The sequence below is a fragment of the Gobio gobio genome (assembly GCF_949357685.1).
Source record: "Gobio gobio genome assembly, chromosome: 8".
NCBI classification, from domain to species: Eukaryota; Metazoa; Chordata; class Actinopteri; order Cypriniformes; family Gobionidae; genus Gobio; species Gobio gobio.
This window is the reverse complement of record NC_137114.1, coordinates 31,312,155-31,373,102: the sequence shown is the minus strand read 5'-3', so window position 1 is coordinate 31,373,102 and position 60,948 is coordinate 31,312,155. Positions and strand designations below refer to the sequence as shown.

At 38.7% G+C, this 60,948-nt stretch overlaps 3 protein-coding genes across 4 annotated transcripts; all 3 read left to right on the top strand.

The window, feature by feature from the left end:
• Positions 1 to 385: 385 nt before the first annotated feature.
• aifm4 (apoptosis inducing factor mitochondria associated 4) lies at positions 386 to 8,066 on the top strand. Of its 2 annotated transcripts, none has more exons than XM_079824258.1 (20): positions 386 to 642; positions 850 to 940; positions 1,025 to 1,106; positions 2,557 to 2,666; positions 2,911 to 3,020; positions 3,162 to 3,206; positions 3,301 to 3,376; positions 3,732 to 3,844; positions 3,981 to 4,067; positions 4,150 to 4,241; positions 4,360 to 4,490; positions 5,160 to 5,275; positions 5,360 to 5,431; positions 5,513 to 5,576; positions 5,656 to 5,732; positions 5,812 to 5,929; positions 6,413 to 6,511; positions 6,611 to 6,686; positions 6,788 to 6,892; positions 7,027 to 8,066. In XM_079824258.1, exons 3-20 carry the CDS (start codon positions 1,039 to 1,041, stop codon positions 7,058 to 7,060), a joined length of 1,593 nt encoding a protein of 530 aa, XP_079680384.1. In that variant the 5' UTR covers positions 386 to 642; positions 850 to 940; positions 1,025 to 1,038; the 3' UTR covers positions 7,061 to 8,066. The 2 variants fall into 2 exon arrangements, with proteins under 2 accessions (XP_079680384.1, XP_079680383.1); XM_079824257.1 differs by having other exon boundaries at positions 399 to 567.
• Positions 8,067 to 14,225: 6,159 nt separating this feature from the next.
• On the top strand, positions 14,226 to 41,527 carry pak4 (p21 protein (Cdc42/Rac)-activated kinase 4). The gene is made up of 10 exons (XM_079824251.1): positions 14,226 to 14,405; positions 29,257 to 29,478; positions 30,868 to 31,082; positions 31,193 to 31,619; positions 35,551 to 36,006; positions 36,234 to 36,367; positions 38,231 to 38,357; positions 40,370 to 40,495; positions 40,580 to 40,714; positions 40,837 to 41,527. The coding sequence occupies exons 2-10, from the start codon at positions 29,278 to 29,280 to the stop codon at positions 40,990 to 40,992; spliced, it is 1,977 nt and encodes a 658-aa protein (XP_079680377.1). The 5' UTR covers positions 14,226 to 14,405; positions 29,257 to 29,277; the 3' UTR covers positions 40,993 to 41,527.
• Positions 41,528 to 44,870: 3,343 nt separating this feature from the next.
• On the top strand, positions 44,871 to 53,198 carry LOC307130937 (sushi domain-containing protein 6). Its single transcript, XM_079824268.1, has 5 exons — positions 44,871 to 45,069; positions 46,503 to 46,609; positions 47,394 to 47,591; positions 48,139 to 48,277; positions 52,105 to 53,198. The coding sequence occupies exons 2-5, from the start codon at positions 46,516 to 46,518 to the stop codon at positions 52,421 to 52,423; spliced, it is 750 nt and encodes a 249-aa protein (XP_079680394.1). The 5' UTR covers positions 44,871 to 45,069; positions 46,503 to 46,515; the 3' UTR covers positions 52,424 to 53,198.
• The last annotated feature ends 7,750 nt before the right edge of the window (positions 53,199 to 60,948 follow it).

The following is a 60,948-nucleotide window of genomic DNA, read 5'->3' as shown; positions in this document are numbered from 1 at the left end:
AACACAGTAGGCTATAGCCTAGACTTAAAAAAAATAAAAAATAAAAATTATAATGTAACTTAGCTATGTATCAAAAAATTATTTTACGAATCTTCAAAATTATGGTGTACTATAACTCCTTTTTATTTGAGGCAATGTTAATCATACGTTGTTTTTGAAAGATCTTATATGCAGAATGATGAAGTAGCCTAAGTTGTGAACGTCTCTGCATGGCAAATAGCCTAGGCTATTCACAATACAATGTGTTTACTAAAAACAATGTACTGCTATTCCTCCCTTAATATTATGGAACTCATAACAACACATAATGGCCAAAATGCACACCTGAAAGTTCTGAAACAGAAAACAGAAGCTATAGGCAGAAGTGGCTCATCCTCGCACGCTCAGTGCAACAATTTGATGTCGCCGCCACGTTCACCGATTGGCGGAGAGTCTTTTGAGTTTAGCCGTCGCTTATGCTGTGTCATGATGAGCTGTCAGCGATTAAACTAGGCTACTTTATTCTGAATGGACTGCAAATAAATCATAAGGTTGCCGTTTGAGAACCGGACAATTTCGTCCTGACAGGTAAGAAATTAGGAAAGTGATAAAGTAGTACGCGAGGAGCGAGGACGACACCAGAGATAGCAACATTAGCCTATAGTAAGAATTTTTTTATCGTGTTTTCCTGTGTTTCAAGACATCTCAGCTCAGGGTGTGTTGTTTCAGTATTTCGTCGAGCCAATGACAGCTTGCAACGCGCTTTCCTTATAAAAAATTAATAACTTTATTGTTTCTGCTCTTGTGCAGTCTCTTGTGTAATTTAGTTACCATCACTACTTATCCCTAGTGATGTATCTTGTGTTACAGATAAGTGGTGAATATTGTGCAAGTTCAAGTCTCTTCTTCGTTTGAAACAGCAGTGGAAGCTGACTGACCAGACGTGCTTCTCTGTATAAAGGTAGTAGTGATGTTTTAAATGGACCGATTGGAAATGAAGAGTTGCAACTTTTGTTACATTACTAATTAGTTGTTATTTCTTCAGCTGATAAACCAACAATGGAGACAAAACAGTGTGAAGAGATCACGGAGATGGTGTGTTTAGAGTCTGATCTGCAGGATGGACAGTAAGAAGCAACTTTTAGAATCATCCAAACATTTGTAGACAATAAATAGGCTAATGAAAGTGTTTATTTAATTTAGTTATTTATTAGCTAAGCTATAAAAACACAGAGGGTCAAAAGTTTGGAATAATTAGCCTACATTTCATTTTATGAAAGTACAGTAAAGCGGTAATATTGTGAAATATTATTCGAATTTCAAATAACTGTTTTCTATTTTAATATATTTTAAAATGTTCATTTTTGGGGGGCTGAATTTATTTGATCAAAATACAGTAAAAAATTAAGAAATATTATTTTAACTATTATTATAACGGTTTTCTTTTTTAATATATTTTAAAATGTAATTTATTCCTGCGATGGCAAAACTGAATTTTAGGCAGTCATTACTCCAGTCTACAGTGTCACAAGATTCTCCTGAAATCTTCCCAAGGCTGCATCCAAAGTCACATACTTCCCTACTAGTATTTGGGCTATAGTAGGCGAAAAACAGTATGTGATTAAAGCATGTCTGAATTCACAGTACTCATAAAAGAGTCTGCAAAAAGTAGCCAGATGACCAACTTCCAGTGAATACAATGGACACTTTACTATCCCATGTGGCCATGGGACAGGATTTATGAATGGCATGAAGCAATGTAACTGACACTGGTAGGTCACATGATAACATGACGAATTTAGTATGTCCATACTACACACATTCATACTATATAGAACATACTTTTTAGCGGTTGTGAATTACTTATTCAAAATAAGTAGGCTACCTATTCAAGAGTGTATGGCTGCGTCCGAAATCGCGTACTATGTGAGTTTGTACTACATTTGAATTAGAACGTACTTTACGACCGTTAAAAAAGTACGTTCTATATAGTATGGAAGTACGCGATTTCGGACGGAGCCTATGTGATTTCAGATGCAGCCCAATATGCTGATTTGCTGCTTAAGAAACATTTCCTATCATCGATGTTGAAAAATGTTTGTGGTAGTAAGATCTTTTTTTTTTTTTTAAATAGAAATTAATACTTTTATTTAATGACAGACAAGGCATTTATAATGTTACAAAAAATTTCTAGATGAGTTCTATTCTAGTTCTATTCTTTTCTGTTCATCAAAGATTCCTGAATTTTTTTTTAGCACAGTTTCCATAAATATATTAAGCAACAAAACTTGTTTTCAACATTGATAATATCCATTAATCATAATTGAGGACCAGTGATATTTATAATAATTGAATACTAAATAAAAATATACAATAAAGACAACAAAGACTGGAGCTGAAAATTCTGCTTTGGGATCACAGGAATGAATTACATTTTAAATATATATTAAAATTGAAAACAGTTATTTTCAAATGTAATTATAATTATTCCAAACTTTTGACCGCCAGTGTAAAAATAATTGTATTTTTTTTATTTATTCATTCTGGCATCATTCATGTCAACCACGTTTGTCCTAGAATGAAGGAGGTTGAGCTGGACCAGCATAAAATCCTGTTGGTACGCAATAAGGGAGAATTTACTGCTGTGGGTGGTCTGTGCACTCATTATGGCGCCCCGCTTATCAAAGGTAGGGTATGGTCTGAAAATCACACAGGCTGACACAAACTGAGCTATAAATAACCATGTCCTGTGTTTACTTTGTACTGTAAGTACAATGAAAACAGGTTTTGTTTTTTTCATTTATCATTCTGTGCCCTTATCCTTTGTCATTCTCTATTCTGAGCAATATCTGGTTACTCTGCCTTAATTTATTTCAAGTCTACCGTGGCATTGTGTTTCCAACCATCGTAAAAGCAGTTTTATGCTTGTAGGTGCATTGCTTGGAGATCGAGTTCGGTGCCCGTTTCATGGAGCATGTTTCAATACTAAAACTGGAGATATCGAAGAATTTCCTGGACTGGACTCTCTGCCTACATACAAAGTATGATTAAATACTGCAGGATGGTACTCAAGCATTCTTTTGTGTCATATGCCTGATACAAATTATTTTTACATGCAATTTCCCATATAGTATATAATGAATGAAACCATTATCTATTTTTTTAACTTCTGTCCTGTTAAGGTCAAAGTTGAGGCTGGTAAAGTGTATGTGACCGCTGATAAAAAGGTTAGTCATGTACCGTTATGATTGTAGGTTCAGCTCGAGAGTAGTTGCTTTTGAGGAGCATTTCATTAAATTTTATGTATTTTGCACTTCTTAGAAACTGAAGAAGCGTGTTAAGAAAATGTGCAGTAGAGTGCCTGCAGTCAGCCACACGTTTGTTATGATTGGAGCAGGTGAGTAATAGATACATCATCTAGACAAATCTTTCTATAAAGTATATTTAATGCTTATTCCCTGTAAGTGTATCTTTCATCTCATCCTGAGGTGTTCATCACCCCCTAGAGGTTTCTGTGTCACACTGCAAGGGGTCAGCCAAATAATAAAATATGTTTAACAAAAAACATTTTCAAGTTAACCTAAACAAAGTAAAGTTGAGAAGCTGAAGTTCAACTATATGTTTCATTGTCCCTCCAATACATTTTAAATGTGATGCACAAGTCTATCCACCATGGCCACCAAGTTTGTAGCCACTCTGCTAGTCTGTCATGGTGGGAAATGCAACATTTGTATGGCTTTGTGTTTTCACAGGTCCAGCTTCATTGCAATGTGCAGAAACCTTTCGTCAGAATGATTATGGAGGGAGAATTATAATGGTTACTAAAGATGAGGAACTGCCTCTGGATAAGACCAAGCTTAGCAAGGTTGGAATCCATGGTCCTTAGATGAAACAAACCCAGATTATATGATTTTAATGGCTCCCCATTACCTTATTGAATGTATAAACCTGTGTAGTTCCTTGTTATGAAGATGTTGTGTGTACAACATGGACTCTTGTAGGCAATGAATATTGAAATTGAAAAGTTGTTGCTGCGACAGAGTGATTTCCTTCAACACCATGGAATTGAAGTGTGGACTAAAAAAGAGGTGGGTTGTTTTATATCATCCATTTCTTTTCCTGGGATCACATGCATTATTCATGGACATTAATAATAACTGTACCTCAAAGGTAAAGTCTGTTGACACAGAGGCTAAAACATTGACTTTCAAGGATGGCACTATCCAACACTATGACCAGCTCTTGATTGCTACAGGTGGCAGGTTAGATCATAACTTGTTATAAAAGTTTAAAAGTGCTCAAGATTAGATAAATGTCTAAAAATACCATATATAATGATAGACATACGTCTGATGGTGAATTTTGTACTTTTGTATTTAGAGCCAGACCTCTAGAGTGTCCCGGTGCTGAACTAGAAAATGTGAAATTGCTGCAGAGCTATAAGGATGCCACAGAAATTCATCGCTTAAGTGCAGGCAAAAAGGCTGTCATCGTTGGAACTTCATTCATAGGTATACAGAAATCAACTGGAAAGTAGTATTCTTTCACAAGCACTAGCTAAGGCTGTGTCTGAAAGTTTAGGCAAGCTGACCTGTTGTCTCATTGCTCTATCAGGCAGTGAATCTGTAGGCAGCGTTTGTGCACCTCATGAAATGTATTCAATCAAATATTGAATTACTATAATAATAATTTCCCACTATAAATTATATCAAAACTTGAAAAAGTTGGTCAAAAACGTACATTTACAAACCACAAATTTCAAGTAGCTGCTCACTGCAGGGGAAATGGGTGGAGTTTACGTCTAGCTCCTCCTCACTTGATCTCCAGCGAGAAGGAGCGAATGTAATTTGAGCCTAATGGGTGGAGCTAGAATATCTAACCACACCCTAACCCTACCCACAACTCTATACCTCCACCCCATTAGACGCCTAGAGAGGTGGAGCTGGAGGTGGACTCTGCAGCGAGTACCACTTGCGAATTTCAGGCTCCATTTTTATTTTTTGGCTCAACTGTCACTTCTATGCTGCTTTCAAAAAATGATCAGAGGAAGGCATATCACTAGACAGGATGTGACACAATCATTGCATTTGGACGTGTCTTGTTGCTCTCCTATCACTGTATGCTGCCGCAGCCTAAGTTAATGGCAATATTGCAAATTATGACTTTCAATTATCAATCAGGAATGGAGGTAGCAGCTTATCTGTCTGACAAGGCAGCCAGCGTCACTGTTATTGGCAGCAGTAAGTTTCCTTTCCAGTCATCACTAGGTCCAGATATTGGAAAAATGACAATGGAGGTCAGTGAACATTGTGATATTTTCTTTCATTTTTGGTTTACTGTTATACACCATCTATCACAAGTAATTATTCTTCTGCTAAAGATGCTGGAGGAGAAAAACGTGAAGTTCTACACAAGCAATAGTGTGGCTGAAATTCGGGGTGAAAATGGAAAGGTACTGTAAGAGTAAGCGCGTTACTAAACAATCATGGAGCTGATGTCAGTGCATCATAAATAAAAGATATTATTTGTTTAGGTCAAGGAAGTTGTTCTGAAAAATGGTGAAGTCCTTCCAGCGGATATCGTAATTGTGGGCATTGGTATGTACAAAAACTGTTTTTGTCATAGCAGTTTTGTTGTTGTCACAAAACAGTTACATGATCTATATTCCTTTCAAAGGTGTCATTCCCAACTCTGATTTCCTTAAGAGTACATCAGTGGAAATTGATTCACGCAATGCTGTTGTTGTTGACAAGGTAACCGCCTTCATATCACATACAGCAAACACTTTAATTAACAAATAGAGCCATTTTTATGACATCTGTGTTTTTTCAGTTCATGAAAACCAACATTCCTGATGTCTTTGCTGCTGGAGATGTGGTGTCTTTTCCACTTCCTATGGTCGGACATAAGAGAGTCAATATTGGACATTGGCAGTTGGCACAAGCTCAAGGTACCACCTGATATAACAATAAGAGTTTTAATGTTCAAAAATGAAAAAAAAAAAAAAAGAAATAATACAGCAAGGACACATTTATTTCAACAAGGACACATTAAATTGATCAACTTTTACATTGTTACCAAACATTTTTCTAGTTCAAATGTATGCTGTTCTTTTTACATTTCTATTCATCAAAGAATCCTAAAACATTTATCATGATTTCCACAAAAATATTAAGCATAGATTAAATATTAATCTGTTTACATCATTGATTATAATAAGAAATGTTTCTTGAGCACCAAATCAGCATATTATAATGTTTTCTGAAGAATCATGTGACACTGAAGACCGAAGTAATGATGCTGAAAATTCATCTTTGCCATCACAGGAATAAATTACATTTAAAAATATATTAAAATAGAAAACAGTTAAATTTTTTTTGAAGGGTTGTGTTTTGTGGTCATGTGTAAAATATGTGGTGGTGGTCTTCCACAGGAAGAATTGCTGGCTTAAACATGCTAAGTCAACAGGTTGCGATTGATACTGTGCCATATTTCTGGACCATGCTGTTGGGAAAAAGTATCCGATATACAGGTGACCATTCCAAGATAAATCTCCCTTCTCTGAGCAAATATGATATTTTAATACATGAATAAAGTCATTTTAACTCTTCGTCTATTTTAATTCTACTAGGCTATGGAGAAGGATACACTGACATTGTTTTCAAAGGAAGTACTGAAGAAAGAAAATTCTTGGCATTTTATATCAAGTAAGCTGGTAGTTTATGAAGAGGCCTTAAAAGTCCATGAAATCTTTATATCTTGAAATTATGATCTCTCTTCATTCATCACTGTTTATATCATAATCCAGAGATGAAGAAGTTGTTGCAGCTGCCAGCTTGAACTTTGACCCTGCTGTCGCAAGGTTGGCGGAAATGTTATTGATGGGGAAGAGGGTCACTAAGGCTCAGGCACAGTGAGTATCAATAAGTCAGAAACCCTCAACTCATTGCATCCAAAATGCCAGAACTATGAATCAAAATGCAATTATTGAATTTATTTGCATGCGTGTTTAGGGGATATAATACAGGGTTTTCTCTCCTTTCACAGATCTGATGACCTCAGCTGGTTGCAGCTCCCATGAAAGTGCTTTGGCAACACTTTCCTCCATGACTGTGTTGATTACAGTTTTTCCATCTATCATTTTATTCTTACCTATCTTCAGTAACAAAGACAGTAATGTGTTTTGTCTTCTATATATTTTTTTTTTCTTACATTAATGTTTTTGTTCCTGGAAAGAATATACAGTTTTGGTACAGTATTCTCAGAGACAGATGATTACCAGCTGCACTAGGATGCACTAAATAATGTGTGACAAGCATTTGGAAATTTTATGAGACAATAAAATATATTACTTTTTCTTTACTTAAATATTACATACCCAAGAAAAGTTATCATGTCATTGTGATTAGAAACACATACAAGTCTAAAAATCACTCCAGAGGTCTTAGGGTCAGTTAGTTTTAGAGCACCTTGTTTAATCTTCAATGCAAATTTTAATTGCAGCTATACAAGAAACGTTGTGGGGACAACATTTTGGATCGCATGACGAAAACATTCTTATAAATCATACTAAATAATGTTTTTGAAAAAAACAATGCAGTTTTCTGTGATGGGTAGGTATAGGAGATAGAATATACACTTTGTACAGTATAAAAATCATTATGTCTTTGGAAAGTCTCCATAAAATGTGGAAACCCAATGTGTGTGTGTGTGTGTTCATGTTTTTCTATCTGATAGACTTCAAGCTGAATGCTCACTGACTCATGCAGACTCATGTCACCGTGGAGACCTAAATCGAGGTCCCCATGAGGGAACAAGCTTATAAATCATATAGAATTAGTTTTTTTGAAAATGTAAAAGGGGTAGGGGTAGGGTTAGTGTAAGGGGATAGAATAAACAGTTTGTATAGTATAAAAACCATTATGTCTATGGAGAGTCACCACAGGATAGTGAACCAGACGTGTGTGTGTGTGTGTGTGTGTGTGTGTGTGTGTGTGTTTGCGCGCACATTTGTGTTAGTGTGTAGGGGAGACCGGGGGCAATTGTAACAAATTTTGATCATGTTGTCATTACTCAAAAACCTCTTGTTTCTAAGAATGGTGATACATTGCAACATCAAAAAGGACAGATAATGAATATCTTCAGAGAAGCTGTGTAGACAACACCATAAGGATTTACATCTACTGAGGTGTCACAATTGGTGTTATGTGCTTTTAACACACTTAAGAAGTAATATTGCTCAGAAAATACGATAATCTTCTTCATATGTCATTTTGTATTACTCTTTTTGTACACTTTTTGACGGTAAATAGGCTATTTCGATTTCTTATTCCGTAATTATTACACTTACAATCATAGCAGACTTTTTATTAACAAATTAAAGTAATTATAATTACATAAATACACATATAAAACAACGTTCTACTGAAATAATTTGGCACATAGTCTTAGAGCTAAACCTTGACTCACTAGGGCCCAGGTCAGGAAGCAGACAAACTGGCTAAACCGACCGTCTGCTAGCTGTCTCATGTCACCGGAGTCAGATAAATCCCAGCACATAGAGACTCTTTCACCTAGATATTATCATATAGAGACTGTGTCTGTTCCCCGAATTAGTAAATACAAAAAAAAAAACATCAAAACCATTCAACAGTAAAAATGTAATTGATGTCCAACAAATAAACAACAGATATAATACAGATGAACAATTGATAAAGCTTGGGTTGCTGAATATTCGATCCCTTTCCCCAAAAGCGCTTATTGTTAATGATATCATTACAGATAATGATCTAGATGTGCTGTGTTTGACAGAAACCTGGCTAAAACCTGACGACTACATTACTTTAAATGAGTCAACCCCCCAAAATTATTGTTATAAACACGAGCCGCGTCTGAAAGGCAAAGGGGGAGGGGTTGCTGTAATTTATAATAATATCTTCAGTATTACTCAGAAGTCTAGTTTCAAATATAATTCATTCGAAGTTTTGGTGCTTTATGTAACGTTATGTAGTGTAAATGATAAATCCCGTTTAACATTTGTGTTAGCTACTGTATACAGGCCACCAGAGCACAATACAGACTTTATCAAAGAATTCGCTGATTTTCTATCAGAGTTAGTACTGGCCGTAGATAAAGTACTAATTGTTGGTAATTTTAATATCCATGTAGACAGCGAAAAAGACGCATTGGGATTAGCATTTAAAGACATTGTAAACTCTATTGGAGTTAGGCAACACGTGTCAGGACCCACTCATCGCCATAATCATACTTTAGACCTAATATTGTCACTTGGAATAAATGTTGATATCGTTGAAATTCTGCAGCAGAGCGATGACATCTCAGATCATTACCTAGTATCATGTATACTTAATTTAGCTAAGGCTGCAAAGCCGCCCCATCATTTCAAAAATGGCAGGACAATCACTGCTGCCACTAAAGATTTTTAAATAATCTTCCTCATCAGTATCATCTCCTCAGCATCCCAGATAGCTTAGAAGAACTCGATGTTGCAACAGAAACTATTGACTCTCTCTTTTCCAGTACTTTAGACCCAGTTGCTCCCCTGCGCTTAAAGAAGATTAAAGAATATAGTCCAACGCCGTGTTACAACGAGCACACTCGGGCCCTTAAAACAGCAGCCAGAAAAATGGAGCGCAGCTGGAAGAAAACAAAACTAGAGGTCTTTCGTAATTTGTGGAAAGAGCGCATGATCGCATACAGAAAGGCCGTAAAAACTTCTTGATCTGCTTATTTCTCGAATCTCTTAGAAGAAAACAAACACAACCCTAGGTATTTATTCAATACAGTGGCTAAATTAACCAAAAATAAAGCTTCAACTTCTGATGTTTGTAAACAGCACAGCAGTAATGACTTTATGAACTTCTTTACATGTAAGATTGATAATATTAGGAAGAAAATGTTAACCATGCAGCCGTCTACTACAGTATGACAACAGACAGAGCATTGTAATGCCACTAAGGAAAAATTACACTCATTCACTGCTATAGGAGAAGAAGAATTGGCTAAACTCTTTAAATCATCAAAATCAACAACATGATTATCAGTATTTTCACAGCTCTGCACAAACGTTGTCATTAATGAAGATAAGATAATGGATTAATAATTTAGTTAGAGTGTTCAAGGTATCAGTGTTCAAGGAACATTTCGATTTCATTGCAAGTAATTACAATTTTGATTTTAAAAAATGCACTGCTCTTGAGGATATGCTCAACTCTGTACCGACTAGGCTATTAAAAGAGATGCTACCAGAGGTCATAGATCCTCTTCTTAATATCATTAATTCATCTTTGTCTTTAGGATATGTACCGAAAACTTTTAAGTTGGCTATTATTAAACCACTTATTAAAAAAAAGCAACTTGATCCTACAGAATTAGTCAATTACAGGCCAATCTCAAATCTACCCTTTCTGTCAAAAATACTTGAAAAGGCAGTGTCTTCACAACTATGTTCCTTTTTAGAAAGAAATGGTATCTGTGCAGATTTCCAGTCAGGATTTAGACCGTATCATAGTACTGAGCTCTCATCAGAGTTACAAATGATTTACTCTTATCATCCAATCGTGGCTGTATCTCTCTACATTTACATTTATGCATTTGGCAGACGCTTTTATCCAAAGCGACTTACATTGCATTCAAGGTACAAATTTTATATTTTGTTAGTTCTTGCTTTTCCTGGGAATCGAACCCATGACCTTGGCGTTGCTAGCGCCATGCTTTACTGTTTGAGCTACAGGAAAGCTAAAGCTTATTCGATACTATTGACCACAACATTCTTTTGAATAGACTCGAAAATGATGTAGGCATTAGTAGAATTGCATTGGCATGGTTTAAATCATACCTATCTGACCGTTATCAGTTTGTAGCAGTAAATGAAGAAATGTCACACCGATCACAAGTTCAGTATGAAGTACCGCAGGGCTCAGTGCTAGGACCATTGCTTTTCACCCTGTACATGCTACCACTGGGAGATATAATTAGGAAGCAAGGCGTTAGTTTTCATTGTTATGCTGACGATACTCAGCTCTATATTTCTTCACGCCCTGAAGAAACTTACCAACTCACAAGATTAACGGAATGCATAGCTGATATAAAAAATTGGATGACCAGTAATTTCCTGCAACTCAATTCAGAAAAAATATATATTTAATTACTGGACAAAAAAGCCCCACAAGTAGTTATCTAAAATACTGTCTAACACTTGATGGCTGCTCTGTCAAGTCCTTGTCGTCAGTGAGGAACCTGGGTGTGCTCTTTGATACCAATCTTTCGTTTGAAAGCCACGTTTCTAACATCTGTAAAATTGCATTCAACCATCTTAAAAATATATCTAAATTACGGCACATGCTCTCAATGCAACATGCTGAACAGTTAATTCATGCGTTCATGACCTCAAGGCTATATTATTGTAATGCTCTACTGGGTGGTTGCCCTGCTTGCTTAATAAACAAACTCCAGCTGGTCCAAAATGCACCAGCTCGAGTTCTGACTAGAACCAGGAAGTATGACCATATTAGCCCAGTTCTGTCAACACTGCACTGGCTCCCTATTAAACATTGCATACATTTTAAAATCTTGCTTGTTACTTACAAAGCACTAAATGGTTTAGCTCCCCAATACTTGAGCGAGCTCTTAACACATTATACTCCATCACGTCTACTGTGGTCTCAAAATTCTGGCCAGTTAATAATACCTAGAATATCAAAATCAACGGCAGGCGGTCAATCCTTTTCCTATTTAACACCTAAACTCTGGAACGTTCTTCCTAGCATTGTTTGGGAAGCAGACACACTCTGTCAGTTTAAATCTAGACTAAAAACACATCTCTTTACTATGGCATACACATAAAACACTTTTTCAATTAAATGATTGTTAGGCTGCATTAACTAGGTCAGCCGGAACCGGGAACACTTCCCATAACACCTGATGTACTCGTTACATCATCAGAAGAATGGCATCTACGCTAATGTTAGTCTCTCTGTTTTATCCCGAGGTCTACTGCAGTCAGCCGGATCGGGGCCGTATCCAGTTCAGATGGTGGACCTGCGCCCAGACAAGACCAAAGCATGACTCTGAAGTGTCTGCAGAGACCGTGTCAATTAGACTCCCCCTGAAATTGCCTCATCGACACGGCATCCTCAATAAACCCGTCTCCAGCGTGATGACTCCAATTGTTCGAATATTCCTATTTAATAATTGTTAAATCGATATGTCATCCTCAATAAACCCGTCTCCGGCGTGATGACTCCGATTGTTCGAATATTCCTAATTGTTAAATCGATATGTCATCCTCAGTAAAACCCATCTCCGGCGTGTTGCCTCCGATCTTTCGAATATTGCACTTTAATAATTGTTTCATCAATACGGCATCCTCAATAAATCCGTCTCCGGCATGATAACTCAGATATTTCGATTATTCCTATTTAATAATTGTTTTATCGACACATCATCCTCAATAAACCCGTCTCCGGCGTGTTGCCTCCGATCTTTCGAATATTCTGATTAGGGATCGACCAATATGGATTTTTTAGTTTTTCATCAGCCTTAGCCAATGACCGATACGGGCTGCTGATTTTCTTGAGCCGATATTTGGAGCCGATACTGCTTTTGCTCCCTCAATTTACATCATAAAAATGACACAATGATCATGATGATAACAATTTAAAAATTAAAAAAGGAACATTTATTGAACTAAAAAAAACTATATTTAACAAATAGTAAAAACAGGTGAGGTAGAACAAGAAAAAAAGAGTTCAGTGGTGAAACTAAATTCTGAAAATAAATATTTAAGCATAAATAAAATAATTACACTATTGCACACAGTATCAACAAGCAAGCATCCTAATAAAGTGCACACTGACTGTACTTTACTTAAAACTTTTATACTTTTAAAACTATTCACAACATAGTCATTTAAAGGTATAGTTCACCAAAAAACGAAAATGTGATGTTTTTCTGCTTAACCCTAAGGCATCCAAGATGTAGGTGTCTTCGTTTCTTCAGTTTGAACACAAATTAAGATTTTTAACTCCAACTGTTGCTGTGTGTCACTCATATAATGCTTGTCAAGGGGGTCGAATTCTATTAGAGTAAAAAAAACATGGACAGACAACTTCAAATTAAACCCGCGGCTCGTGACGACACATTGATGTCTTAAGACACGAAACGATCGGTTTCTGAGATAAACCGAACGGTATTTATGCAAATATATCACCTCATATCAGACGAACGCTTCAGCTCTGCAGACTGCCATCACTTCCTGTGAGTGAGGTCAAAATTCCAGCCAGGTCATAGATATATACATAGATTAGTGCCTGCGTGAATCATGGCGTGGATCGCTCGAATGAGGAATCTATGTATACATATCTATGACCCGGCCGGAGTTTTGACCTCACTCACGGGAAGTGAAGGCAGTCTGGAGAGCTGAAGACATTCGTCTGATATGAGGTGATATAATTGCATAAATACCATTCGGTTTCTCTCAGAAACCGATCGTTTCGTGTCTTAAGACATCAATGTGTCGTCACGAGCCGCGGGGTTTAATTTGAAGTTGTCTGTCCATGTTTTTTTACTCTAATAGAATTAGACTCCATTGACAAGCATTATATGAGTGACACAGCAACGGTTGGAGTTAAAAATATTAATTTGTGTTCTACTGAAGAAACGAAGACACCTACATCTTGGATGCCTTGAGGGTTAGCAGAAAAACATAAAATATCGGCCGATATATTGGCCGGCCAATATGTCGGTCTAACACTAATTCCGATCTATTATGACCTCTGACCTGTAAAGTTGTCAGAATAATAATCATATGCTGTTTGTTAATTGGCCAGAGGAGAACTGGCACCCCGACTGAGCCTGGTTTCTCCCAAGGTTTATTTTTCTACATTAGGTCACCTGATGGGGTTTTGGTATCGTTGCCACTGTCGCCTCTGGTTTGGCTTGCTCAGTTGGGGACACTACATTTTTCAACTGAATATCCAAATAAATCTAATTATTAAACTAAATTAACCATAAAAACGAAGTTACTGATCTAAAGCCCACATTGTCACTGTATGATAATTGAAATGAACTGATGACTGTTTAACACTGTGAAGCTGCTTTGAAACAATCTGCATTGTTTTAAATATAAATAAAGTTGATTTGACTTTAAATCATTAATGTGACATGATTGCAGTCTCGCAGGCAGCCTGTGACTGAACACTGCATGCTGGGGCCATCGCGCAGTTGTCAGATCCCCGGATGAAGGTTCAGCGTGAATATGGCGCAGAGAGCACGAGCAGCGCGCTCGTGAGGGCTTCTGTGAGAGACTGATACGCGCACTTAGCCCGCTTAAGCTAACTTTACACTCAAGAAACTTAACCGACCATATGAAGTTTATTCCTCAGCGAACACTCTTCTCACCACAGGTAGGACTTTTAAAACACGATTTGTATTACAAACGACTGTCGTTTGTGTGCCATCGCAGTTTGTTTTTTTGTGTCAGCCTGTAGTTTCGGTGAGTTTGTTCGTCGTGCTAATTTAGCTAATTCTTCACAGCTAGCTAAGTAGCTTGGTCTACCGAGTGTCAAAACATTAATTTAAGTGATAAAAGATATTAACTAGACGGTTACTCTGTTTATAGCGCCACTGAAGTGTGTTTCTGTGTTATCAGTTTTAGATTGTGAATTATTTACAGTAGTTTGCAAATATTGCCATCATTCCAACCATTGTTTTTACTCTAGACTCGGATCAAGAGAGATTTGTGAGCTGCTCATGAATTGCTATCTGGAAAGGAATACATTCTTCGTTATATTGGTGTCAGAAGGCGCATGAAACTACTTGAAAGTTTGACTAAAGTGTTTACGCGTTACTGGTGCAGTTAGGAGAACAACTAACTTAGTGATATAAGACAGTAAATAAATAACACAAATGATTCAAATGAATTAGACTTGCTGTTCTGCTGGTTATTCACTAAATGTGGGAGCGATTTTTACGTGTCTGATGAGAAGCTGTGATGCTGACACTGTCCATATAGTAACTAAGCTATTTGACATAAAATGTCATATAATTACTGTCAGAGTTCACTGTACCATTAACAGACAATGTTTCTTCCTTATGCGAATTATAGCAAGTTGTAAATGTTTAGTCATGTATTGTTTGGTATCGATGGTTTTGAGTGGGCAGTGTAAGGTTGCAGCTGTAGTATCGATTCTCAAAAGCATCGTGGTGAGCTAAGTTGATACTAGAGGTTCTGGTTTATTTAGTGTATGAATCGCATCATGAGAGTCTTTGTTTACAATATTTAAAAGAGAGCAAGGGTTGTAAAGCAATTGCTCAGTCATTCATCAACATATTCAGAGTACATCAGCTTGTTTGACCTTCATTTCTTTTAAGTGGAACATTTTATTGAAACTAGACTAAATAAAACCTGATATTTTTGCATATGTGTATCATATCAGGCTTTTATGGCCCATATAATATGATATAATGGTGATATGGAGCTCTCACACTGTAAACCTGAATAAGTTAGCAAAACTTAAAAAAATCATTTGCCTCAAATTTGTTTTAATGTTTAAAGTTTAAGCAAGCAGAACTTGCAGATTTTTATTTTGCAGTCATACATTTTAATTGCTCTGAGCTTGAAATATTTGAGTAAGTTAATTCATACGTTTAAAAAAATAAGGACAGCAATATAATACATTTAACATATATCTGTTCTCAAACTAAGCTCATGCTCCACTCGTCATCACCATGATGGTCATCCTGCAAAAAACAACAACATAACAGAAACTCTTCTAAACTAGCATAACAAAATATTAAACACTACCAAATCTCCCACTTAACTTTAATCTTGTGCAAACACATAATACAAATACAACACTTAATTTGGGCATTTAATTTTGTGCATTAGCATGCTGGAAAAAAGAAACCCCAGCCCAGTTTCGGTTAAATTTAAGTTGGTCTAAAAAGAAACAAGGTCCTAAAACTCAAAACAATTACTTAAAATGTGCCAGTTTTGAGAACAAAAAAAAGAAGAAAGTTCTTAATACTCATAAAAGTTCAGTATTTTGAACTAGGGCTGCAACGACGCATCGACGTCGTCGATGACGTCGACTACGAAAATACGTCGACGTGCGTGAAATGCGTCGACGCGTCGGCGGCACATTATTTACGTTCTAGAATGGAACAGCAGATCTAGAATAATGGCGGCTTCTGCTCCCGGGCATAGTGAAAATGATCATTTATCATATAAAGCCAGACCGCGACATTCAAAAGTGTGGGAGTACTTTAAACAGAAGCCGAATAAAACTGTGCTTTGTTCGCTCTGTAACGCCGGTTTCACACTGCGCGCGGTGGCAGAGCAGAAGCTGTGCGCGTGGAGAGCGGGAGCTTTCACACTGCCAATCAGTGTTGCCAAGTCCGCGTTTTTTCCGTGGAATTGGGCTACTTCTACACTGTTGCCGCGGGCTGTGTCTCATGTCCGCGGGTTGAAGCAAAAAAACACAGATATTTAACCCCCCGAACTAGGGATGCACCGATATGAACATTTTGGCCGATACCGATAACCGATAATTCTTAATATTTGAAAGCCGATAACCGATATATTGGCCGATAAATCTAAATACAAATTTTAATAAACTCTGAGAGCCTGATTACAAAAACAAAAGGCTCACCATTAAAAGCCATGTCCCAAACACTTCAACATAAATCAAACCTATACACTACAGTAGCCTATTTGAACCAGTGTGAGATTCCTTACCTTTTCAAATTAATTTTACACTCCTATGGCCAAATTTTTTTTTTAACACTTTACAATAAGGTTTAATTTTTGTTAGTATTAGTTAACCAACAATGAATGAACAATACTTCAACAGGATTTATTAATTTTAGTTCATGTTAATCTCAACATATTCAGACCCAAAGTTGTGTCTTTTAACATTAGGTATGAACTATGAATGGACTGTTACAAAACACAAACATTTTATTACTAAAAGAAACAAAGGTTATTGCTCTCTGTTTGTTCATGATAGTTAATGCATTAATAAAATGAGACCTTATTTGTAAAATGTTACCAAAAATTATATTGTCTAAAAAATAAAAATAATATACCTAAGTGATGCAAACAAGTAATTGAACAGCATTATTTAGGCTGCATAATAAAGAATCAGAATGCAAGTGCATGAAATAACCTCCGCACAGACGATAAAGAAATGGTTTTAATCAAACCATATTGTTGATGGAAATGATACGAGAACAATAAAAGTGCTAATTATAAAAGATAATGCTTCTGTGTTTTTGAAAAAAAAAATATGTTTAATATTACAGTAATAGTAAACATCTGTAATATTAGTCTAGTCTATAGGAATAATGTTGCTGTTTGAGAGCGCGCTGAAGCTGGAGAGAATGAACGAACAACCATAAACTGAAGCGCTTAGAAGTTTAATTAACAACTAAACGCATCATATATGAGAACAATCAGATATTTATACAAAATAAATATAATATTATAACTTATATTAGCACAAAATCACGCATAGGTGAAGTGTTATAACTCCTGTGGATGCTCTTCCCCTGTTTGAGAGCGTGCTGAAGCTGAAGATGATCACCGGTACAGTGAAGCACTGCGGGTTATTGACTTAACCAAACACATCCTATATGACTTTAATCAGATGTTTATACTACAAAAAAGTAATATTACGACTTACATATGCTTAAAATGACGCGAATGCACAAGCGAACTTGACTGTGCTGGTCAGAATGCGTTGTTGACGCTTCCCACAACAGCGTGCTGAAAAACAACTAAACCCAGAGAATTCACTACGTTTTATAACAGAAATATTCTCATTGCAGTGTTATGTATAGGACAGTCCCAGTAGTTATTAATGCTGTGCATTTCTGTTTGAAATGCGCGCGCCGGTACAATGAAGTGCTTTACTGCATCGTTAATTAACTCAACCAAACGCATCCTATATGGGATTATATGCACAAAATAATAAATATAATATTACAACTTACAATGGCACAAAAGGCTGTGAATGCACAAGCAAACTTGACTGTGCTCGTCATGAAGGTGTAACTCCGTGGGCGCGCGCTGAAGCTAAAGACCGGTACAATGACGTGCTTTACTGCATCGTTTATTAACTCAACCAAACGCATCCTATATGATATTACATACACAGAATAATAATAAATATAATATTACAACGTACAATGGCACAAAAGGCTGTGAATGCACAAGCGAACTTGACTGTGCTTGTCATGAAGGTGTAACTCCGTGGGCGCGCTCTTCCCTCAACAAACGCGCTGAAACACAACGCTCTTTTACAGCCTATTCTATCATTTGATGTAGATTATAGAAGACTTGCGCTGCACATGTTGCACATAACTGTATTTTCCTTTTCGAAGTGATTCCAAACATATTTAGAGCAATTCAAACCCATCATGGTGGAAAGCGCGTCCGTCTCAGCTGAAGGAAATAATACATTATCTATCGGCTTGACTATATCGGTCAAATTTTCTTATTGGACCGATAACGATAACATCAAAAATAATCATTTATCGGCCGATAACGATATGTTGCCGATATATCGTGCATCCCTACCCCGAACGCGATGTTTGCCAGAGAACCTCCCCGAAACGCGATTGGGTTTGTTTTGGGCTAGTTTTGAGTAACGAATGGGTGGGTTTTGTTGTGAAAACCTGGCAACCCTGCTGCCAGTGTTCTCTCGCGCAGCTGAACCGTGGCGCGTGTATTGCAACAGACTGTCACATTTTCCGGTGTTCACTCCGACCCCAGTACGTCTCGTGCTTTTATTTATTATGGGCTGCATATATCTCCTGTTAATGCGACCCGGTTCCCCTCTGTCCCAAACACATATGCATAATAACATGCTGTATATAGGTAGTTTGCACGATTAAAGTAACATTAAAATTAAGACATGCCTCTAGCTTTAATCATTTAAATGTGTCTTTGAAGTTTGGGCAAAAACTTCTGGCAGCTTTAGTCGTTGTTTATGCACATGTATCTTCAAAATAGACGACTAGTTATACTATATTAAAACTATGCTGAAAGCTCCTGTATGTGAACCTTTTGCAGATAAATACAAGTGCATTTTCGTTTACTATTGACACAAATCAATAAGTAAATCATACTCAACTACTATAGTAAACAACTTTTCCTAATTAGGCCTTCTCTGTATACATTTTATGATGAATAGTATCATTATATATTATGTTTAAAAAGCTTCTTGTGTTCATATATTTCATTATAAAATGGCATACTATGTACACTACCCTTCCTGAAATACAATTAATATTGTCATCATTCATTGATTTCATGTTAAAATAATATACAAATTCACTACCCTCTTTGAAATACAATAATCAGTAAAAAAGAATAATAAGATTAATCCGGAAAAATAATCGTTATATTAGTCGACTAATCGAAAAAAATAATCGTTAGATTAGTCGACAGAAAAAATAATCGTTAGTTGCAGCTCTAGTTTGAACTAATTTGTTTAATTTGAGTTGGCTCTACTCAAACAAATAAATTATTTTAAGCGTTAGGGTTTACAGTGCACCTTCAGGTGTGAACTGAGAAAATAAAATGCAATTTGACACAAGTGTTATTTATATGTAGCCTAGAAATCTAGACGCACCCTAGCGGCACCCACATGGCATGTGCAGGGGGCGGGGCATGCCCGTCATTGAGATAATGAAAATACTGTTATGAAAATGGTTGTTGACAAATACAAACATGACATGAAAACAGGTATATGAAAACATGAACATATAAAACAAAAAATAACTGCTAGATTATGATGCATAAATGTCTTTGAAAAAGAAACATCTTTATAAAATGACCGTCTCAAATAACCAAGTCAGTAATATCGAGCATTGCCTTTGAGCTGAAACTGTGAAATAACACCACCCTGCAGAGCTTGCTAGCTGGTTAATAAACTCAACCAAACGCACCCTATATCAATATTAATATGAAGATTATTATGAACCTATTACGACATAAATCAACACAAAAGGACGTGAATGTGCACGTGAACTTCAGCGTGCTAGATTTTACAGGCGAAGGGTTTGAAACGGAACATTTTGAATGCGCTCTTCCCTAAACAACGCTGATACACGGACAACGAAAGCACACAGAAACAACATTTTATTAAAATCGTGTTCTCATTATAATGCTTTGACAGATTGACTCTGCACATCATGCACTTAATTTTATTATTCATGATCGAAGCGTTTACAGACATCACTGCGCGTGTTCGAACTCATAACGAAAAACAACTTTAAATAAACTAGGTCTACTGTTAAAATATACGAGAACAGTAGCAGTGCTGAATTACTAATATCAATGATTCTGAGAAAGAAATAGCCTATCTAAAAAGAATATGACTGTCTCTAACCCATCATGTCGAGCATGAAATATGCGTTTGAGCTGAAACTGAAGAGAATGAACAGCCGGTATAACGGCAGCGCTTTGCTAGCTTATTAAGCTCAACCAAACGCTTCTTATATTAGATTAATCAGATAGACAACATAAAAGTAATCTTAAAACGTGCATCTACAGAAAAGGACGCGAATGCGCACATGAACTTCACAGGCTAGTCTGAGTGTTCTCGCTAGTTTCTCTGTGGATCAGCTGATACACGGGGAACTAAGCACAGATCATTTACAGCATTCTTTTTCCATCGTTTTCTCATTATAATGCTATGAAGGCTATGACAGATTGGCGCTGCACATCTTGCACTAACCACTAACCAAAGCGCTGCCGTTATACCGGCTGTTGTTCATTCTCTTCAGTTTCAGCTCAAACGCATATTTCATGCTCGACATGATCACAGTAATTCCAGACATCACTGCAGTGCATGCCTCAGTTTCACTTTACTTCGCCGCGGTCTGGAGGAGGCGTGCTGTATAACGCTAACCAATCAGACCTCCGGTACCGCGCAAAACGACGCAATAAACAATAAAAAAGAGACAAATATAATTTTTTTTTTTTCAGGGCGATCATCGTTCTCATGATCGATGATCGCTGACACGTTCGAGTACTCGATTACTCGACCACTGTTGCCCATCCCTAGTCGGTGGGCGGGCTTAACATAATGACGGAATGAGTTGCGGAGGTTCTTGGTGCTACAGGTAAACAAAGAAGCTGACGATCAGCATCTTTCAAATCGGTTTTGGCCATGACTCTGGAAGACTTGGAGTTAAGCTTTTCTTTGAGGAAAGAACAAAGAACGGCACTGAAGTCATTTGTAAGAAAGGAAGATGTATTCGGAGTTTAATCTATCAACTAACGTTAGCTCCGCTTCGGTTGGTTGTGGCGCTATCCAATTGCGTGCAGAGGGAATTGGACAGACAACCGTTTATCCCGCCCCTCGGATTGAGCCCTGTCAATGGTGAGTTTCCAGACCAAACATCTTGATGTGGGTCTGGCTTGTCAGGCTAATTTAGATGTCCAAAAAGATGAAATTCTGATAGTTTGCCTAGTAACGTAATAGTCAATGAAATCTTTATTACAGTACAGCAGACTACCTGCATAAAATGCATATAAAAACAGTTGTCTTGTCACCCTATATCTCCTAATCATACTGCATGTCAGATGATATTTAAATGCTTAGTTTTATGATCAAAGCTTTGTATTTTGATTGTGGGGGGCAGAACATATAATGCATAACTGTATATCTAACAATTTTTATGTTTACTTTATAAAAATAATTAAATATTTCACAATAAAAAGACACATCGACCACAACCTGAAGGTAGACATTTTTACCATTAGACTAAAAGGACTAAAAAGTATTAACTATCAATCACACCAGGTTTTTCAGCAACATGTTGATCTTGTTAACTTGGAGGCCTTAGAAATTCACATATCAAGTATGATAAAGTTGGCTTTATAGGGTAAATTAAATTGTGCTCTTCCCTGACTTCTAGCAGATGTCACTTTGTTTATATAAAATATGTGCGCAACATGAAATCTAATTGGAATGCTGCCTTTATCTTTGTGATGGCGAACTACTATAAAGAGCAATAACACACTTGCACAAGTTACTCAATAGGTAATGAGGTTGTCATTCAGTATCTCTTGTATCTTCTTGGCTGTCTATGTTCTTTGTTGGCTGTAGTTTCACTTTCTTTGCTCCTATACTTGTTTCCAGCAGCTGTGAGTTTGTCGGGATATGTCTGCTTCGAGGAGGTGTGATGGGAGATTCAGTCAGGGGTGCAGTCTGTACCGGGCACTCCAAACATTCCTTAAATACTTCAGTGCCGGACAGGGTCACTCATAATGTGCAATCTCCCGAGCTACCGCTTACATTAGCCCAGCGTTTGACTTTCTTTCAAATGCAGTGTTTAGGATTTCACTTTTATTATTTAATTTAGAACTGAATGAGCAAAAGAGTGGTGTTAAATGTTGTATTCTGCTTATTCAGTACAGTTTAGATTTGTATTGCTTCTCAATGACATTGACTCAAATTTCAAATCAGTCTGATAAGACACTGACATGAGACTGACCCTTCTTCTGACTTGAGAAGCAATTTTTCAGTTTCCTGTATTTTTTTGTCCTGTTGTCTAGAGCTCTGATATGGAGGTCTGCCCCATGAAAATAGCTGTCTGGACAACATTTACCTGACACACCAAGTGATTTGAAGTTTTTCTTTTTCTTTTTATCTTCGTTTTGCAACCAGTACTGATTTTTTTCAATAGCCGTTATGTGGATGATTTTATGTTTTGACTTGGAAGTAAGTTTTCAAATAATTTTTTGGGTACATCATAAAAAGGATTATATTCCACCACTGTATTTGAAAATGTAATTTATTCATGTTCATTACTTTAGTCTTCAGGGTCAAATGATCCTTCAGAAATCATTCTACTATGCTGATTTGGTGCTCAGGAAACAGAGTTGTGCTGCTTTGAAATATAATCTTTTATAACATTATAAAAGTCTTTTGCTGTCACTTTTGATCAATGTAATTCATCCTTGCTGAATAAAATTGTCAATTACTAAAAAAAAAAATCTGACTGACCCCAAACATTTGAATAATATATGTATGTGTATATATATATAACCTATCACTAAAAGCTTTTTTAATAAAGTATCAGGTAGCAGCCAATGAAGTTTCATCAGTTCCTTAGGCTCATCTCACTTTATTTGAGCTTTTTGGGTATGTAGAATGTAGGGCTGCAACTAACGTTTATTTTGATAATCGATTAGTTGGCTGATTATTTCTTTTCAATTAATTGGATCAAAAAAGCCCAAATTTCTTTTACCTTTTTTATTGACAAAACAGCCTATTCCACATCCAGCTCAAACAAACAAATGTGCCAAATGAATGCTATGAAAACATATGTAGTGAATATATCTATATGCTATATGCAAAAGAGCTATAATGCAACAGGACAGTTTAAATCCCTACATTAAAAACAAAGTGTTAACAGATAAGAGGAATGTTCTGCAGGAGCACACACATTCACTCCGGACAAAAAGTTATTTCTTTAAGTAAGAAATGTCTTACAATTACACGCTATTATCCCATTACAGTTACCCCTCTAATAAAATGCTTGAATTACATGTTGACTTTTAAACCTAAATTTAATGTCCAACAACAAATATTTCAGCAAAATTTATATTTTTGTGCTGAATATTAATTGTCTCTCTCTCTAATGCGTCCCGTCTGTCTGACGTGCATGTGCGCACCAGTGTTCATTCAGTAAAGTCTGAAGTTTAGCGCAGACCGCCAGGACGAGCTTTCATGCAAAATGGAAATGCTCGCGTGAATTTGTATCAACATGGCATGCCGTGTTAACCATTACGGTGTGCGCTAAACTTGGCTTTATTTCTCTCTCTGTTTATGCTCATCTCGTGAAGTCGATAACGACATTAGTTGTCAATGATTTTCATTATCGATTATTATCTAATTCATCGATTAGTTGTTGCCGCCCTAGTAGAATGCTTAACTGCTTTGTTTTATTGAACAGTGTGTTATTGTGATAAGAGAGTTCAGTTTTACGCTATAGGAAAACAACAGGTTTTCAACATGTTTAGTATTTATTTTTGTTTGTATTCCATGGATAAAATGATCAAGAATACTTTGTAACCGAGTTGAATCAATTGCTGTGTAAGTTGTACAGTAGTGCATTACCTAATTACCCATCAGCTGCAAAGTGATGCCACTTTCCAACTTGCATGTGTGTTTAGTGAGTCCCTGTACTGAACACTGTTGTCTTTGGTGAGATGATGTGTAATCCGTTCCATCAGAAAGCCCTCTATCAAGCTCTGACCTGCAGTCAAGTGCACATAAAGACTTTGTGTATGTAGCCCATGCAAAGCATTGTGGGACGTTATCACATTGGAGTTAGGCTACTGCTTTTAGTGCTGCACAATGACTGAATAACAAATAACTGTTGTTGGCCAACAAGAAAAGCGCTGTTGTTTTTGTTGCATTATACATGCATTACCTGGAATATTCAAAAGGAGACTCAGTGTTTTGTTTCTGTTTCTGGCCTGAAACAAAAAGATCCATGTTTATTTAAAGTGAGAACTGTTACCTTCTTTGAGAGCAGTAGTTATGAAAAAAAAGCTAACTTTGAATGGGTAAAAAGGGAAACTTGGTCTAAAATAAGCTGCATTGCATTTCTCTTTTTGTTTTAATCACAGCATTTTAGTGGACAGAAGCAGCAGGTTCTGTAAACACTGGGTTGGTCTGATAAGAACAACTCTAATGACAGAGTTACTAGTTCCAAGGTCAAGCTGTATTTGCAGTGATCTGTACTGGGCTTGTAAAAACAAACACTGCAGGCCTGTTTTTGATAAGCTAGCTTTATCCTACAAGTACAAACTTTTACAAAAATATCATCTACTCGAATTGTTTCCCCAATTCTTTGGGCCAATTTGAGGGGTCAGTGTCTGCTTATTAAAAGCCAATCCGCAGAGACAGTCTTCCTGGCCTGGGCCCATCTCGGCAGCGTTGACCACAGAGACGTCTTTCTCACTGTTCACCAGTGCATAATGGTATGTGGTTGGAATGCCAGACTCAACCAGGAAGTGTTTGACTGTTCGAGTTTAACTGCTTTACACGTTCTAATGTCAGACACAAAGCCTGATTGATTAGTTTTTTTAGTGCTCCTTTGTAAACATTTCAAAACCTTTTGTGGGCTGATGCCACTGATGGTCATGGAACAGGAAGTGTTTATGGAAAAATGATTAGCATAATTTACACTTACTGTGTTAGTACTAGACACTGCATTTGTATATGTATGTGTGTGAAGCAGCTGTAGATCTCTGCTAGAGAACATGCTCCTGTCACTCATGTTTGAACCTCACCTGTTCCAAATAAATAATCTCACAGGTGCAAGTTAACAGTCTCAGCTTTTCTGTGTACTATAATGGTAAGCTAGGTTTGAAATTGGTTCCTCTTTACTTATGACACTATATTGAGTGTTGCACTTTTGCCTGGTCAGCTTAATGCAAATGTTTTTTTATTTTTATTTCTTGACTCATTTACTTATGTAACGTTTTTGTTAACTCATTTTCCTTCATGATTTGTATATTGTATATTATATGTAGTTAACATACTCTGTTAAGTCATATTATTAATAATATACACAGTAGGGATGCTCCGATTAGGATTTTTGCAGCCGATACCGAGTACCGATTTCTTGTCATGGTGATCGGCCGATACCGATTCCAATGCTTCACTGATTTGTAAGCTCTCTGATCACTGTTAACCTTTTTTCAGAAAAAAATAAAATAAAATACTATAGATGTTGCCTTTATTATATTTTTTAAAAATGTGTATGGTAATGTAATGTAACTATTGTTTTAACAGGGTACTAAATAAATCACAAAAAATCATTCATTATACAGTGAACATTTTAATATGCCTTTAAAATGGGGTTTCTGCATAACACTATGCATATCAGGACACTTAATAGGGCTGGGGCGATATGGCCAAAAAGTAATATCTCTGTATTTTTTTTGGTTGAACGGCGATACATTGGTATATATCCCGGTATTTTCTACATTTTTCTATTTGGATAAAAAAAAAAAAAAATCTGTATTTTAATAATAATTTTATTTCCCATCCTGCCCAATGATGTCCTTAAAACAATGTTGATTATTGAAGGCTATAAACAAGTACAGTGAATGTAATGTAGGCATGCATTAATAATATTGTTTTTTAATTCACTGAACTAAAAATTAAAATAAAAACAAAAGCATATTAGCCTATATTTGATTACCCAATTATAATGGTCACTTTCATAAAAAATATACTTACTTGTAGGTTTAAAATTCCACATATGGCACATTTATTGTCCAACAACAAAAGTTTTAGAAATATGTATATTTTAGTCTCCGTCTGTTTGCCGCGCGTGTGCATGCGGCGGCGGTCATTCACGGAAGTCTGAGTTTTAGCAGGGATTCACATGCAGAAGGCTTGTCCTCTCTGACAGCAAAATGAACATGTTTGTATGACTTCTAACATTTACAGATGGAGAATATACCTGTGAAATGTAAGTTATGCACCGAGGAAAGCACCACATCTCAAATGCATTAAACAGTCTGTCAGCACAAGTATCTCTCAGAGCATCTGACAGGGCGAGCTGCTTTAAACAATACGTGTTAACTATATCTTACCAGTTACTTTAAAAAGCCCTTAATATAAAGCATGTCATGTTTAGGACAAATTGTATCATGCACTTTCCCTACATCAGCTCATTCTGCGGAGTCCGCTATTTTTCAGATGCGTTCGTATCAATCTACTGTATATCGATACTTTGGCCTTCAAAGCTCTCGTTTGAATATTTGCTACTACCCCACGCGTCATGTATGTCCTCACTCGCTGATGTCATCAAATTGCGATCGGTTCGTGAGATCGGAAGTTTAGTGAGTACCGATCGAGTCATAAAATATGATTATCGGCTGATCGATCAGAGCATCCCTAATATACAGCATTAAGTACAGAAATGCTGCAAGTTTTTGAATGGGAGAGTTTCAAGATAAAAAAAACAACAACAACTACTGCTTGTTCATATACCGTACTACTGTTCAAAAGTTTGGGGTCGGTAAGATATTTAACCCTTTTAACAAAGATGCATTAAATGGATCAGCAGTGACACTAAAGACATTCATAATACAAAAGATTTATATTTCAAATAAATGCAGTTTTTATTAATCAACTATAATAATTCTGATTGAGGATTCCGAACAGAGACTATTGGTGGCAATCATTCTGATTGATCTGTGTTTACATGAATGCCTGAGTACCTAGAGTAGTATTGCATCCTTCATATCTCAGAAGAGTCTTTAGTTTTATTATCAGATTTATAAAAGACAGAAACGCTGTACCGCTGCTTTCTGAAAAAACAGTCGAGCTCCTGGAGGCGTGATGTGACCCGTGGCATAACCTGAACGAAGCTTGTTGATTGGTGTGGTCACTCGATTGTATACGTGCGCTCTTTCGGGAAAAGTGCCCATACAAGGAATTCCACCCTTTATGATGTCATACAGGGCCATATTCGAAAAACTTTCCGAGATTTATATGAAGGAGTGTATTTGGCACAGAAATATGTCCAACTCGTGTTTTTAAACTTTAACCATGTTTAGCATGAGAATCCAAATCTTTAACAGTGTAAATAAGCCAGAATGCATGAAACGGCATTAGACATCCCCTTTAATCTTTTCACCACCTCACAGAAACGATGTATGGAAAGAGAATTTTAGAATGCCACAATAGTCATTTATTATAGTCAAACAACATCAGCTCGTTCCGTGCATCATACGTCATCGCACATGTCCAGTCGAACAGATTTAAAAAGGTTTATCCCACTCCTCAGAATACAATGCTCCATGTAAATGCACCTATTATCAAGGCTTTGAAAGGCACTTCAGCGCCAGCTTGCTCCAGGGTACATTTAAGTTCCTATAAGCATGAGATAAATAATGAGTTCCTATAGCAGGAATAACACATAGCTCCTTTTAGCACCGTCCTTAGTGGAAGTAGTTGCTCATCAAAATGTGAAATGAGTTCTGACTGCTCATCAGCATGTTGTAAAAGGATGTTTCCTCTGCAATGCTTGTGCAGTCTTTCTTCCCCTAGTGAAATGTATATCTGATATCTGAAACTAGTTTGAATATTTTCCAGTTCTGCAACTTTTGAGTACTTCACTCGCTCTGAATGTTTTCGTTACCCTCAATGTTGGAAACCAGCACTTCATAAAACGTTCACGGATTCCAAGACTCCTGAAGCTGTGACCTCATGCCCCAGCTGACATTGTCTCAAAAGATCAGGTTACACTTCAAATGCTTCACTCTTTTGAAAAATGCCTCTTGCTGCTGCATCGTCGCAGGAAGCAGCTGAGTTTTCCCAGGCTCAGCCTGTCAGGTGTGGGAGGGGGTTTCGGCCCAATCATATCAGAGTCCAGTATTTGGATTATGGGAGTGTCCCTGATACCCATGGAGAGAATGGGCAGGGCAAAAGTGGGAAAGCATGGAAAGCTGGACCGCTTTGTTTTGTACTGCATAAAGAGCCTGTTGTTGAAATGCTCAGAAAGGTGAAGTGAGAGAGCTGACATTTAAATTGAACAGCTGACTGTGTCTCTCCCCTGTTTTGTGAATGAACAGGGTGAAGTGTTAATTGCTATCAAGTTTTGTCAATAATAAGGCTTGATTGTTAAATTTGATAATTATTTTTGTCTGGGCTTATGGCTTTATCACTTAATATGTCATTATTTACTTATAATTAATCTTGGATTAATTTCTGATTTATTGCACATTTCTTCCAATGTACAGCACACACTGCTGAAAAGTTTGGAGTTTTTTCCTTTTTGTTTTTATAGGAAGTCTCTTATGCTCACTGCATAAGACTGCATTTATTTGAGCAAATAAACAGTAAAATACAAACAGTAATATTGTGAAATATTTGTACAATTTAAAATAACTTTTTTGAATATATTTTTAAATATAGTTTATTCCTGTGTCGCAAAGCTGAATTTTCAGTCTTCAGTGTCACGTGATCCTTCAGAAATCATTCTGATACGCTGATTTAATGCTTAAAAAAAGTTCTTATCAATTTGAAAATAGTTCAAATGAACCGCTTTTTTAAATGGAGATATGTAATGGGTTTACTGTCACAATGTTTCATCCATGCTAAATAAAAGTATTAATTTATTTAAATATTTATTTAATTACGGTTGTGTATGAGGTTTCACTCAATCTAAATGATTTGGCTGATAATTATTTTTGTCTTTCCCTGCTTCTAGGTCTGATGCTCTACTGCAGCCATGTTCAGCAAGAAGAAAAAGCAACGTGTCCAGATCTCGGCACCCTCCAACTTTGAGCACCGTGTCCACACTGATTTTGATGAGCAGGAGCAGAAGTTTGTGGGGCTTCCGCGCCAATGGCAGAGCCTCATTGAGGACACGGCCAAGAGGCCCAAACCGTTCATCGATGCCACAGTCATCACTACTGTAGAGCCACGCAAGGTCAGAGAGCTTGTGTGCTTGGTTTAGGTTTTGATTTTTTGCTTTTTAGTTTTTGTTACAATCGCAGAGTTAAAGTACTAAGCTTTGGATTTACTAAAGATAAATGATTGCTAAGGATTCTTGGTGATGTTTACAAGTAGGTTTGGAAATCGAGAACTGATTCTATTTTTAAAAGAATTTCTTATTTTGATACGATACCTTGAAAAAGATCAATATTCAATACCATTTTCGATACCATGGGGAAAAACTGCCATATAGATATTTTTTTTATATTATCTGATATTTTTTTGTCCATCCATTTAAAGTCTAGGTAATCAATATTTTCAAGCTTCAAAAAGTACATGATGCATTGTAACAGTAATCAATATGAATCAAGCTGTTTAATCCAAGTTTTCTGAAGAGACATGATCGCTTTATATGATGAACAAGTTTAAAGGGGGGGGTGAAACACTCATTTTCAGTCAATCTCATGTCAATATTGAGTACCTATAGAGTAGTATTGCATCTTTCATATCTCCGAAATGTCTTTAGTTTTATTAAATTTATAAAAGAAAGAAACGCTGTACAGAGTCTTTCTGAAAAAAGCTGAGCGGCTGGGGGCGTATCGTTCGGGCGGAGCTAAAGAATGACGAGCGCGCACAGCTATTGCGCTGAGCTATGCATGTTTACATAGAAAAACAATGAAATCTATAGCTAACAACACAAAGACATTTGAAGCAGTTTTACTCACCGGCTGCTACCAACACACGACCGTGAACCTTAATCGTTGGGATTGCTCCATCTTTCAGCATTAGGCGAGCTACAAATCCGGAGTTTAACTGTATCGTTTGTAAACCATCGTCGCCGAAATTCAGGGAACAAACAAACACTTGCACAACTCCATTGCTGCTCCGGAAAAACATGATTGTCTTGCCATGACAACCAAAAACACACATTTGGTGACGTTGTTGATTTCGTGAAGTCCTGTGACTGCAGCGCAGCCGGCTTCCCTAAAGCATTTGCTCTCTCGCTCTAGTCGCGCGTGCGCCCTTCCGGGAGAAGAGCCCGTACAAGGACGCCCCATCTGACGTCACACATATCCATACTTGAAAAAAAACTTTCCAAAACTTATGAGAAACCGGAAGGAGTATTTTTGGCACAGAAATACTCCATCAAACGCCCAATTTTTTTTTTAAACTTTGTCCATGTTTAGGATGGGAATCCAAGTCTTTAACAGTGTAAAAAGCTCAGTATGCATGAAACAGCATTTCACCCCCCCCCCCCCCCCCCCTAAATTTAAGCTTTTATTCACATATAAACATTGATCAGTTACCATTGTTTTGTCGTCTTTTGCCTTTTCCCTCTTATCTATTCACCATAAATGCCTCATGACCTGTTTGTATTGCACAGGCAATCGTGCGGGGTCGTAAGATCGGTGACGATGGCTCTCTCACGTGGCTCCTGGATGAGTTTGAGACCATGTCGGTGATCCGCTCAAACTCCCTGCGGAGAGGTAGCCCACCACCACAGCCACGCAGAGACTCTGGATCATCAGGAGGGGGGCACGAGAACGGAGAATACCCCCAATACAGACCTCCTGATCGCTATGGAGACAGCAAAGAGAGGTGCAAAATCTCTTACTAAATTGCTAATCTCTTACTCCAAAATAAATTTTCAGTTTCCAGTGACTACCATGGCAATATTGACAGTGAGGCTGTTTGTTTTGTCCATATAGGGAGAGAGCGCGTCAGGAGCACCCAAGTGCCGATCCCAGACAGTCTCAGCGGCCAGCCCGTTCATCCAGAGAGGACAGCCGACCTCACCAGCAGCCTCGTGGTCAGGAGCCCAGCAGACACAAAGAGCCAGACTGGTCAGGAGGGCCTGCTGTACCGCCCCAGCACAGAGACAGAGAGCCACGTGATTATCATGATCAGGTAGTAAGGCGAGAGGGGGCTAATGATAAGAGGCCCAAATCCAGCTACACTGGAAGGGACAGCAGTCCACAGTCACCCCGTGAGAAGAGACCACTATCTGGGCCAAATATCCGCACCCCTAACCTACCTGTTACAGAGGGTGTAATAAAGGCTGCACAGCAGACTGGCCGACCTTTCAACACATACCCACGTGCCGAAAGTGACTCTGGAAGAAGCCCCAGCAGCCAGGTACACAGAAATCAAACTAAATATACTACTGTTTCTCGAACATGAACAATTATAGTTGTGTTTTGTAGAGCTGGGCTGCTTGTATTTTTCATTAAATGTATCTATATTATATATAATAGGGTTGTCATGATACTGGAATTTCTAACTTCGATAAGATACCTTGAAAAATATCGATATTCAATACCATTTTCACTTGCACTTTACAATATGTGCACTTATGTACTTATCTAAGAAAGTACTGAGTAATATAACGTAACTACATGGGTTAAAGTTATGTTTAGGGGTAGGTTCGGGGTTATTACCCGGTTATTACCCAATTACTGTAAATTAGTGTAAGTACATGGCATGTATATGAGGAACAGGACTTTAAAATAAAATGCTACCTAGGGTTGGGCATCGTTTTGATTTGAACGATTCTGATTCCGATTCTTACTTTTGATTTCGGTTCTTTTCGATTCCCGATTCCGATTCTTTGAGGGGTGGAGTCAAAACATGTCACAGGCTCATTTCACAGAGGACATTTTTATTTTGATTCAATAATGAGTTTTAGTTTTGGGACTTTCTCCGCTGGCATTTTCCCCTGCTTTGCTTGCAAAGGTGAATGGAGTTTCACACCGAGTCTCCACCGGTTTAGCAAAAGCATTAGCAGCAGTCATATTAGGACTGCTACTAGCGTGGGCTAGAAAAGACGAGAGTTGTGTTTGTTTCTATTGAGCCTGATTTCTCAAAATGGTGCGTGTGTGTGCTTATCCTGGGTGCCATGACAACAGTGCGAGTTATAGTAGGCATGAGCGCCGGCGACTGCTGACTGTTCTGAGTGCGCGCATAGTAACGGCCGAGCTCAGTGTTTTGACTGAATAATGCGGTTTCTTTCTCGCAAAACCTTATAGTATGCCTTTGAACACTTTCCATATATGGCGCCCGTCTCCCTGTATCATTGCGTGATACATTTGTATATTTTTGTAATGTTTTAGCCTGGTCGCTATTCGCTGCCATAATAGGAAGGAGCGCATGCAGGACTATTTTAAAAATTTCTGCTTTTGAGGTCTGAAAAAGATCAGCATGTTGAGTAAAAGATGGCTTTATTTTCATTTCAGGTTGAACTATCCCTTAATAACGTTGGTTAGCGCAGGGTTTGCCCGAGGAGGGCGAGACAGTGGACCTGCGCAGCATGTCAAACACGCTACACTCGTTAATTCGTTACACCACATATTTGTAGTGCATCCTCCCGTGCAAGAAATAAGTTTGTCACATGTGTTGCACTGTGCCGACCCAGACTTTTTAAAAAGTGAAATAAAGCAATTTGAGCGCCGCTTACCATGCTTCATGGCTGCGACAGAACAAACGGGCGCGGCAAGCACTTCTGGAAATCCGGTGGCCACTATGGAAACCAAAACTTGCGCGTTTGGAGCCGATGATCGGAATCGAAAACAAATTTTCTAAACGATTCCAATGGCATCGTTATTTTTTAAACGGTTCCAAGTTGGAACCGGTTCTCGATGCCCAACCCTAATGCTACCCCATTTTCGATACCATAGGGAAAACTGCCTTATAGATATTTATTATCTTGTTTTGTTTTGGATAATTTGGGTAATTTATTTACAATGGCTTTCACATAGGGAGGCTTTATTTGAAACTTTGAATTTACAAAAAAAAAGTAATAAAATAAGAACAAATAAGTAAATCGCAAACGATAGCACAAATAAATAGAATAAAAAGACAAATAAAACATGGCTTTTATTTTAAGTTTTTCAGGTGGGTCTAAAAGTAGTATTCGGATAAGAAATCCTACAGAAATAAATTAATCAATTGTAACATAACACTGTCTTCATTGAAAAAGGAAATCTAGATAATACCTTACAAATTCAAATTACAAAAGTTGTTCAGTCAAGAGCAAGGAGTGACTTCTTTTGTTCTCTGACACAGCAACAGGATTATGAGGCTGCTGTCACTTTAAGAGCTTATGCACAGATCCAATATACTGTTACACAACATGCGTTTTCTTTCGCAACTATTTACGTAGGGCTGTACGATTAATCGAAAAATAACCGAAACCGACATTCAGAACCTCTAACCGATGTATTTTTCCCATGTCGGTTATTTCGGTTTTCACGTGACTCCGCCCCGTCAGTCACATGAAGTGCAGTTTGCAGGCACACCGAGAGATGCAAGAGCAGTTATCTGTGTTTATAGATGCCCAGAATCACTATAGTAACTGCATGTTTTACATAGTTTATATACAGGTCAGTTAATCACTGTTCTTATAGCCTATACGCACTGCCACCGTCACACACACACACACACACACACACACACACACACACACACACACACACACACACACACACACACACACACACACACACACACACACACACACACACACACACACACACACACACACACACAGACGGCGCGCACAAGCCCCGAAGCCAGATCGCTTTCACTTTCGTGCTCATAAAGTTTGTCAAGTAAATGCGTTTAAAGGCTTGCCAGTTTCAACATTTAAAGCGATTGTGCACTATTCAAAAATAACAATACGTATCCGTTCAGTGCTCAGCTTATTTCTGTGACACAGAGAGCCGAGCCGTGTCGCGTCTCTGACAACACCCGCGCGCCCTGAAGGCAGACCTCTTTCACCTGCGTCCTCACAAAGCTTGTCATTTGTATGTGTTTTAAGCCCTGCCAGTTTGAACATTAAAGCAAGTTTAGACCATCAGATGTGTATTATGTTGAACTAATGCCTGATATATTGTGACAAACGAACACTCAGACAGAAGCTCGCACATCACGTGAAGATCGAGCGCAAAGAGCAGCGCAGAAACAGTGTCAATGCTGTCCTGTCACTGAAGTAAAGTAACTAAAGTAGCTTAGAAACTCAACCGTTATAGCATATATTTTAATACCTTTTGAAGTACAAACCACAGCTTCATAATGAATAGAGACGGAGTAATTCACACACAATCACTCTCTCATTAATGCATTCAAATAAATGTAATGTAGGCCTACTGTGTCAATTTATCTGTATCTGATGTACAACAAACAGAAATCTGCCCCATAGACAATAACTGCTGAAAGTGAACCGTTTCCTTCAAGTGTTTTAAAATCACAAAGAAATGCACTTTTTCATTAGAAAAAAAAAATTCCACCTTTTAATATTAGAAAATATTTACAGTACAAACCTTATCAGGAACTTAATCAAAAACCTTACGAGGGCCAAAAAAAAGAAGCAAAATAATCGTTCATTAATTGTAATCGAGGTAAAATGTTCAATTAATCGAGGTTTTTATTTTTGGTCAAATCGTTACAGCCCTATATTTACGTGTTAACTGCGTTTACCTAATATTTACCAAGACGGGCCTTTTTTTGTATGTATCTGCCCATTTAAGCACAATAAACCACAAAAAATAACTAAATTTGGTACTGTTTGAGAGGTGGCTTATATAGATCAGTGGTGAGGAGGTAGGTGTGTGTCAAATTGTCAATTCGCGGCCAGAGAGAATAAGAATGTTCAGCTGGTATCGGTGTACTGATACTGCAGAAAAGGTTATTTCAGATATTTCAGTATCGATACATTTTGAAATATCAATATTTTTGACAACTGTGTGTGTGTGTGTGTGTGTGTGTGTGTGTGTGTGTGTGTGTGTGTGTGTGTGTGTGTGTGTGTGTGTGTGTGTGTGTGTGTGTGTGTGTGTGTGTGTGTGTGTGTGTGTGTGTGTGTGTGTGTGTGTGTGTGTGTGTGTGTGTGTGTGTGTGTGTGTGTGTGTGTGTGTGTGTGTGTGTGTGTGTGTGTGTGTGTGTGTGTGTGTGTGTGTGTGTGTGTGTGTGTGTGTGTGTGTGTGTGTGTGTGTGTGTGTGTGTGTGTGTGTGTGTGTGTGTGTGTGTATTAATATAAATGAATATATAAATTCTCGTTTTCCATGTTATGCAGGATTTAAAACCAGCCAAATCTCATGAGCCTTCTCACCACAACGGCCCCTCTACTGGGGCAGTCCGGGGTGGCATCAGCGGCGGTAAAACTACTTCACAGGGGCAGCACAGAGTGGATCCCCAGCATCATGCCTCGCACCCAGCCTTAGGCCCTGAGCCTCCTCACAGCCAGCAGATACCCCCGCCACCAAAACCATCAGCCCCGGCTGCACCACCCCAGCAGACGCGCTCGCCTCAGAGGGAGCCACAGCGGGTCTCCCACGAGCAGTTCCGTGCTGCCCTACAGATGGTCGTTGACCCTGGGGACCCACGCACTTATCTGGACCACTATATCAAGATTGGGGAAGGTTCCACTGGTATTGTTTGTATTGCTACAGTGAAGACCACAGGCAAGCTGGTGGCTGTGAAGAAGATGGATCTGCGAAAACAGCAGCGACGAGAATTGCTCTTTAACGAGGTGGGTGCAATCCACATGAGATACAGTGTTATAATTGGTTGTTCAGAAAGATGTTTTTGTGTGATATGCAGCACGTGGGAGCTGAACATCCTCCTTCAGTAAAAACTGTTTGTAGATTGTACATGAAGATATTGTGAAAATGATTGCTGGTTGATTTTCCTCCAACGTTTCTTTCCTTAGCCACTTAGATTTTAAAATAGAAACTGTCTGCTTGCTTTGTTTCTAAGGTGGTGATCATGCGGGACTATCACCATGAGAACGTGGTGGAGATGTACAACAGTTACTTAGTGGGCGATGAACTCTGGGTTGTCATGGAGTTCCTTGAAGGTGGAGCTTTGACTGACATAGTCACACATACCAGGCAAGCATTTCTTTTCACTTATGCTCTTAATCCCATGTTCTTTCAGATTCTGTTAAAATAATGATTTTTTTATTTTTTTTTAATTACCTATTATTTTATTTATTTATTTTATTGTAGCATGCCTATAAAGCCACCAAAATGAAAATATGATCAATTAAGTATGAAAATTAGAGTCATTTTGTGGCTCGAAAATAATAATTTCCATTTGTAATGCCATTGGGGCAGCCTAATGGTTAGAGAGTCGGACTTGCAACCCAAAGGTTGCCGGTTCGAGTCTCAGGTCCGGCAGGAATTGTCGGTGGGGGGAGTGAATAACCAGCGCTCTCCTCCACCCTCAATACCACGACTGAGGTGATCCTTGAGCAAGGCACCAAACCCCCAATAGCTCCCCGGGCGCCGCAGCAATATGGCTGCCCACTGCTCCGGGTGTGTGTTCACAGTGTGTGTGTGTGTGTTCACAGTGTGTGTGTGTGTGTTCACAGTGTGTGTGTGTGTTCACTACTGTGTGTGTGTGTGTGTTCACTACTGTGTGTGTGTGTGTTCACTACTGTGTGTGTGTGTTCACGGTGTGTGTGTGTTCACGGTGTGTGTGTGTTCACGGTGTGTGTGTGTTCACGGTGTGTGTGTGTGTGTTCACGGTGTGTGTGTGTGTGTTCACGGTGTGTGTGTGTGTGTGTTCACGGTGTGTGTGTGTGTTCACTACTGTGTTTGTTCACTACTGTGTGTGTGTGTGTGTGTGTGTGTGTGTGTGTGTGTTCACTACTGTGTGTGTGTGTTCACTACTGTGTGTGTGGGTTCACTACTGTGTGTGTGGGTTCACTACTGTGTGTGTGGGTTCACTACTGTGTGTGTGGGTTCACTACTGTGTGTGTGGGTTCACTACTGTGTGTGTGGGTTCACTACTGTGTGTGTGGGTTCACTACTGTGTGTGGGTTCACTACTGTGTGTGTGGGTTCACTACTGTGTGTGTGGGTGGGTTCACTACTGTGTGTGTGGGTTCACTACTGTGTGTGGGTTCACTACTGTGTGTGGGTTCACTACTGTGTGTGTGGGTTCACTACTGTGTGTGTGGGTTCACTACTGTGTGTGGGTTCACTACTGTGTGTGGGTTCACTACTGTGTGTGTGCTCACTACTGTGTGTGAGTTCTATTCTACTGTGTGTGGGTTCACTACTGTGTGTGTGGGTTCACTACTGTGTGTGTGGGTTCACTACTGTGTGTGTGGGTTCACTACTGTGTGTGTGGGTTCACTACTGTGTGTGGGTTCACTACTGTGTGTGTGCACATGGATGGGTTAAATGCAGAGCACAAATTCCAAGTATGGGTCACCATACTTGGCCACACGTCACTTCACTTCACTAATTACCCACTTATAGGTGCCTTTATGGCTTTTTAATCAATATACATGTATTTAATCTAGTTGCTCAAAGTATTGCAGTTTTGCATTTTAATAAATATTTAGATATGATCAAACACTAGATTTCTTTAAATGTGAAATTTTAAAATGTTAATAACATACATATGCTTATTTCCTTATATGTACAGTATAAGCTATGAATTGATACTGAAATCGAAATCAATATACCGTTGTATACCGTCAGAAAATCTCACTCCAACCTGATCTTAAAAGTTGGCAACCCTGGATGTCACGTACGAGTACTCTTGCCCGTCCCTATGTAAAATACATTATATGCACATTTATAGCTGTTTTCCTGTAACTGAGTAATGGTGCTCTACCACTAGGTGGCAGGCTATCACAGTAGTCCAGTGTGGCATGCCATTCAGCCTTCATGATCACTTTATCAGCTTTAAAGATTTCATTCATTGTTTAACATTTCAGTTTTGTTGTTTGACTGTTTTCAGGATGAATGAAGAGCAGATTGCCACTGTGTGTCTGTCTGTTCTCAAAGCGCTCTCGGTCCTTCACTCCCAGGGAGTCATTCACAGAGACATTAAGAGTGATTCTATTCTTCTCACCCATGATGGCAGAGTAAGTCCCTCCCTGCTCTTCATTGACAATTCAATTACATCAGATGATAACCAGTTCTTTGGCCCTACTGTTTGCAGTTGGGTAGATGAGCTGAAGCCTTACATGACATGTTTTGACTTGCGTTATGAGCTCAGAAAACTGGCATGCTCGCTGTCATTGTAGAGTTTTCTGAGAACCTCTTTGTTGATCTTTAAACAGGTTTTGACAGACCTGTTCTTTTGTGTTCTAAGACCAGCATGTCTTCTCTTGTGATGAACAGATGATCTAAATGTGCCATTAAGTCAGCAGTGAACTAAATCAGAATTAAAGGGTTACTTCAGTGATTTAGCATTAAGCTTTGTATCAGTAGAAACTCAGTAGTATATTCAAATGATGGTACTTTTCCCCCTCATATCCCCCTGAGACGAGAGAATTGTGCATTTTATTTCTGGGAAGAGTCCCCCGATGATGCAAATATCGTCATTTTGTGTCATCATAGGATCTTTTGGCTAGAGACTACAGGAGCTAGTTCTGCATGTTTTCAACCCGCCCACAGGGGAGGGATCTCACTCACAGAATGTAAATGCGCACGCCGCTCAGCTCGGGCATTGATAACGGTGCGGTGTGGAGCAAAGTGAGTGTTTCAACGAATTCCTATGAAAGTTTAGCTTCCATAGGCATGATCTGAAAACGCGCCAGACTGGACACGCACTGAGAATGACTGCTGCGCTTACCTCAGCTCTGCTCCGCTCTTTGCTCTCGTGATGAATGAAATCTGACTCCTGCTGCGTTTGCATCATGCCGTTCGTTCGGCTCACTCACACTTTATTGAAAAGACACGTTCAGTTTTTAATTGTAGTGTCTGTTCTCTAACTGAACGAAATGATGATGTATTAGCGGTGCCACGGTGGGCAAGTGATAACCAGTAGCCGTGGCTTTGGGAGTGGCCTCGTAGGGCAAGTGCATTCTGGGAGTTGTTGTCTTTCAGCCACATGGGACAAAAATATATTTTCTGTCTTTTCTCAGTCTAGAAGGCACCAAATTCTAAAATAATTTCACATTTCTACTACATAAATGACCCAGTTTAAATACACATTCATCTTCCCAGCGCTGAAGTACCCCTTTAAATTGTTGACCAAGTGCCAGATCCTGAAGAACATTACCATCATTTATTTATTTAAGAGACCTCAAACAGCCCCTGGTTTTAAAAGAGAAACTGTCACTTGAGATGCATGTTCTTTTTTTTTTTTTTTTTTAGCTACATGCTTATCATGGCTGGAAATTGCAGAATTCTATTTCTGTGAATGTTTTGACACCAAACCCATATATTATTTTTAATGGTTCTGAAATAGCTAGTGGTTTGTTCAACAGGGTCTGTTTCATTGTGTCTGTGGTTGAAATAGGTCGGAAGTTCTTTAAGCCTCCCTCAGCAGTTTCTCGGCAGTGGCTGATAGTCTGTGTATGTGTGTTTGACCTTACATGTTTCATTTCCTCTTTCATGCGTTTGACGCTGCTTCTCATGCAATATACCAGAGAACATCATTTCTCGTGTAGTTAGTCAAGCAAGCATTGCAGTAGCTTTCACAGAACATTTGAAAAGCTTTTTTGAAGAGACATTAAGCAATTGTTTGTGATGCAAACAGGGCTTTTTCACTTTCAAATGCTTTTTGATGTGTAATTTTATGTACCAGTGAATATTTTTAAGCACACGATGTTCATTAAAAATAATTGAGCCACCAGTCAATTCGATAGTGATCAGACTGATAAGCTCTCACATGTGATCTGAGAAGAGTGCTGTAAGTAAATTGTGTAGGTTTTGTTGTAGTATCAAAATTGACATGGTGAATAAATTTGTATTGATGTTATTTTGTGACGACTGACATGTGTGGATTACTGTTGTCATGACACCAACATTATTTGCTCAGACACTTTAAAAAGAGTGCATAATCACCTGTAGATGCATAATAATAATAATTCAAGTAATATAACTTCCTCTTTTTTTTTTGGTTTTATCCCTGTTCTCCTTTTTGCAGGTGAAGCTGTCAGACTTTGGCTTTTGTGCCCAGGTCTCTAAAGAGGTGCAGCGCAGGAAGTCTCTTGTAGGAACGCCCTATTGGATGGCCCCTGAGCTCATCTCGAGGCTCCCATATGGACCAGAGGCAAGTCCCATCCCCCTGTTTTCATATTGTGTTGCATTACTGCTGGCATTACTGCAGCTTATACAAACAAAACTGTTTCTACAGGTGGATATTTGGTCACTTGGCATTATGGTGATTGAAATGGTCGATGGAGAGCCGCCGTACTTCAATGAGCCTCCTCTCAAGGCTATGAAAATGATCCGAGACAATTTGCCACCCAAGCTCAAAAACGGCCACAAGGTAGACCTGTAACCTCTTGCTTCACCATGAAGGCAATTACACATTAATGTTTAAACCAGAGCGAACCGACCAGTTTAAGCATGTTCAGCACTTCCGCTTACGATGTTGTTCTGTATCCATAGGTCTCGCCACTTCTCAGAGGATTCTTGGAGAGGATGCTCATCCGAGATCCTGCCCAGAGGGCCACAGCTCAAGAGCTGCTAAAGCATCCCTTCCTGAGTAAAGCAGGCCCTCCCTCTTGCATTGTTCCCCTCATGAGACAAAACCGCATGAGATGAGAAGAGAAATCAGGGCGGGATTTGTCAGGCCCTCTACTGAGCTCAAAGCAAAGACCCAGACGCAAGGATGCACACTTTAAACATCTGAAATGATTGTACAGGTCAAGAATTTTAGCAGAAAAGACAATTGATGCTACAAACCTTTTTGAAACAAACATTTTTACCACTGTTTTTATCACACTATAGAATACACCACATTTGGTGACATGGAATAGACACGATTAGATCCTTGGCAGTGTTCTGCTCGAAGAGGTTTTCCTCTCTGGCTAATTCAGAAACACCAGAACGTGTTCTCAGTGGTTTTATGCTTGACCTTTAGGACTGCTTTTGGGTGAACCGAGTTAAGGAGGTTTAGACATTATGAAAACAAACCACTTGGAGATTCTAATCTGCCCTCAATATAAAGCAACAATTTGATGGATTTGTTCCAAACCTCAAGCATTTTTCCTGCACTTCATCTTTTGCACCAGGACCACACTACTCATTAATCCATTTAAACAAGAAAACAACTACTGAAGAAAACCTTTAACTTTATAAAAAAAAAAAAAAAAAAAGACTATAAGAAACTCTAGGCTCCTGTTACAACACTAAGCAATGGTAAACACTGGAGGTGTTTTTGTTTCAAACGCTTTTTAATTTAGTTTTAATGAACGTAGAGTGTTTTCATATTGTGTTTTGAGTGACAGTGTGATAGTTTGAAACACTGTTCTGAGATTGAGCTGCACTCCAATATGAAGCTTCCTCCTTTGATTCATTGTTCCACTTTTTTAAGGTAATAAAGGGGGGAAGGGTTGGGTGTAGGGTTTTTTTCTCTTCCAAAACTTTCACCACGCCGCCAAGCCACATTAGCTGAGGAGATCGAGTTGTTTTCCACGTAGGACAGTCTGCAGGAGAATGCCCTTTCATGTGCGCTTAAATCCTCCAGCTAAGTAGCTTGCATCTTTGTATCGCGTAGTATCGTGGCCTTTCTCTGAAAGATTCGTTTTGTTGGAGAGATGTTGGACTATACGAATGTATAGCCGAGCGTTACATATGCTCTGTTTTATGAGAGCTTGTTCAAAGGAAGTGGACCCTATAGATTGCGCTTGATCCCACACACTAAAGCAGGGGTCTCCAAACTCGGTCCTGGAGGGCCGCTGTCCTGCAGAGTTTAGCTCCAACCCCAATTAAACACACCTGAACCAGCTAATCAGTGTCTTACTAGGACCGTGTAAGACCTTGATTAGCTGGTTCAGGTGTGTTTATTTGCAGTTGGAGCTAAACTCTGCAGGACAGCGGCCCTCCAGGACCGAGTTTGGAGACCCCTGCACTAAAGTATAGACCGGAATGCGTTTATACTTATAATTGGCCATTTACACTACTGCTCTTCATTATAAGAGCACCATGGTGTGTTCAAGGATTTAAGAGAAGAGTAATGGAACAACCAAAGACTGTTAGAAATACTGTTAGTTTATAATGCCAATTAGTCCAGCACCAACATATTCCAAGCACACTACATCACATCACATTAAAGGGATAGTTCACCCAAAATTGTCATTTATTCTTCTTTTATGAGCTGTATACCTTCCTTACTTTTGCAATGCTGTTTTGGACCCCATCAACAACAATGAACATTTTCATTTTTGGGTGGACTATCCCTTTAAAAATGTATCTTTTTTTATTTAGTCACAAAGATCCAGGACCAAAGTGGTTGAAAACGCTGACAAAATAAAACCCGAGAGGCATTCAAATGTTTAGATTTGTTCTAGTGACTCCACATGAATACAAGCTGAAGCATTGATGTATGTTTGTGTGAAGATCAAGGTCACGGTTACAAATTGTTTGAAGATGAATTGTAGAGAATAATCCTAGACTGAAACGGTAGCTAATGTATAGTTTTTTCTTCTTCTTGTGATGGCCTAAACTGTAACACAGCAACCATAACTCTAATTGTAGATGTGAAGGTATGAGAAAATTAATGAGTTATTGACACAAAAAGTTAATATAAAAAAATACTACTAGGATTTTTTTTTTTCCACCAGTAAAAGTTTTTAATGGTATTCCTTTACATGCTGCGTTACTTTTTCAGAAAGTGAAACATGATGACAATCAGGCATTGGAGCAAAGTATGTACACTAGCATTTAAATGTATATTCAGAGATGAATAAATAATGAACTTGAGAGAGCGTTTTATAGGCTCACGTTTATCTGTGAAATATTGTAGGGATTGTAGATTAACATCCTCAGTGCACTGAAGCAACAGATGAGTTTAGCATTCCTACAAACAAAGAAAATGCCTTCATGCGTGAATATCTTTAATGCATACCTGAAAATGAACACATTCTGACTCTCCACAGTTGCTTTGGGACCAGCCACACATGAATTTGTGTTTATATATTTTTTGATAAACCTGCAAAGTATAATGACTTGACTGTTTAGAAAGAGGATACATGCTTTGACCACAAGCCTTATTTTATTGGATGGTGTGAATGGAAAATGCTGTACTGTGAGCAAAATGGCATAATGCATGATTGTCTCAAAAGACTGATCCAGTGTTGAATGGCTTCCAGAAATTACTTCTCTATTTTCTGAATCACATTCCCTGGGCCATCTGAGTATGATCTCCTGTGTGGTAAGGTAACGTGTTTTTTTTTTTTGTGTGTGTTGTGTTGTGTTTTTGATTTTGTTCCTGAATTGGTGCTCACAAACAGTACTGCAATTGCTATATGGAAGGGTACATTGTATTATCACTTTGTCTCCATCTCAGATTGTCACTGCATTAAAACTAATGGATTGCCCATATTCTGCTGATGACTTCTTTTAAGCCTAATAGGTTTCTAATTAATCTTGCACTGCTTTTTTTTTTTTTTTTTTTTTTCATCATTTAGATTGTTTTGAAGGTGGAATAGAAGCATGAACTTTGTGTCCTGGCTGGCATTCTGACATCATCTTGATGTTGCCCCATATCTGAAAGACTTGGACTAATGTGTTAGAATCATCTTCACTCTCCTTTTGGAACTGCTACTGACAGACCTGCATTTTTGTGACATAAAATGGTTCATACTGTTCATACGGTTCTGTTGTTTCTGTTGTCTCTGTCGTTTTTGGTGTTCAACCAATGTCAGAGTTTCCTTTATAACGTGAATTTTTACTGGTGGTAAAATGAACTTTTAAACTGATTTGTTTTCTTGTCTTTTTTCCCCCCAAATACAGTTTTTAAATGACATATTTCGGCTCTTTCATTTCACTCTTTAAGTCGCGTGTGTGTTAGTATGACTTTGCTGGAGTCTCTGGAGAACTATTACGTTATTTTTTTCTTCTTCTGCAGGATGTGTCGTAATCTCATTTTGGTTCATTGGTTCATTTAGTATGTTTCTAGGTAGTATGTGGTAATACGTGTTTACTGAGAAAGTACTTTCAATGAATGTCATAATTTTATAATAACTATACATACTTTATGACATTAGGTTATTTTTGTCTTTTAAGATTATAGATGCTGACGCATTAGTTACATTATGTCAAAACAATTCATATGAATCCAATATCAAAAATGTTTGCGTCCAGAAAAGCAGCTTTTGAGATGCAGCCATCGTCACTGCATATTAGCTTTTTCGCTCTCAGGCGATTAATCCACCCTTTTATCACTTCGGTTTTGTTTTTGCCTTTTCCTCAGACTATAAGCTAAATGGAGAAGCGGGTGCTGTAGGTGTGGTCGTGAAAATATTTGTATAAATAATACAACCACAATGCCGTTTTCCACGAATTGCTCTACGTTTCCAGAATATGATGGCCAATGTGCGCGCGGTCCGCTTTCTCTGCTGTTGGGCGGGGCTGTCGTGATCGCGCATCGTTCCGACCAATCAGAGCTCGAGCTGCGCATGATAACTCAGCTGTGCGGTGAGTCATCTGACAGCTGCTCGGGAATAGACGCACTTGTTGAATCAACTCCCATTCAATCAATCGGGGGGCTCAGGTTGTGCGTTAAGTTATATGAAATCTTTGACGAACCCCTTGTAAATGAAAACACACTAAAGAAACGACTGGACTAGATCAATTGACGATTGTATAACCTCATATCACCGCGAGCTGCGTTGCCAGGTGAGTTTCGTTTTTGGATCAGACTTTTACATACAATATAATGCTACAATAGAGCCTTTGTGCACCTGTCTTCCTTTTCACAAACCGTGTGAATGGTGCTATTGAATCACACATGGGTTTTGTACAGTGTTGTAGTGCACAGACAGCACAGCAATGACGACCAGAATCAGTTCAGCATTGTAGTTCAATGGCTTGATTAGCAGAGCAGAAGAGTCAAAGATCAGTTCTCTTTTATTGTGTGTGTCAGTGGTGTTTCCCGTCATACCCCTAACTAGCTTTCAAATGGCTGTTAACAGAAAAAAATGCTTATTAATAACCCATATCAGAGCACTTTCTTTCTTTCATGCTTTGCTATAGGGGTGAATTCAGGGTGATTGGGACACTTTTTCCAAGTCATCTCAATGGCAAAAAGTGTCCCAATCACCCTGAAATCACCACACACTGCTGTCACTACTAAAATAATTCTATTGTCACAACATCATATACACAAATGTAATGGTGTAGTGAAAATCCTGTGTAACGTTAGTGATAAACTGATATTTTTCTCTATCCAAAATATTTTTTTGATGTTTATGTGTTCCATAACCAAAATGTCCTATGCAGAGGATTTTTCATTATGTTTTTTTCATAACAATTATATATTTATGCTATTAATTTTCTGCTAATCTAAATCTTCGGATTTAATTTAGTTGCTTTGCATTGTTCTATTTATTGGTAGATCCAATACTAAAGATCAGATCTAATGGTATAAATAATAATAATGCACAATATACAATATAACTTGCAGTATGCAGCTCACACAATCCTGCAAAATGTACTTAATGGTAACATTAAAGATTGTGGATTCACATTTAAGTTTTACAGTTTAATAATGTATTCAGTAAAGGAGGTGGCAGCAAGCCGCCCACCTTGTGGTCTGTTTTGTACCAGGCTTGTGTGTGAAAATGTCATACTGCCAAGAAGGGACAATCCCTCGTTACACAGATGACTATACCATTGGAGATATCAAAGCAAGCATTCAGTCTCTATGGTTCTTGACATGTTTGTATTCATCTTGACCCAGTTTGCTGCAAAGCTGGCAGTCATTTTTAGACCACTATCGAGTGGCGCCCTGACATTTAACGCAACTTTTGGCATAGAAAGTTGCACTCAGGGTTGTGCAGGTTTTGTTATTCTTGGGTCACAGGTTGGGTGGGGTGTGTGCCAGCTGTTGCACGGCCAGCTGTAGATGCATCCCTCCTCTTTCTGTGCAACCTCACGTGGTTAATGGTTTAACTAACACGTGGTTAATGGTTTAAAATCCAATGGCTTAGTCACAACATGAAATGCATCTCCGAATGATGCTCAAATCTAACCTGTTGAGTAATAGAAACTGCTGATATGTGTGTGGCTGCAGGTTACTGAGTCTTTTTGTTTGTCTGTTGTGTCAGCAGGACAGGTGTTTTGATGTCTGCACAGCGATTGTCTCTCTGGCCATGTCTACGCACTGCCCTGAGCTGTGGGGTTCTCATGATGGCTGCTCTGCCAGACTTAACCACAGGTTTGAAGATTTCCTTTCAGCATGCCACATCTTCCTCTTCCAGATAACCAGCCACTAACTTCCTTTGAAAGCCGCTTGTGAAGATAGACAAATGATCATTTTAGCAGTCATCACTTATGTCATTTTGTATACACTATTGTTCAAAGGTTTGGGGGTCAGTGCTATTTTTATTTGAAAGAAATTAATACTTGTATTCAGCAAGGATGCATCAGTTGATCAAAACTGACAGTAAATACTTAAATTGTATTTGAATTGTAACTTTTTTGATATTAGAAATATTTGAAAAATGTACCAACAAATATTAAGTAGCACAAATGTTTTCAACAATGATAAGAAAAGTTTCTTGAGCATCAGCATATCAGAATGATTTCTGTAGTATCATGTGACACTGAAGACTGGAGTAATGTGATGCTGATTAAATACAGCTTTACCATCACATACATTATATTTTAAAATATATAAAAATGCTGTCCTGATCATAATGTTGAAAAAAGTCCACCAAAAGTCATGTTGTGCAACCAACATGCAGAAAAAAAAAAAAATAGCCGATTGTATCAGACACATTAAATGGTATAAACGTTTCGGTAACACTTTACAATAGGGTCTCGTTTGTTATCATTAGTTAATGTATTAACTGACGATTACTAACAATGAGCAATACATTTGTAACAATATTTATTTATGTTTGTTCACAGTGCATTAACCAACATGCATACAGGGACTACATGAAAGGGCTGAAATTTACCTTTGTCATTTCTAATTTATTTTTATTTTTCTAATTAAGGCAAGAATTGCTCCCACCCGATCATACCCGAGCATGGAGGTTTCCGCTGTGAACCCTCTCCCTGTCGTGGTTTCCCTCAAAAGAGCATCATTCGCTTCTTCTGTGAGCCCGGCTACGCTCTACCCAAACGCCACCATTGGTCAAAGTGTCAACATGGGGAATGGCATCCGAGAGTGCCCGTCTGTATGCCCCGACCAGGTAAGAGAAAAGAAGAAATGGAGTTGCATTTGGTTGTGCCCCAACTATTGCAATCCAACCTTTTACTGTCTTTCGAAGTAAGAGATGCAAAAAACTGGAAGCAGCGTGTGCTGAGAACTCAAACTCTTTCTTCTTGCATCAGTTATCCGATAGTTCTGCATTCTTAATGAAGGGAATGTGTTGGAGGAAGGCATTACACAAGCAGAACCATTAATAAATGACCTAAATAAACCTCATGATGCTTCATTCTCTGCGCTCACTTCCTTGTCTGAGCCGAAACTTATCAAGAGAGGAAACCAACAGCTTGAGCAGGAAGTTAGCAAAGTCACCAAACTAACCAGACTTTTTCTGTGATGCACGTAAAGCCTTCGGAAAATGTTTGCATCATAGAATCCGAATCAAAGGATGTAAACCTGTCATGCAAACACTTATTCCAAAAAAACATGCTTGGCATCCGGCCTTAATTTGCACGTCAGTATGTTTCCAAGCTGTTCCATGGAAATCTTTAAATGGTTTGCGTGTGTGTGTGTGTTTTTTTTAAAAACAGAGATTAATGCAGAACAAGAAAAAATGGTCAACTCTATCCCAAGTGTGGCTACGACTGCTATTGGAGTGTCCATCTTCCTTCTCACAACAACAGCCTGTTTGGTCATCAAATCCCGTCTACTCTCCTGCCGAACGCATCGGTATGTCATTTCACTAGTCCAAAAATAAATAAATAAAATGTTTAAATTGGAGTTTGGGTTCAGTAAGAATTTTAATTTTTACTCAGCAAACTCAGTTTCCAGCACAGAATAAAACATTTTAAAAGATAATTGCGACTTTTTCTCCCCCTAGGATTGTGAGATATAAAGTCAGAATTGAGTGATGTGAAGTTGCAATCGTGAGTTTCTATCTTGCAATTCTGACTTTATATATCGCAATTGCGTTGCGAGACAGAAAAAAAAAGGCAGAATTGCGAGATATAAACTCACGATTGCAACTTTATATCACTCAATTCTGACTTTATATCTTTTAAACACAATTTCAAAAAAAAATTTCTCAGAATTGAGTGATATAAAGTCAGAATTGAGTGATATAAAGTTGCAGTCGTGACTTTATATCACGCAATTCTGAGAATTTTTTTCGAAATTGTGTTTAAAAAGTCGCAATTACCTTTTGGATTTTTTATTCAGATGTGGAAACCAGCTTCCATATTAAACTGATCAAAAGTGTCAAAAATCCTTTGTAACATTATGTCTTTACTATTTGAAATTAAAGCTGTTCTTTTGACCTTTCTATTCATCACAGAATTCTTAAATGTATCACGGTTTCCACAAAAATATTAAGCAGTTCTTTTTTCAACATTAATAATAATAATAACTAGAATGTACATTTCCTGAAGAAAATGTGAGTGGTGCTTGCCGTGGCAAAAAAATCCTCTCGGATGCTATGTTGTGTGTACTGGATTCTCACCCGAAACAAAAGAGGCCACCCCCAAGTCTGTACGATGTTGTGGAGCTGAGATATGTCCTATTCATGTGTTTGTACGGTTGCTAGGGTACTCTATATGGTTGCTATGGAGTGGCTATATAATTTATGGGGTGACATTTAAAGACTATTTGCCAGTCTGAGTCAAAAGACCCAACCCCCATGCCTCTACGATGTTCTGATGCAGAGATATAGGTCCTTGTAAACGGTTGCTAGGGTACTCTGTTTGGTTGCTATGGAGGGGCTTGGCAGCATCCAATGATGATACTGCTTGTCTGTATGAATGATATAAACCAACCCCCATGTCTCTAGGATGTTCTGAGGCAGAGATATAGGTCTTGGTAAACGGTTGCTAGGGTACTCTGTTTGGTTGCTATGGAGGGGTTTGGCAGCATCCAATGATGATACTGTTTGTCTGTATGAATGATATAAACCAACCCCCATGCCTCTATGATGTTCTGAAGCAGAGATATAGGTCTTGGTATACGGTTGCTAGGGTACTCTGTTTGGTTGCTAGGGGGGCTTGGCAGCATCCAATGATGATACTGCTTGTCAGTATGAATGATATAAACCAACCCCCATGCCTCTATGATGTTCTGAAGCAGAGATATAGGTCTTGGTATACGGTTGCTAGGGTACTCTGTTTGGTTGCTAGGGGGGCTTGGCAGCATCCAATGATGATACTGCTTGTCTGTATGAATGATATAAACCAACCCCCATGTCTCTACGATGTTCCGAAGCAGAGATATAGGTCTTGGTATACGGTTGCTAGGGTACTCTGTTTGGTTGCTAGGGGGGCTTGGCAGCATCCAATGATGATACTGCTTGTCTGTATGAATGATATAAACCAACCCCAATGTCTCTACGATGTTCCGAAGCAGAGATATAGGTCTTGGTATACGGTTGCTAGGGTACTCTGTTTGGTTGCTAGGGGGGCTTGGCAGCATCCAATGATGATACTGCTTGTCTGTATGAATGATATAAACCAACCCCCATGTCTCTATGATGTTCTGAAGCAGAGATATAGGTCTTGGTATATGGTTGCTAGGGTACTCTGTTTGGTTGCTAGGGGGGCTTGGCAGCATCCAATGATGATACTGCTTGTCTGTATGAATGATATAAACCAACCCCCATGTCTCTACAATGTTCTGAAGCAGAGATATAGGTCTTGGTATACGGTTGCTAGGGTACTCGGTTTGGTTGCTAGGGGGGCTTGGCAGCATCCAATGATGATACTGCTTGTCTGTATGAATGATATAAATCAACCCCCATGTCTCTATGATGTTCTGAGGCAGAGATATAGGTCTTGGTAAACGGTTGCTAGGGTACTCTGTTTGGTTGCTATGGAGGGGCTTGGCAGCCTCCAATGATGATACTGCTTGTCTGTATGAATGATATAAACCAACCCCCATGTCTCTATGATGTTCTGAGGCAGAGATATAGGTCTTGGTAAACGGTTGCTAGGGTACTCTGTTTGGTTGCTATGGAGGGGCTTGGCAGCATCCAATGACAATATGTCAAAGGCTGCTTGTCAGTATGAATTATATAAACCAACCCCCATGCCTCTATGATGTTCTGAGGCAGAGATATCGGTCTTGGTTAACGGTTGCTAGGCTGCTTGATAATGGTTGCTAGGGCGTGGCTAGGAAGTGTTGAAGGTGACTTGTGATTGGCTGTTGATGCCCCGAGTCAAACAAACCCACCCTCGTGTTTCTATGACACTTCTATCAAAAGATATCCCTTTGATCTCTTTCAATGGAAGTCTATGGGATCAGTTGCTAGGGAGCTCTAAATGGTTGCTAGGGCGTGGCTTCATAGGTTGACAATCATCGTGAGATAGTGATTGGCTGTCTGAGTAAATTGAGCCCACCCCCTTGTCTCTGAGACACTGTGAGCCAGAGCTATGGTCAATACAAAATCCCTATGCAATTTCCCATTGTAAGAGAAACACATGAGTTTAATGGGACGTCCCTCCCCATTATAAGTCAATGGGGAAATTTGAGGAAATTTGGGAAGCTCTAGCGCCCCAGGGGTACAACTTATACCCCATTGCGATATGTCATCTTACAGGGCCTGCCAGCCTCTTCAAATGTGGTGACACACGAGTTTCTACGAAATCCTCTCTCAGAGTTATGACTCGTTAAAATTCGTCACAATGTTAAGTCAATGGGATTTTTCGGCTACTTTTTCGCCCCTGGGGCGAACATCGTACCCCCGATCCCTTAGAAAAGATATAGCACACCATTCCCGTATAGGCCGGTCGATTTGACGCCTCATTCATGGGTCTGTGACAAAAAATGTGGGAGGAGAAGCGCGCCAAAAAAGTGTCCAGAAGTAAGAATAATAATAAGCCGATCCTGGGTTACATAGTATATATACGCCTTGCTAAACAAGCTCCACGAATATTAATAAGTATGGAGAATAACAATATTGATGCCTTGCTTCGCAAGGCCCACTAATAAGTATGTTTGAGAGTGATGGTGATGCCTTGCTGCGCAAGGCATCACTAAAACCGTTCTGAGGCAAGATAGTAATAGTGATGCCTTGCTTCGCAAGCACCACTAATAATAATAATGCTTCTTGAGCACCAAATCAGCATATTAGAATGATTTCTGACGGATCATGTGACACTGAAGACTAGATTAATGGTTGATGAAAATTCATCTTTGCCATCACAGGAATCAATTGCATTTTAAAATCTATTCAAATAGAAAAAAAAAAACGGTAGTGTAACGTTTAACATGGATGTGTGAAGATTCCGGCTTCCAGTTATTTTGTCTGTACAAAAATAATGTTATGCTGCTTGATATTGCAAACTATTATTTGTTATGACATTATTTTAATTTAATTTGATCACAATCATAAACGCACTGGTTGTTAGCACAAATAGCTATACTGTTTACTGCACTTTGCACTTCTAGTCATTTACCTATAGCAGTTAATGAATGAGAAATCTCGCACATTCAAAGAAAATGGCTTCCTTCCATGTTGCAAAATAAGGTGGATATCAACATCACATTAACAGTTGCGTCTTTCTCAACAGGCGTTCCTCAGACCAGTTGGACCTTGTGGTAGATGGTTTACCTGTATCTCTTCCCACATATGAGGAGGCAATCTACAGCAGTTGGGGCCAGCGACTCCCACCGTTCCGTGGACCCACTCAGCTCCTATTGGCCCAGGATGCATCAGAACACAGTCCATTGACTTCGCTCATACAGTCCGATTCAAATCATACAGCCAATCAGAGCACAGAGACTCTGCCGCCACCTTATGAAGAGGTCCAATCGCGATCCATAAACACTGGGAATGACAGTGATGAACGGGCTTTGCAAAGTGCACTTTCTGATGATAAAAACAACTAATTACTGGACTATATATATAAACTCACCTTTTAGCCTTTTGATTGTTCATTTCCTTGCACAGGAGTCCATGTGACTTTTCTTTCAAACTTTGATTGTGGATTCATCCTTTTGTGGCTTAAAATACCAGTGTAAAACTGGTGCAGATGTTTTGCAATGACCTTATTGGTCAGATATATATCGTGTTTCTAGGTGACCTGCTGCAATATTGATTTATGTGGATGTTTTCACTGGCAAGCTGGAGACGTGGCTCTCATCTCCCCTCCGTGAGGGGAAACCAGGTGTTCAAGGGGACTTTAATCACTGATGAATGACTTTTATTTAATAATGTGGGTATTGCAGCTATATCTGTGAGGATGAGATGCTGTGTAGTTAACTTTTTAGGGGTGATTCCTTAAAGAATATGATTCCTTTGACTGATACCTGACCTCATTCAGTGGTTCTCAGAACATTTGGATTGCTTGAATGACAAAGCCGGACTGAGATAGTGCCTGTTGACTGATTGATTGTTTTATATATGATTTTATTCTGATTCCTTCCACCTGAATAGATCAATCTGTTATTAAATATTGTGTTAAGATTTAGAACAGGGGAACTGACTTGAAGTATGCTTGCTGCATGGATATTGAATGTGTTTGTGCTTATTTTTCATTTTATTATATGTAACATTTACATCTTGTATATAATTCTGCACAAATAGTGTATGTAAAAGTAATAATTATACATTTTTTAAACTTTATGAATAGAATGTTTGCTATTAAAAATTATTTTAAATCTTTTTAGGGTTGTTGAGTGGTGTTTTACACGTATACTTTGCGGTTATCATGGGTTGATCCTCATTAAAATCAACATTTTCAGTGGTATGTGTAAGGGTGTGGCTAATAACAGCGGATTTAACAACTCTAATACGGTGTCAAGCTTGTTAAAAGTTTTTTCAAACAAGTTTGAGCTGACAGATCAATGTTAGATTAGAAACTATGACCCATTAGAGCAGGGGTCTCCAAACTCAGTCCTGGAGGGCCACTGTCCTGCAGAGTTTAGCTCCAACCCCAATTAAACACACCTGAACCAGCTAATCAGTGTCTAACTAGGGCCTTGTAAGACACCGATTAGCTGGTTCAGGTGTGTTTATTTTGGTTGGAGCTAAACTCTGCAGGACAGTGGCCCTCCAGGACCGAGTTTGGAGACCCCTGCATTAGAGGATATCACAAGGAATTTATTTTAAAGAAGCAGAAAAGGAGAGCAAGACACCTACACGCACTTACATTCGACCTAAAAAAAACTGACTGGGCCTTTTTTTATAGTCAGTAGGCTAGATCATGTAATGCTAAACAGGTTTCCTGATTCTGCACTCAAAGTTGGCAAGTAGCTATTAATATAGTAAAACAATCAACGAAAAGTTTTTGGATCATTTATTTCAATCTGCAGCAAACTGAAGTTAAACCTTGCCCAATTGTTTACAGAATATTTTTTGCAATTATTTATTTACTCTCGCTCACCTTGTAGAGCAGTGGTCACCAACCTTTTCAAGCCAAAGATCCCTGACCTCAGCCTTGATGAAAGGCAAGATCTACTTATAGATTTTTCATGGCCGAGTTTTTTTTTAAATTTATTTCAAGAACATCTGTCGTTTTTTTTTTCTTTTTCTTTGCTTAAGCAAATTATTTTGTTGTGTATTTGCTCTATAACTAGCCAAACTAGCCTTAAAAAAATTAGCCATTTGAAATATGAGGCAACCACTGCATTTTAATCACTACCCAAACAAAGATACACACATGTAGAATGAGCAGTGTTTTTTTATTTAAATTAGATTGCATAATTTCAAGACTTTATTCAGCTTTAGCTTTGTGAAATTGATACATAAGACACACCTGCACAAAACAAAAACAGATGGACTGAATAAAAATGCTAATTCACTTTTTGACAGTAGATGGTGCTTATGGAAAAGAAGCATTTCTTTGGGTACCGCTGTAAAATGCCATCAAAACTATTCTGGAGACAGTTTCGTTCAGAGATACATTCATTTAACTAGAGAGTTAAATGAATGTATTTTCATATATAGTTTACAGTTTCGTTTCAGAGAATACATTTTGGGAGCATAAGGAGCGATTTCGTGCCTTGATAATGTGTTTGTACGGCTTTACACAGAGAGGCCGGATAGCTGGCCTGAATGGTTGTAACGTTAGTCAAGTGAAAGCAAAACTCACGTATCTGATATTTCACAGGGGTTTATAATCAGCGTCGTCGATCCCACGCGCACATGGGGCAGTTTGCACAACACTTCACTAACAACTGTGTTACTGAACAAAAAATAAACAGTGAGAGCAACAGAAATATTAAAGCTGCGAGCAGCGATGACGGGCCCAAGCCGGTGGCACCGCCACGCCGGTGGCATCAGCATAACTGTGCACGGCAGGCAATATGCATTTAAACAGGATAATTTTTTTAAATCGCTCGAATATGTCACATTTACCGCAGCAGCTGGTGCCACTATCACCACAAGCCACACCCATGATGTCATTTAAATGTAGATGATTTTTAATGTCATGGGATGAAATAGATCTCTTTCAAATATGTGAAAAGTTATCTTTTCCTGCTCAAAATGTTATAAGTCCAGAAGGCCAGTATTTAATTCAAGGTATTTGTATAGTTCTTTTTTTACTTATTCACAAGTGATAGTTATTTGTGATAGTCTATGATATGAAAGGGGTAAATTATCATCATCAAGAGAGAAAGGCACACACACAAACTCACAGGGTGAGAGAGAGAGACCCCACACACACACACACCCAGGGTGAGCCTGAGAGTGAGGGGGGAGGGGAAGGACTGAGAGAGAGGCAATCTGCACATTGAACAAGATTCACAAGATTTTAACAACAAAAATAAATAAAATCTAAATGGTGGGAGAAAGTTTTTTTTACTTCACTCTCCGAAAACATTATTTTGAATATATTTGAAATCACAGATGTTGGGTGATGAGAATTGTAACTCAAATATAATTTACAAAAACTAGTCCTGTCTGAATAGTGATATGTCAGTGAGATCAGCTCGGGCGCGCACACCGTCTATGGGTGATGTCACGTATTTTGCGAAATGCGCAGTTAGGTGATGTGTCGCCCTCCACACGTTGCGAAACAGACTCCGAAATGGGGAAATGTAAATTTGCGGACTCCTGGTTGGAGTAGGATGAGTTTAAACAATGACCGCAGGGTTTTTCTATGGTTTTTCCTGCATAGCGGCCGCCTCCGTCACATTTCGTGCCACCTCCGTCTGTCGACAAAACTCAAGACAGGCAGACACTTGCTCAGATTAGGCATGTCGTGGTAATTAAATAATCATCAGAAATATATATTGTCACATGATCTTTCAGCAATCATTATTAGTATTTTATGATTTGCTAGTACAAAGTCATCTAAAGCCATTCCATAGCTGAATGTCTTTCCTCCGCTGTAGCTGTCCATCATTCTCCGTTCAGCATTCAAACTGCGCGTCGTGTTTGGTTACAGTCAGTCAGCTGCTCGGTAAAGCTCACTCCAAGATGATATATTCCCGTTATAATACTTGATATGCAGATAAAATAATTTATCTTCCTGGAGTTTATCTAGCAGTTTCTGAACGATGTTGTGCTCGCTACCCGGGTGACAACACAAGGCATCACACGCACAATAACCGGAATTTAAAACTGTGAAGAAACCGACCGATATACATAGTAGACTAGGATTTGTGCGCTCAACGCTCATCGTCTCTTTATGCCGTGAACTTTTTAATGTGCACTCGCGGTGCACTGCGCCCTCTGACTCCATGTTGCTTTAAGCGCATCATTCTGCACCCGGGATGCGCATAAGCACATTGTGCCGCGCTTTCATATATTTTCATAGTTTTGTGCACTTAAAGATGATTAAAAAAAATCTTGTTCTCACGTATCTATCATATATTTGTTGCCCCTTTACAGAGCTGCACGTTACGTTTACAATAAACTATAAATCTTGAAATGTTATATTATTTGTGTAGGCCCATATAATTATTTACATTCATATATAAATTAAATATAAATTGTTTTTTTTATAAATGTATTTAATAAGAACACAAAGTAATTTGTACCTTTTCATTAACATTTTTAGATTTTATAAAATTAGTCCAGAGATGTTTTTTCAAGAATTACTTTTTGTAATTGCAAATTTTTTTAACTATCCACTCACCTAATTTAATATATATTTTTGTTATAGCTTATGATTATATATTTTTATTTTATTGCTCAACAGTAGTTCTCATCGCCGATGAGGTCTTTAAATATTTTGAGAAGGTCTTAAAAAAGTCTTAAAAAGGTATTAAAATTTACTTCAGGATTCCTGCATATACCCTGCATATGCATCATACGTGATATTGGCAAACACAGCACATGACGTTTTTATTTAAAATTAGAAAGTTTTAAATTAGTTAAATTAGATTAGTTAAATTAGAAAGTTGTCCGGCTCGAAGAGAACAATATATGTACGGGGACACATGAAATGTCTACAAATGTATGTCCTCAGAAATCACAGAAGCACACACACACACACACACACACACACACACACACACACACACACACACACACACACACACGCGCGCACACACACACACACAGAGAGAGAGAGAGAGAGAGAGAGAGAAACAAGGTTTTTTTTTATCCTGCTTCAAAACTAAGACACTGCTGCCATCGTGTGTTCATTGAGGGAAGGGCAGCACACATTCCCCTTTTTTGTCCTTATTTAATCCCTCGGCATGGCAACACCGTTTGAGATATCCAAAATCCGTTCGCATTTTAGCATCTTCCGTATCTTTGTTTCATGTTGACCGAGTTTGGTGGAGATTGAATAAATCGCCTACGAGGAGAACGTAAAAACTCAGAGCCTGAATTATACCAATATTCACGTTCAAACCAAAATATCTGACTTCCTGTTGGTCGGAGCTAATGACTGTAAATTAGAAAGTTGTCCGGCTCGATGAGGTCAATATATATACTGAGTTTGGTGATTGTAGATGAAACGAAGCCCTTCACTTTTGTCAAAAGGTGGCGCTAGAGAGCCCCTCATCCCCGCCCGTTTCTGAGGCTTTGCCCATGTGTACTGACTAACATCTCTGATGTGTGTGTTGAGTTTCAAGCAGTTTCAAGCAATTTCAAGCATGCTAAGAGCCTCAGAACAACACTGCTACCTTTTAGTGAGGGGAGGGCAGACAGAGAATAAATATTCAGAAGAAATATATTAAATAAAATAAATATATTGATCTGAAAAATAGTATGATTATTTTAAAGCTATTTGGTTACATTTTAATAAAACATTGTTTTAGTATGTTTTTAAACACACACACATACACGTTGTAATACCAGTGTAATACCCATGTCATTATACAAATTTGTGTCCTCATAAATCACAAACAAGAGAGAGAGAGAGAGAGAGAGAGAGAGAGAGAGAGAGAAACAAGTTTTTTTTATCCTGCTTCAAAACTAATACAATGCTGCCATCTTGTGTTCATTGAGGGGAGAGTAGCAGACACAGAGAATTTCTGTTCCCCTTTTTTGTCCTTATTTAATTCCTTGCCATGGAAACACCATTTGAGATATCCAATATCCGTTCACATTTTAGCATCTTCAGTATCTTTGTTTCATGTTGACCGAGTTTGGTGGAGATTGAATAAATCGCCTACGAGGAGAACGTAAAAACTCAGACCCCGATTTAACCAAAAGTTCACCTTCAAACCAAAATATCTGACTTCCTGTTGGTCGGAGCTAATGACTGTAAATTAGAAAGTTGTCCGGCTCGATGAGGTCAATATATATTCTGAGTTTGGTGATTGTAGATGAAACGAAGCCCTTCACTTTTGTCAAAAGGTGGCGCTAGAGAGCCCCTCATCCCCGCCCGTTTCTGAGGCTTTGCCCATGTGTACTGACTAACATCTCTGATGTGTGTGTTGAGTTTCAAGCAGTTTCAAGCAATTTCAAGCATGCTAAGAGCCTCAGAACAGCCAAAAGATTATTAAACTTTGACACGTTGCCATGGCAACAGTATTTGAAATTTCAGGAATCCATTTCATACGTCTCTATCTGTCATGTTTTCACATTATACTGATGAAGTTTGAAATAAATCGGGTGAAAAAAATATGGTGATTCAAAGCATTTTTGAAAGTGACACACTTCCTGCTGCCAGTTGGTGGCGCTATAACTTTGACTCACAAAAGTCATATCCATGTGATCGGCCTCTTACAACGAACACACAGCTGAAGTTTCATCCAAACCAGTCAATGTTTGCACAAGTTAAAACACACTTCCTGTTTCCCTTTTCTCGCCATAAATTCGTTGCATCGCCACGGCCAGACTTTTCGAGATATCAAAAATCCGCTCGCAATTTAGCATCCTGGATATGTTCACTTAATGCTGACCGAGTTTGGCAATGATCGAAACAATGGCCTCGGAGGAGTATATTAAATTCCAGAGCATGCGTTTTCCGAACAACCCATAATAGCTCACTTCCTGTAGGGCTGACGCATAACTTAGAGCACGAAAGTTGTTCGGCCCGATGAGATCTAAATGTGTACCAAGTTTCAAACATGTACGTGCAAGTGTGTTTGATATATGGACCAAGTTTTCAGACCCCACTTTAGGGGGCGCTGTCGAGCCCCCCTGCCACGCCCGGGTACCAGCTTCAGCCCGGCTCTGATGGCCGCGCATTCCGACGCCTGTGCGAAGTTTCAAGAGTTTTCGAGCATGTTAAGTGCCCCAAAAGTACCCGAGAAGTCGAAAAAAAAAATAAAAAAAAAAAAAAAAACAAAGAATAATCTGAGGAAGAACAATAGGGCTCTGCGCCCTTTCAGGGCTTGGGCCCTAATTACACGCATACATGCGAGGTTCACAGCACGCGCTCCATCCACGGCGCGGACTGCCTTCTGCATCTCGATCGACGGGTTGGCGACCACTGTGAGACTGCCCTGTCCCCATCTTGAGGTAAAACGCAGTACTGCACACACACGCTGCCGGGAAACCACGGGAGTTTCAGGTTTAATATTAAACACTGACTTGTTTTGTGTTTAATATTAATCTCCATATTAGAGATTATTGGAACATAGTGTCTGCTCTTTGCTACATAAGCAAAATAATACAACAATCTTTTGTGCATTAACCACACGATTTACCGTGCATCCGGAAAGTCACAGAGCTTCACTTTTTCCACATTTTGTTGTTACAGCCTTAGCTATTCCAAAATTGATTCAATTCATATTTTTTCCTCAATTCTACAAACAATACCCCATAATGATAACGTGAAAAGTTTGTATTAAATCTTTGCAAATTTATTAAAAAAATTTAAAAACGAAAAAAATCTCATTTAAGTATTCACAGCCTTTGCCATGACACTCAAAATTGAGCTCAGGTGCATCCTGTTTCCACTGATCATCCTTGAGATGTTTCTACAACTTGATTGGAGTCCACCTGTGGTTAATTCAGTTGATTTGACATGATTTGGAAAGGCACACACATCTATAAGGTCCCACAGTTAACAGTGCAACACAAACCAAGTCCAAGGAATTGTCTGTAGACCTCCGAGACAGGTTTGTATCAAGGTACGGTTCTGGGGAAGGGTAAAGAAAAATGTCTGCAGCATTGAAGATCCTAATGAGCACAGTGGCCTCCATCATCTATGAATGGAAGAAGTTTGGAACCACCAGGACTCTTTCTAGCTTGTCGCCCGGCCAAACTGAGCAATCGGGGGAGAAGGGCCTTATGGTGATAATACACAGAGCAACTTTTTGAGCAATGTTGCCGTCAACGGGCAACCAGATAAGACACAGGGCCCGTGACCGATCTAAAGTATCCAGATAGAAATTTGTTGCCCATTCCCAATGGGAAAGTGGCCAAGTGATATTGCTCAAAAAAATTGCCCCATGAATCATCACCTTTAGGGTGACCAAGAACCTGATGGTCACTCTGACAGAGCTCCAGCATTTCTCTGTGGAGAGAGGAGAACCTTCCAGAAGAACAACCATCTCTGCAGCACTTCAGCAATCAGGCCTGTATGGTAGAGTGGCCAGACGGAAGCCACTCCTCAGTAAAAGGCCGTCCAGAGTTTGCCAAAAGGCACCTGAAGGACTCTCAAACCACAAGAAACAAAATTCTCTGGTCTGATGAAACAAAGATTGAACTCTTTGGCCTGAATAGCAATCGTAATGTCTGGAGAAAACCAGGCACCACTCATCACCTGGCCAATACCATCCAGGCTAAAGTGAAGCATGGTGGTGGCAGCATCATACTGTGGGGATGTTTTTCAGCAGCAGGAACAGGAAGACTAGTCAGGATTGAGGGGAAAGATGAATGCAGCAATGTACAAAGACATCCTTGATGAAAACCTGCTCCAGAGGGCTCTGCCTCAGACTGGGGCAAAGGTTCATCTTCCAACAGGACAACAACCCCTAAGCACACAGCCAAGATAACAAATGCTATGCGACAACTCTGTGACTGTCCCTGAGTGGCCCAGCCAGGGGCCAGACTTGAACCT

Coding starts and splice junctions, on each gene's coding strand:
- aifm4 (XM_079824258.1), top strand. CDS start 1,039: ATGGAGACAAAACAGTGTGAAGAGATCACGGAGATGGTGTGTTTAGAG. Junction 3,845..3,980: donor ATAAGACCAAGCTTAGCAAG/GTTGGAATCCAT, acceptor GGACTCTTGTAG/GCAATGAATATTGAAATTGA. Junction 6,687..6,787: donor TTCTTGGCATTTTATATCAA/GTAAGCTGGTAG, acceptor ATCATAATCCAG/AGATGAAGAAGTTGTTGCAG.
- pak4 (XM_079824251.1), top strand. CDS start 29,278: ATGTTCAGCAAGAAGAAAAAGCAACGTGTCCAGATCTCGGCACCCTCC. Junction 38,358..40,369: donor TTCTCACCCATGATGGCAGA/GTAAGTCCCTCC, acceptor TCCTTTTTGCAG/GTGAAGCTGTCAGACTTTGG. Junction 40,496..40,579: donor GGCTCCCATATGGACCAGAG/GCAAGTCCCATC, acceptor CTGTTTCTACAG/GTGGATATTTGGTCACTTGG.
- LOC307130937 (XM_079824268.1), top strand. CDS start 46,516: ATGTCTGCACAGCGATTGTCTCTCTGGCCATGTCTACGCACTGCCCTG. Junction 46,610..47,393: donor TCTGCCAGACTTAACCACAG/GTTTGAAGATTT, acceptor TTTCTAATTAAG/GCAAGAATTGCTCCCACCCG. Junction 48,278..52,104: donor CTCTCCTGCCGAACGCATCG/GTATGTCATTTC, acceptor CTTTCTCAACAG/GCGTTCCTCAGACCAGTTGG.